Genomic DNA, 71,248 nt, shown 5'->3' with positions numbered 1-71,248 from the left:
ACTTGCATTTGGGGGAGCAATGGGCAGTGGCAGCTGGTCCAGGGCTAACCCCCTTGAGCCAATTAAGCAGAGCAGGGTTAAACCATATATGAGCGTTCATTCCAATCCTGCAGGCAACATGAGAAAGCAGCAGGTCACCCACAAATACCTGCTCTGCACCCCTCCCCCCATAAGCCAGCTGCTTACTATATGGGGTACAAGGATGAAGATTATATGGGGTAGTGGGTGACAGAAATAAGAATGGGTATTACAGGCATGGGGAAGTAGGCAAAAGGAATAAAAAGGGGTATAATTGTTAGGCAATGCTGGCTGGGGGGTTGCAAAGGGCGCAATAAGGTTGTTAATGTTTCCATGATAATAGGCAGTTCCCAGGTCCCAAGGCATACAATTCCCAGCCAGGTCAGAATATGCTTTATTTATTTATTAAAAATATTTTTTATTTATTTTTTACAGAGAGAAAGGGAGAGGAATAGAGAGTTAGAAACATCGATGAGAGAGAAACATTGATCAGCTGCCTCCTGCACACCCCCCACTGGGGATGTGCCAGCAACCAAGGTACATGCCCTTGACCAGAATCGAACCTGGGACCTTTCAGTCCACAGGCTGACGCTCTATCCACTGAGCCAAACCAGTCAGGGCTATGCTTTATTTTTTAAAAAATTTTTATTTTGTTTTTTTTTCATGGGGAGCAGGGGGAGGAGAAAAAGGAGAGAAATTGAGAAAAGGAAGGGGAAGGGGAGAGGTAGAAGAGGAAGCAGAGGGAGAGGAAGTAGGAGGAGGGAGAGGAAGGGAAGGAGAGAGAGCAAGCCCAGAATATGCCTTCTTTAACCAGAACAAAACAATCATGGTTAACAGAGCATGACTATCCTATATAATAAAAGCATAATATGCTAAGTGTCTGACCAATTGGTCCACTGCTCAACCAGTCACTATGATGCACACTGACCACCAGGGGGCAGACGTTCTGACCAGTGGGTTAGCTTGCTGCTGGGGTCTGGCCAATTGGGACTGGGCGAGAGGGCTGGCCCTGGAGCCCTCCCTCGGTCCCTCCCAGGCCGGCCAGCACCCATTGGCCCCAATCAGGACTGGGCGATACAGACCCAATTGGCCCCATCACTGGCCAGGCAGAAGGACCCTACCCGTGCACGAATTCATGCACCGGGCCTCTAATATTTCTTATAATTATAGCTAATCCCCACTATTCTATTTCTGCCCATAATATCCCTCTCTGATGGGTTGAAAGGGTCCTAGTGAGTGTCTGCTGGCCAGAGAGGGGACATGGGAACCCTTGGGTAAATGAGCCAATAGGAAGAAGCTTAGCTCCACACCTTGGTGTTGACTGTTAAGAAAGGTGAATTCTGGCCAAGGCAGGGCTGGGCCTGCAAACCCCCAGGTGTGTTGTGGAAACAAGGGCTGTTTCAAGGCAAAGTCAAGCCATACACTTGGGATCCAACTTGTGGCACCTTATTCCAGGGCTCTTAGGAGGAGAGGGCAGGAGCTGGATTAGGGGTGAATTCGGGTTGCCAGACTGAACACGACCACGGCTATTCATCAGCAAAACTTGGGGGCAGCCATGGCAGCATAAAAAGAGGGTGCCTGTTGGGGGACTGCTCAGATTACCTAGTTCTGTCTTTCCCTTGAAAGCAGGACTGGGATGGAACTGGGCTGTGTCCTGGATAATTTACCTGGAGAGGAGCCCCAAGAGAGAATCTGGGCTTTTTATGTGGACCCTCAAGCAGTTCATTTGAATATGAGACTTGAAGGGGAGCAGAATCTGCCACCCCAAAATGCGCCTCTTTGGCATGACGACTCTTGTAGGCTGGCTGTGTTTAAGAAACTGCAGACACAGGGGAAGCTCTGAACACTGAGCGGAAGTTACCCTTTGGCAGGAGACATTTGCATCAGGGAATCGCCATGGGAAGGGGTCTCCCTCTCTGGCCCAGGAAGAGGGGGGACGCCAAGCCTCTAGAGACGCTGATCCATGGAGAAGGCACAGCTTTAAACCTGCACAGCAGCCTCCCGCTTGCTTACTGGGCCTTCCTGGTAGCTTCCCCGAACTACCTCCCCGCCCCCAGCATCTTCTTTTGTCTTTACCTGCAGATGGTATTTAAGGTGGTACCGTCAGCCCTTGGGGAAGTTACGCAGTTTTCCTGGGTGTCTCCCAGGTGTACAGGAGGTATACATGTTATTAAACTTCTTTTGTTTTGTCCTGTTATTATCTCTTTTATTATCGTGTGTGTGTGTGTGTGTGTGTGTGTGTGTGTGTGTGTGTATGTGTGTGTCTCAGCCAAGAACCTAGAAGGGTAGAGAGAAAATTATTTTTCCTTCCCTACAGAACAAGTGATATTAACGTATCATTGTTAATTATTTTGGGGGCGATATTGGTATTGTGGTTATGTTTACAGGATTCCTTCTCTTTAAAAGATACATAGTGAAGTATTTGTGGGTAAAAGAATATGATGGCTGGTATTTCTTTAAAAAAATCAATAGGGCCCTAACGGGTTTGGCTCAGTGGATAGAGCGTCGGCCTGCAGACTCAAGGGTCCCAGGTTCGATTCTGGTCAAGGGCATGTACCTTGGTTGTGGGTATATACCCAGTAGGGGGTGTGCAGGAGGCAGCTGATTGATGTTTCTCTCTCATCAATGTTTCTAACTCTCTATTCCTCTCCCTTCTTCTCTGTAAAAAAATCAATAAAATATATTTTTTAAAAAATCCATAGGGAGGAGGTAGGGGAAGAAAAAAGTAGGTGGGGTATAGAGGAACTGAGATGGGCCATGAATTTATACTAGTTACACTGGGTGATGGGTACATGGAGGTTCATTATACTACTCTCCTTTTGTGTAAGTTTGAAAACATTGTTTTAAAATTTTTTAAAAAACAAAACAGCCTGGCCGGCGTTGCTCAGTGGTTGAGCTTTGACCCTTGAATCAGGAGGTCACAGTTTGATTCCCAATCAGGGCACATGTCCGGGTTGTAGGCTCGATTCCCAGTAGGGGTCATACAGGAGCCAGCCAATTGATGATTCTCTCTCATCATTTTTTTAAAAAATATATTTGTATTGATTTCAGAGAGGAAGGGAGAGGGAGAGAGATAGAAACATCAATGATGAGAGATGTTTCTTTCTATCTCTCTCTCCCTCTCCCTTTCTGTCTGAAATCAATAAAAACATATTTTTAAAACAAAATAAAACAGGCCCCGTGTGCTTACTAGTATTTAACCCCAAACTGGTAAAATTTGTTCTACCAGGATGTACAGGGTGGGGCAAAAGTAGGTTTACAGTTGTTAGTATGGAAAAAAACACAGTAGTCCTATATAATAAAAGCCTAATATGCTAAGTGTCTTACCATTTGTTCGACCAGTCAACCAGTCACTATGACGCGCACTGACACCAGGGGGTAGACACTCTGACCAGTAGGTTAGCTTGTTGCTGGGGTCTGGCTGATCGGGACTGGGTAAGAATGTCTGGACACACCCTGGAGCCCTCCCGCGGTCCTTCCCCTGTCCCGATTGTGCACTGGTGGGGTCCCTTGGCCTGGCCTGCGCCCTCTCACAATCCAGGACCCTTCCAGGGATGTCAGAGAGCTGGTTTTGGCCTGATCCCTGCAGGACAGGCTGAGGGACCCCGCCAGTGCACAAATCCGTGCACCAGGCCTCTAGGTAATACATAAGAATACAGTGTGTTTTTCGAACTCATACTGTAACCGTACTCTTGCCCCTCCCTGCATATGCTATTTGTTCGTGGGCTCTGTTGATCTCTTCAGTGCTTGCGTCAACTCCCTAAGTGAAGCAAGAGCTCGTCTTCACATCTGTCTCAGCTTGAGTTTCTTGCGGGCACACGGAGGCAGCAGAGGATAGTGGTTGGAAGGCAGAGCACTAGATACCTTGCCTGGAGCTCACACCTGGGCATAGCCACTTAGTCACTGGGCAAGTCACTCAGCTTCTCTCTGCCTCAGTTTCCTCATCTGTGCTACAGCAGTAAAGCAAATAATATATCCTAAATGCTGTTAAAAGGATTAGACAAGATGATATAATATAGCACCTGATGTATAAAAAGGTTCAAAAATGCTTATTAATAGTAGGCACTCAAAGAGTATTTATAGAATATGAATGCCTGGATAAGTAAATGTGTGTGAGGGACAGTATTATTACAAAATATACAATTTTGTAATTTTTTAAAATGTATTCAAAAGTTTCTAATGTCCTAAGTTTTCTAAGAAAACTTTTGAAATTAGTTAAAATTCACCACATTTTCTGTGATTTAACTTGTGTTTAATTTGGGGTCTCCTTTGCAATAATAATGGGCATCTACAAGAATTTATTCTGAAAACTTATTATTTAGCACATTTTTTTTTGGTATTTTATAGTCTCAAACTTCAAAGATTTCTTCGTGAGAGATGTGAAGTTTATACTTTTGGCTGATTTATTTCTGAGGAGATTAGATGCTTCTTAAACATAAAATGGGGATATATTTTCCTCCCATGCTTTGTTAATTAAAAAATTAATTGAGACTCAGTCTTGTGGGGAGGGGGCAATGGGAAGTTGCTCATCAATAGGTATAAAGTTGCAAGATAAAGAAATTCCAGAGATCTGCTGCCTGTAAATAATAATACTGATTTGAGCACTTAAAAATTTGTTAAGAGGGTGTATCTCATATTGTGTTCTTATCACTTTCTTTTTAGACTCAACTTTAAAGCTTCCAGACAGAAGTCTGTTCTTTGTTTGTTTTTGTATTTTTTTAATATATATATATATATATATATATATATATATATATATATATATACACTAGGGGCCCGGTGCACGAAATTCGTGCACTGGGTGTGTGTGGGGGGGAGTGTCCCTCAGCCCAGCCTGCCCCCTCTCACATACTGGGAGCCCTCAGGCGTTGACCCCCATCACCCTCCATTCGCAGGATCGGCCCCTTGCCCAGGCCTGACGCCTCCACCAGAGGTGTCAGGCTTGGACAGGGGACCCCCATCTCCCCCGATCACTGGCTCTGGCCCCTGCCCAGGCCTGAGGCCTCTGGCCCAGGAATCATGCCTGGGCAGGGGACCCCCATCTCCCTCTGATCGCTTGCTCCACCCCCCACCCAAGCCTGACGCCTCTGACCCAGGCTTCAGGCCTGGGCAAGGGGACCATCATATCCCCCCAATCCCCGGCTTCGCCTCCCAGCCAGGCCTGATGCCTCGGCCAGAGGAGTTGACCCTCATCACCCTCCGATCACCAGTCACCGGATCGGCCCCTTGACCAGGCCTGAGGCCTCCGGCAGAGGTGTCAGGCCTGGGCAGGGGACCCCCAGCTCCCCGCGGTTGCAGGCTCCGCCCCGGCCCAGGCCTAAGGCCTCTGGCTGAGGCGTCTGGCCCGGGCAGCGGGGACCCGCAGCTGCAGCGCCCCCGCGATCGTGGGCTCCGCTTTAGGCCCAGGCAAGGGACCCCTAGCTCCCGGGACTGCCAGCTTCGACCGTGCCCAGCTCCCATCGCTGGCTCCACCCCTACTTCCTGCTATCACTGGCCAGGGCGGCAAAGGTGCCTGATTCTCCGATCATGGCTGGGGGGCAGGGCAAAGGCGGCCCCGGGGCCGCCTTTGCCCTGCCCCCCAGCTCTTAGCTCCCCCCTGGGTTTCCAATCACTGTCAGTGGCAGGGGGCTTCTTCCTGCTTTCCCTTTCGTCTCCTTGCATTGTGCCTACATATGCAAATTAACCACCATCTTGTTGGCAGTTAACTGCCAATCTTAGTTGGCAGTTAATTTGCATATAGCCCTGATTAGCCAATGAAAAGGGTAGCGTCGTACGCCAATTACCATTTTTCTCTTTTATTAATATATATATATATATATATATATATATATATATATATATATATATATATACTAGAGGCCTGGTGCACAAAATTTGTGCACAGAGGGGTGTCCCTCAGCCCGGCTTGCACCCTCTGCAATCCAGGACCACTGGCTCCTAACCACTTGCCTACCTGCCAACCTGATGCCCCTAACAGCTCCCCTGCCAGCCTGATTGCCCCCTAACTGAGCCTTGGGCTGCTGGGCAGCTGCCAATGGAGCTTGCCTGAGCCTCGGGCCGGCCCTGGGTGACTGGGAAGCCGCCATCCCCGGCTTGCCTGAGCTTGCAGCCACCATTCTGGGCTTCCCTGAGCCTTGGGCTGGCTTGGGCGGCTGGGCAGCTGCCCTCCCCGGCTTCCTTGAGCCTCGGGCCGGCCTTGGACGGCTGGGCAGCCGCCATCCCCGGCTTGCCTGAGCCTCAGGCTGGCCCTGGGAAGTGGCAGCTGCCATCGTGGCTTGCCTGAGCCTCAGGCAGCCACTGCATCTTTGTCTGGAAGGACGTCTGGAATACATCCGGTCTAACTAGCATACTACCCTTTTATTAGTATAGATACTAGAGGCCCGGTGCACGAATTTGTGCATCAGTGGGGTCCCTTGGCCTGGCTTGTGGGATCAGGCTGAAACTGGCTCTCCGACATCCCCTGAGGGGTCCTGGATTGCAATAGGTCCAGACCGGGCTGAGGGACCCCACCAGTGCACAATTTGGGCTGGGGAGGGACACAGGAGGTTGGCCAGCCCAGGAGGAACTGCAGGAGGGCTCCAGGGTGTGTCTGGCCCATCTCGTTCAGTCCCGATTGGCCGGACCCCAGCAGCAAGCTAACCTACTGTTTGGAGTGTCTGCCCCCTGGTGGTCAGTGCACATCATAGCGAGTGGTTGAACAGCCTTAGCATATCATTAGTATATTACGCTTTGATTGGTTGAATGGCTGACTGGTTGACCAGACACTTAGCATGTTAGGCTTTTATTATATAGTATACACATATATAATTGATTTCAGAGTGGAAGGGGGAGAGAGAAAGAGAGAGAGAGAGAGAGAAACATCAAAGATGAGAGAGAATCATGGATCGGCTGCCTCCTGCATGCCCCCTACTGGGGATTAAGCCCACAACCCAGGCATGTGTTCTGACTGGGAATTGAACCATGACCTCTGGGTTTATAGGTTGACGCTCAAACATTGAGCCCCACTGGCCGAGCTGAAGTTATTTTTGACCAGAAGTTTTGGCCACACGTGAGCTCTGAGGCTGCAGAGAGCTGGGCAGTTCCTCTCACTCCCACTACGGAAACCACTATGTCATCTTCTCAGCACGCTTGAGGTTGCAAAAAGAGCCACGTTGACATTTAGAGTTGCTATGTCAATGCTTCTATAACTTTAAGGGGTGGTCATGGGACCCCGACATTATACCTAATTTTTTAGTCTCACTTAAGTCTGCAAGCCCCACCCAGGCTGAGTAAGCCAATTGATTCTTTTTTTCCCCCTCACTTTGCAACATTTTATTTTAGCCATTAAAAAAACAATTATTAGGGTTATATTGCTTACTTACATTACATAGATTTCAGGGGTACAACTTTGTCATATTACATCTGCATACTCCACTGTGTTCACCACCGCAAGCCCCTTCTCCTTTGGACAATTGAGTCTTTATTTCTTTGACTCTTAAAAGGTATTTACATATCTTTCTGCCTACGTCTAAAGACCTTTGAACTTTACAGGAATTCTGCATTTTTTATGTCTTAGGGGCCATGGTCGGCAAACTCATTAGTCAACAGAGCCAAATATCAACAGTACAACGATTGAAATTTCTTTTGAGAGTCACATTTTTTAAACTTAAACTATATAGGTAGGTACATTGTTATTAACTTAATGAGGGTCCTCCTAAGGCTTAGGAAGAGCCACACTCAAGGGGCCAAAGAGCCGCCTGTGGCTCGAGAGCCGCAGTTTGCCGACCACGGCCTTAGGGCAACTCCATACTTCCATATATTAAAATAGTTTTGTCTGCTTTGTGATCATAGTACCCGAGGTCCATTCTACTGGTGTTCAATACCATTGGATTTTGTGGGAAATGTTTTTAGAAAGGTGGGCGAATAAGTCTGTGATCAATTAGAGTAGATTTAGTGTTCCCTCATCAACAAGGAAGCAAACAGGAAGAGAGGGAGGAAGGGATGGGGAGAGAGTGTGGCAGACACGTGGTTTATGCCTGACAGGTCTCACCACCCAGGAATGGAAGCAGGACCCCGGGGCAGCTTGGAGAAGGGAGAGATGCCCGTCTCCTTACAGCTATGTGGGTGGGCAGGCCCCCCCCCCCCCCCCCGCCCATTCATCTCTGATTGTGGGCTTCTGATGGATGTGTTTCTCTTCCTTCCCAGGAGATGTGGGTGTTGCTAGCCGGTGTTTGGCAGGCTTCCCCTGTGGGCCCGCAGAGACGCTCACCCAGGGGTGGCTGCCTGGCCGCTGCAGGCTGCTGTGGCTGCAGGATGTGGCTGCTGCTTTAGGGTGACAGATGGATGCTGCTGCTGCTGAAATGCTCCTCTTGCATCTCGATGTTCCTTCCTTCTCCCGGAAGTGCATCCCTTCAGGAGGTCCTTACGTGGGGGTCAGTTGCTGGTAAAACCGCTCAGTGCTTGTTTTCTGAAAATGTCACGTTTTTACCCTTTTCCCTGAAACGCAGTTTATCTTGGCATAAAATTCTAAGTTGATGGTTATTTTCTCTCGGCACTTTAAAGACAGCATTTGGTGCCAACACAATTCAAGGGCCACAATGGGTTCTTAAACTGGACCGGAGGGCCGGAACAAAAGCATGGATGGAGTGTTTGTGTGAACTAATATAAATTCAAAGTAAACATCATTACATAAAAGGGTACGGTCTTTTTTTTCAATAGTTTTATTCATTTCAAACGGGCCGGATCCGGCCTGCGGGCTGTAGTTTGCCCATGGCTGGCTCTAGTATCAAGCATATATAAAGAACTCTTACAACTCAATAATAAAAAGACAACCCAGCCCTAACCGGTTTGGCTCAGTGGCTAGAGCGTCGGCCTGTGGACTGAAGGGTCCCAGGTTCGATTCCGGTCAAGGGCATGTACCTTGGTTGCGGGCACATCCCCAGTAGGGAGTGTGCAGGAAGCAGCTGATCGATGTTTCTCTCTCATCGATGTTTCTAACTCTCTATCCCTCTCCCTTCCTCTCTGTAAAAAATCAATAAAATATATTTTTTTAAAAAGACAACCCAATTAAAAATGGGCAAAGGATTTGGATAGACATTTCTCCAAAGAACATATACAAATGGCCAATAATCCCATGTTCAACCTCATTAGCCATCAGGGAAAGGCAAGTCAAAGCCACATGAGATGTTACTTTACACTCACTAGAATGGCTACAATAAAAAAGACAGATAATAATAAGTGTTGACAAGGATATGGAGAAATTGGAACCCTTATACCGTGCTGGTAGGAATGTAAAGGGGTGCACCTGCTCTGGGTAACAGTTTGGCAGTTCCTCAAAATGGTAAACACAGAGTTACCATCTGACCCAGCAATCCCACTCCTAGGTGTACACCCAAGAGAAATAAAAACATGTCCACACAGAAAAACTTGCACATGAATCCTTATAGCAGCTTTTTTCATAATAGCCTCAAGATAGAAACAACCCAAATGCCCGCCAACTGACAAACAGAGAAGTAACGTGGAGCCTATCCACGCAATGCAATATCATTTGGCCAGAAAAAGGAATGAAGTACGGACACATGATGCCAAGTGAAAGAAGCCAGGCACACAGGACCACGTATTGTATGATTCCATTTACATGACATGTTCAGAAGGGGCAGATCGATAGGGTTAGGGAGTAGGTCAGTGCTTGCCAGGGGGAGAGGGGCAGTCTTTTGGGGTGATGAAAATGTTCCAGAATGAGACGGTGGTGATGTTGCAGAACTTTGTGAATATATGAAAAACCACTTAGTTGCACACTTTAGAAGAATGGATTGCATGATATGTGAATTATTATGATTTTTTAGAAAAAGAGCATTTAGCTGTCTTCTAGTTTCTCCTGTTGCCGTTGGAAACTATGTTGACATCCTAATTGTCATTCTTTTCTGGGTAATTGCTTTAGAGTCTGTTGTTTCTTTGGTTTCTACAGTTTCACTGTGATGTGTCTCAATGTGGGTTGCTTTTTCTCCTGTTTGAACTTGTTGGGCTCTGGATCTGAAGATTCATGCATTTCAATAATTTTGGAAAATTGTCAGCCATTATCTCTTCAAATATTGCCTTTCTTCCATTTTTTTTCCTCCTCAGATGCCAATCAAACACTCAATTAGACTGTGTTGTTCTATCCTCCATATCTATGAACCCCTCTTTTATATTTTTCATCTTTCTTTCTTTGCTGCATTCCGGATCCTGTCTTGGAACTTTATGTTAATATATTCAGCCACTTTCTCCGTTTTTCCGCCTACATGCCTAATAGCTCATCAACATCCAACACTAAACTCCTACCTCCCCCAACGTGCTCCTCCCCCAGGCTTCCCCATGTCAGCCCAAAGCCTTCACATGCTACATTCAATCTATCAGCAAATTCTGTAACCTCTACCCTTATATCTTGAAGGTAGGAGAGAAAATGTATCCATCTGTTCCAGAAGGAAGGAGATCAGCCAAAATGTGCAATTGAGACCTAATTCCTTAGCAACAGCGTAAGAGAGAAAAGCAGCCCGTGCTTTTGACTAGACATTTCTCTCTGGGTCCTGAACACAGGCCTTTGGTTTGCTCAGGACATTCTTCCAGGACCGTCGATCTCCTTCACAGACCAGATTATAGAGCAGAAAACTGTTTATTAAGCAGAGAATTAGAATAAACAAATTCTCATCAAGCTACAGAGGCCTAATAGACCGGCGGTCTGCACTCTAGGCGTCTGTCTGAAGAACTGAGGCCAATCACCCAGAACTAGGCATCCTCAGGCCCCCTCCCCTTTCACCCCAGAACTTCTGCTCCAGTCTGGTCTCTGGTCTCCATCCTCACCCCGGTGCCTTGGTTTGAGCCTCATGGTCCCTTTCCGGACTCTGACCTTTCCCTCCCACTGCAGGCATTCTCCTAAAAAGGCCGTCTCCCCTCACACTCCTCTGCTACAAAACCTCCTTTGCTCACTCAGGTTTCCTCATCAAATCAAAACGCTTCAGCGTGGCATTCGCACGCCGCACATGCTACGCTCCAGCCCCTCTGACCGGCTCCACAACCGCTATGTCTGGTGTCCTCGGAGGTGTGGCTTCCTCGTCATAGAAGCCCTTCTGCCTCCTGTCTGCTTGGTAACCACTTACTTGTCCTTTAAGAGCCAGCTCAGCCCTGGCCTGCATGGCTCAGTGGTTGAGTGTGGACCTATGAACCAAGAGGTCAGGGTTCGATTCCCGGTCAAGGGCACAGGCCTGGGTTGCGGGCTCCATCCCAGTGTGGGGCGTGCAGAAGGCAGCCGATCCATGATTCTCTCTCATCATGGATGTTTCTCTCTCTCCCTCTCCCTTCCTCTCTGACATCAATACAAATATATTTAAAAATAAAAGGGCTAGCTCAATGTCATCTCCTCCGGACTTCCCCAGGCAGTGCTCCCTCCCCTGCAGAAATGAACACAGTACATGGCGATGTTTGCTTGCACTCACCTCCCCTGGGGCATGTAGAGCACCTTGACCCTGACTGTTCAGATTCTAATCTCCGGAGCCCAGCTCAATGGGCTCATGCAAGGTGCTCAGAAAGCTGTGATGAATGAATGGGTGCCTGGAAGAAACAGTGATGTTTGACTGCTGTGGCGGACGGCTATTTGGTGATGCCTAACGAACCTCACCCCTAATGAGTCATGCCCTTGTGGTCCCTCCCACATGGACTGTGCACTGGAGGGTGACACCTGTCATTTCATCTCACAACTCAGGGCAGAACTGGTCACATGGCCTTGCCCTTAGCTCTCCTACCCTTCAGGGTCCGCCACTGAGTGATGGCTGCAGGGATATGAAAATCTGACCATCCACCCTGGCTGGTTTCCTCAGTGGACAGAGTATTGGCCAGTGGACTGAAGGGTCCTGGGTTAGATTCTGGTCAAGGGCACGTGCCCAGGTTGCAGGCTTGGTCCCCAGTACGGGGCGTGCAGGAGGCAGCCGATCCATGATTCTCTCTCATCATTGCTGCTTCTCTATCCTCTCTCTCTCTCTCTTTCTCTCTCTCTCTCTCTCCCTCCCTCCCTCCCTTCCTCTCTGAAATCAATAAAAAATATTTTTTAAAAATATATTTTATTGATGTTTTACAGAGAGGAAGGGAGAGGGATAGAGAGTCAGAAACATCGATGAGAGAGAAACATCGATCAGCTGCCTCCTGCACATTCCCCACTGGGGATGTGCCCGCAACCAAGGTACATGCCTTGACTGGAATCGAACCTGGGACCCTTCAGTCCGCAGGCCGATACTCTATCCACTGAGCCAAACCGGTCAGGGCCAAAAAATATTTTTTAAAAATGAAAAGAAAAAGAAAATCCGGTCATCCAGGTGTGACAGGCTGAGGCTGGGCCTGGGCCTGCATCCTGGCTGACTGAGTGTGTCCTCCCTCCCCTGCCTCCCTCTCCTCCTCTCCCAGGGGCCTTAGTAAGCAGCCCTCATGCTCACTCCCCTGGGTGCCCCCAGGACCCACCCCCATGGGCAGAGAGCCACTCTGCGCCCCCCCCCCCCCCCCCCCGCTCTGGGGCTGAAATGAGAGTCCCTGCAGGGCTGTCTGGGGAGCCGCGGGGCAGAGCGTGGGGCTCAGCAGAGCGATTACCCGCTGAGCTCGCAGCCAGAAATGACAGGAGCTGCTCAGGGGTGGCTTCAGGCCTTAAGCCCGCGCCTCCCAGCTCGGCCAGGCCAGCTCGTCCCTCCGAACGTCCTGCGCCCGCTGCCGGCCCCCTGCTGTGCCAGCCCAGTGTGTGGCCACAGCCACAGCCCTAGGGGAGGGCGGGAGGCGGGTGCCCCAGAGGGAGGCCTCTGCAGGAGACAGTTCTCATTTGTGTGGAGCCCTGGGGGGCAGTGGCGGAGTGAGGGGGGGTGGGGGGGGAGCTGCCGTCCTGGGGCCCAGCAGGCCTGGGCGCTCGGTAAGCAGCCAGAGCTGCACCTGTGCTTGAAGCGGGGCTCTCCACTTCCCCTTTTTGTTTATTCATTCATTTTCATGTTATTGTTGTTCATCCTCACCCGAGGGTATTTTCCCATCGGTTTTTAGAGAGAGTGGGAGGGAGGGGGAGAGAGAGAGAGAGAAACATCAATGTGAGAGAGACATATTGATTGGTTGCCTCCCTCACACACCCAGACCAGGGCCAGGGATGGAACCCGCAACCAAGGTGCGTGCCTTTGACCGGAATCGAGCCCCGGACCCTTCAGTCCCAGGGCTGATGCTCTATCCACTGAGCAACACCAGCCAGGGCCATTTCCCCCTTTTAGGAGCCGCAACTCTTGTGGCTTGGGCGAGTCACCTCATGGTGGGCTAGTGCTGGCTTTCAAAAGTTATTATTTCTCTTTATTTAAAAAAAATATGTTCTTATTGATTTCAGAGAGGAAGGGAGAGAGAGAGAGAAACATCAGTGATGAGAGAGAATCGTGGATTGGCTGCCTCCTGCACGCCCCACACTGGGGATGGAGCCCACAACCCGGGCCTGTGTCCTGACTGGGAATCGAATCGTGACCTCCTGGTTCACAGGTCAACGCTCAACCACTGAGCCACACTGGCCGGGGCCATACTTCATTCTTTCTATGCACTTGTCAGTTTGCAGTGGAGTCACACCATGCGCCCCTTTAAAGAATGTTGACTGAACCATGTACACCTCACAAGACACAGCAATTTAAATAAATAACAGGTGAATCTGTCCGTGAGCTGACTCAGAGTGAGCACGAGATGGACGTCACACACCCCACGCCTCAGGTGCCCTCAGTGCCAGGCACATCTTTTCACACAATGTGACCCCTCCGTGCAGGTGACCCACTGCTCAGGGGCTCCCCTGAGAAACAGCGACCCCGCCAGGGGGGCTCAGTGCTGAGCTGCCCACACGCTGCTGACCGCGCGGCCTCCACGGGCTGTGACTGCCGAGTCCTCGGTCGCCTGCTGGTGGGAGCCGCCCCTCCAGAGGGTGCCCTCTCCCTGCACAGCTGCCGTCAGCATGCAGGTGCTGCCAGTGCCCCAGGAGGAATGAGGCTCCTGGACGGCTCACGTCTGTAGGAGCGATGTCTAGACGCAGACGTGCTGGAGAATTTTCTGCGTCACTGGACTGGACTCTGGGGTGCCCAGATATTTGGTTAAACGTGATTGCTTTTTTGTTTTTTTTAATATATTTTTATTGATTTCAGAGAGAGGAAGGGAGAGGGGGAGAAAGAGAGATGAGATGCATCCATGATGAGAGAGAACCATGGATCGGCTGCCTCCTGCACGCCCCTCACTGGGGATGGAGCCCACAACCTGGGCACGTGCCCTGACCGGGAATCGAACCGTGACCTCCTGCTTCATAGGTCAAGGCTCAACCACTGGGCCACCCGGCCAGGCTGCACGTGATTTCTGACTGAGTCTGTGAGTCTGTTCCCAGGTGAGGTCAGCATGTGAGCATCTGGGCTGGAAAGCAGATTGCCCGGCCCCAGGCAGTGTGGGTGGGCTGCACCCATTCTGTGGGGGACCCGAGTGGGACCAGTGCGAGAAGAGAAGAACTTGCTCTGGGCCTGCCTGTCGGGCTGACCCCCCCTTTCTGCCCTCGGACTGGGACCTGGCCCAGCGGCGGCCCGAGCGCCGGGTTTGCAGAGAGCAGCTCTCATAGCCTTCGCCTCCAGAGCAGGCCAGTCCCTCACACTAAACCTCTCCGACTGGACTGCCGGTGCTCATTCTCCCCGTCTTCAGCTCTAGCTTTGAAGCCACACGGAATCAGCCCACACGCAGGTCCCCCTCCTCCCCGGCTGGCCGGTTGCTTACCCGCCCCCCCCACCCCCGGCCGCGGTCCCCCTGTGGTCCATGGATCCACCACGCTCCCCACCTGAGGCTTCTGGGAAGATTGAAAACAACCAGCATGGCGCTGACATAGCAAAGACACATCGAAATGTAACCTGAAGGAGTGTTCTATTGGTTCTGTTTCTCTGGAGAAGCCTGGCCGATACAAGAGAGGGGGCCCCCGCCCCCCAAGAACAGTGCTGTGGGCACACACCCCCAGCCAGTGCGGTGGGTGCCTCATTTTCTTGTGCTTGCCCAGGCTGAGTATCACCACTCAAAAATGCCAGGGTATATGGTCTTTCTTCTTCTTCTAATATATTTTTATTGATTTCAAAGAGGAAGGGACAGGGAGAAATAGAAACGTCCAGAATGAGAGAGAATCATGGATCGGCTGCCTCCTGCAGGCCCCCGCTGGGGATGGAGTCTGCAAACCAGGCCTGTGCCCTGACCAGGAAGCGAAAGGCTCACCTACTGAGCCACCCAGGCCGGGCCAGCTGGGGGTGGGGGAAGTGCCCTGCTGTCCTTGGGCCAGCGATCCTCAGATCCCCAGAGCCGCCTGTCCCTGTCCTGGCGGGAGCCTCAGGCCTGAGGTGCAATGTTGCCTAGGGATGTCTAACATTCCGCAGCCCTGACCCAGGCTGCGCCTTTAAAACAAGATAACTTGTGAACCCACATTGTCCCAGGGCCACTGATTGCTCGCCTGAGGCTCAGGTGTGTGTGTGGGGGGGGGGGGTGGTGGTGGTGGTTTCTGCCTCTCGTTGGGAGGGTTTGTCAGGCCAAGTCCACAGCCAGGAAGGCCCGAGCCGGTTTGGTCCGGGAATATGAGGTGAGCTGCATGCCAAGATCAGTGAGATGGAAAACACATGATTTTTACTGTAGCTGCCAGTGCTTTGTAGGTGGTAGTTTGTCCTAGAAAATTCAGCTTATTGCCTGGCCGGTGGTTAGAGCATTGGCCCGTGCACCAAAGGGCCTCAGGTTCAATTCCTGGTCAAGCGCACGTACCTGGGTTGCGGGTTCCCTCCCAGGCCCTGTTGATTTGTCTCTCACACATTGATGTTTCTCTCTCTCTCCCTGTCCCCTTCTCTCTGATATCAATCAGGCTATCGATTTTCCCCTGCATATATACAAATCCACTTATAATCTTACTATTGAAGAAAACTGAAAACTGAAAGAAAGAAAGAAAGAAAGAAAGAAAGAAAGAAAGGAAGGAGAAGGAAGGAAGGAAGAAAGAAAGAAAGGAAGAAAGAAAGAAAGAAAGAAAGAAAGAAAGAAAGAAAGAAAGAAAGAAAGGAAGAAAGAAAGAGAAAGAAAGAAAGAAAGAAAGAAAGAAAGAAAGAAAGAAAGAAAGAAAGAAAGAAAGAAAGAAAGGAAGAAAGAATTGGCCCCCAGGGAAAAGATACGGGAAGCAGAGCTGGGAGGAGCCCGAGCCCCAGGCTGAGGCGGGGCCGGCTTGGAGAGTTAACGCAGGAGAGACTGGCAAGGAAACATCGATTGAAACCATCTGCTTCTAGAAGAGGGCCAGGTGCCACCCTGACAGATGGGCACGGAGGCGAGCCTGGCCCGGGGCCAGCTGAGGCTGGGCCTAGTGGCAGGGAGCACAGCCTCTCCTCCGCGTGTGTGGCCGCCGCCCAAGCCTGGTCCCGGCGGAGCCCCGGGGCCGGGACCTCCGCTCTTTCTGCTTCCAGGGCGCATCCCGCACCGCCTCGGGCTGTAAGTGCGGGTTACCCTGTGGAGACGGGAAGGAGGGTGCGGGGGGCTCCTCTCCTGTGTGCTGTTCATAAAGCACTCCACTTGACAAGCATCCTGACCCGGCTGGTGTGGCTCCGTGGTTGAGTGTCCACCTATGAACCAGGAGTCAGGGTTCGATTCCTGGTCAGGGCACGAGCCCAGTGTGGGGCGTGCAGGGGGCAGCTGATCCATGATTCTCATCATGGATGTCTCTATCTCTTTCTCCCTCTCCCTGCCTCTCTGAAATCAATTATATATAAAATTGCCCATTAGCACAGCGCTTAGTCAAAAATTTCCCATGACCTTTGGCCTAGGCCCTAGGAACTGCTCCAAGAGGTGAGGCTGGAAGTGGGTTGACATTCATTTCGGTCTCCAGTTGAAAAGCCTTTCTCTCCATCAAAATGGATGCATACATGGCTGACATTGTTTTGGCCTTTCCTTTCCTTTTCAAGAAAATTATTCTCCCCAGCCTCACCTGCGGTCGCTCACACAGATGGCCGCAATTCTCGCCCTCTAATCCCCTGGCCATGTGACTGCAGTGCCTTCCACAGGGGTGGGCTGATGGCTTTGGTCACTAGTAAGGATGACACGGAGGCTGGAGGTGGCTCTTGGGCTTCTGCCGTCTCCGTGACAGTAGCCAGGCTGGTCCCCGGGCCGTGGACACGTGTGAAGGGGAGCAGAGCCGGGCCAGACACCAGGCAGCCATGAGTGAGCGTCAGTACTTACTGCTGTACGTCACTGAGCTTCTTTTAGACACAGTTTAAAAAACAAAAACGTTTTTATTGATTTCAGAGAGGAAAGGAGAGGGAGAGATACATCAACGATGAGAGAGAATCATTGATTGGCTGCCTCCTGCACACCCTCTATTGGGGATCCAGCCCACAACCCGGGCACATGCCCTTGACCGGAATTGAACGTGGGACCCTTCAGTCCGCAGGCCGACGCTTTATCCACTGAGCCACACTGGCTAGGACGTGCCACTGAGCTTTGACTTAGTTGTTAGGCAGCACTGTCGCTGCAGAAGCTGACTGGCACAGCCACAGGCTGGGGGCCTGGATTTGCCCTCGGTGTGTGGGGGGAGGGAAATCCATTTTTCACGTGCTCCCTTGAGTGTGGCTGTTCCACAAAATACCAAGTTCGGGCGCGAACGTACAGTGCGATTGAAACTTCGTGGCCACACTCAAGGGGCCAAAGAGCCGCATGTGGCTCGCGAGCCGCGGTTTGCAGACCACAGTTCTAGGAGAATTGGTGCAAATCTGTCTCCAATTGCAGCTGCCCCACAGCAGAGTCCCGGGAGAGTTCACTGACCCAGAGCGCTCGTAAATTAAGTCGTATTGGAACCAGGGACGGTTTTAGAATACGATCGCCCATAAAACCTTAAGCGTTCCCTTAGAAGAATGTTCAAGAATCACGTGTGGACAAAAGCTCCGTCTGTGTAGCCGGAGGCAGCTCATGTTTGTTTTAGAAACTTCCCCCTTTCCTGACGTGCAGTGGGCCCGCACGCGGCGGGGTAATGGCTCTGGTGTCTGCGTTAATGTCCTGCGCCCGCACCGAGCCTCCCACATCCCCGCGGAAGGTAATGCCAGTAGTTCTCTCCGCAGGGTCGTAATTCTTAAATACTTAAAATATTATGTATGTTGTCTCTCCTGATGAATAGAACATTTTTTTCATCTCGCTGTTAACAAAGTTAGATTCTCTCGAGTGATTGAAAAGCACTCTGCCAGCCTAAAGTTCTATAAAAACTCGAAGTAATAGCAACAATAAAACCTTATTAGCCATTTCGGGCTCTGAATCAAGAGTTTCAATCCTTGGCATCTAATTAAACGTTTTACATTCCCCGGGAACACGGAGCATTTACCTCTCCAAATGCTTGCCTGCCTGGGATGAGCAAATCGGTCAGGACTTGGTAGGAGCCGCACATGCAAGTGGCAATGACGATGTCTTCGGTGCCGCTTCCAAACGCTATGGGCTTGGATCTGGCTGATGTTGCTAACTGCTGGGGGGGGGGGGGGGGGGCGGGCAGGAGGAAAGCCATTGTTTTTGAAAAGCCTACAGGCATCTTGGGCACTTTGGGGATGTTGTCTCGTTATAGTCTTACACCGAATTATGAGACAGGCACAGTGTTACCCCTACATGATGGGGAAACGAGAGGGCAGGGCCAGCAAAAACCTTTGAGTTCAGGCTTCAGAACCCCAGATTCCCAGATTTCTTCCTCCTCTTCTCCTTCTTCTTCGTCTTCGTCTTCTTCTTCTTCTTTTTAAAAATATATATTTGTTTGCCAGCCAGCATGGCTCAGTGGTTGAGCACTGACCTATGAACCAGGAGATCACGGTTTGGTTCCTGGTCAGGGCACAGGCCCGGGTTGTGGGCTGGATCCCCAGTGGGGGGCGTGCAGGAGGCAGCCGATCCATGCTTCTCTCTCATCATGGATGCTTCTATCTCTCTCTCCCTCTCCCATCCTCTCTGACATCAATACAAATATTAAAAAACAAAACCGCACCCACTGTCCCATGGGATACATCCGTCCCCCTAAGACAGACACTGTGGCCTGGACTGCTGGAGAGGCGGGGTCCCTTCGCCCTCTCATTGTTTCCTGCAAGCGCCCCCCCTTCCCCCCTCCATATATCAAGTCTGTGTCTAGGGCAAGGCCCTCAGTGATGGTGGAGCTTGCAGAAGAGGTGAGGAAGGCGGCCAGCCGCCGCCCTGCACTTTCTGTGCCAAGTGTTCTGAGCTGATGGAGTTGGCCTGACGGGCGGAGCCAGCCAGATCCCTTCGGGGAAAGAGGCTGACAGTGTCCAATGTCAGCTTGGAACATGGAGGGTTGGATCCAGGAAACTCTATTTTTTAAAAAATATATTTTGATTGCCCTACCCAGTTTGGCTTAGTGGATAGAGAGTCAGCCTGTAGACCGAAGGGTCCTGGGTTCGATTCTGGTCAGGCCTTGGTCAGGGCACACGCAGGAGGCAACCAATCGCTGTGTTTGTCTCACATCGATATTTCTCTCTGTTTTTCCCTGCCTCTAAAAAAAAAATCAATGGAAAAATATCCTCTGGTGAGAATTAAAAAATAAATAAATACATCTATTTTTAAAAAATGATTTCAGAGAGGAAGGGAGAGAGAGAGAAACATCCATGATGAGAGAGAATCACGGATCAGCTGCCTCCTGTGTGCCCCACACTGGGGATCAAGCCCGCAACCCAGGCCTGTGCCCTGACCGGGAATAGAGCCATCACCGCCTGGTTCATAGGTCGGCGCTCAACCACTGCGCCACGGCAGCCGGGCTCAACGCTATTTTGGTCGTTGTCTTTCTTAGGCTAGTCACTCCTATGTCTTACGGTTACTATAGTAACTCAGCCTTCACGAGGCCCTGGTAAAGCTAGAGGGCCCCATATCTCCCTCGGACAGACAGGCATGGGGCTGGTGTCAGATAGCGCTCCGTGCAGAACCCCGACGGGGCGGGCGCAGAGAAATGCCCACGGAATAGCAGCCGGTAATGAAGGCGCCAAGCACCGCAGCGCATGAGCCGGCAATTACTGAGCTGAGGCTTTACTTTTAAGTCCCGAGACTTCCGAGTCAGAAAATTCTCCTAATAGCAGTTAATAAGAACATAATCCTTCCCGGGGAGAAGCAGGGCGAGTTGTCTAGAAGACACTGCGCGCTACAGCTGAGCTAACAAACAAAAATGCAGGTTTGTGACAACTTTAACCACAAAGACTGGAACAATAGTGAGCGCACCGAGGCTTGGCGGGGGGGGGGGGGGGGGGGGGGGGGGGAGGCAGCGGCAGGAAGCGGAAAAACCCACTTCACCTGATTAGCTCTTAATGAGCTTTTGGCTGAATGGAGGGACCACTCTTCTACCTCCATCTTGTGGTCAAACACAGAACTGGAGCCCACTCTGGTCCCCCCCCCCCCCCCCCCCCCCCCGTGCCTTTTTCTGTTTTTTTTTTTTTCACTTTTATAAATTTATTTGACAACCAGCAGTTAGCTCTCATCCATATTAACTGTTTCTATGTATGTATGTATGTATGTATGTATGTATGTGTTTTTTTAAATCCTCGCCCGAGTATATTTTTCCATTGATTTTTAGGGAGAGAGGCAGGGAGAGGGAAAGACAGAGAGAAACATCCATGTGAGAGAGACACATGGATTGGTTGCCTCCTGCACGAACCCAACCAGGGCCCAGGCCGGAGAGGAGGCTGCAACCAAGGTACATGCCCTTGACCAGAATCGAACCCGGGACCCTCCAGTCCGCAGGCCGACACTCTATCCACTGAGTGACACCGGCTAGGGCTGTTTGCATTTTTAAAAATATATTTTTATTGATGTCAGAGAGGAAGGGAGAGGGGGAGAGATTGAAACATCAATGATGAGAGAATCATGGACCAGCTGCCTCCTGCACGCCCCTCACTGGGGATGGAGCCCACAACCCGGGCCTGTGCCCTGACCGGGAATCGAACCGTGACCTCCTGGTTCATAGGTCGACGCTCAACCACTGAGCCACACCGGCCGGGCCACATTAACTGTTCGTAGATTTCTGGAAGTGGTGACAGGTCTGTAGGTGACCAGCGTGTAGAGCGTGTTGAGTGAATCTTCATCCTCATCTGATGCTTTAAGGTTGAATTGCAGCTGGGAGAACCCACTAGCCATTTATGCTCCTGGCCTCTGGTACAGAATGTGTTAATTTAAAACAACACACGACTTACTAAGATCACAGAGCAAAGGACATTTATGAACTCAAACTTCATAAAGCGTCATCCCTCGTTCCTTTGGCCCAGACAGCTGGGCGCGCCTGGCGTCAGGGCTCACACCTGGGTTCCATCTCCTTCAGGGCAGATCTCCAGGTCTCTCCGCTCCGGGGGTGCCCTGGCGAATGTCCATGGGCTGCTCTCTGGTCACCACCCCGTCGATGGCGGAGCGGCCCTTGTCCGCGGGAGCCGTTGTGCCTGCCCCGTGTGGGAAAGGGAGCGCCCCTTCTTTTCCTGTGCTCAGTCCCCGGTGTGTCAGCTGGTTGGATCTGCCCCACTGGTTCACGGCTATGGTTTCCAAGTCCCTGCGCTAGGACACGACAGAGCCGTGGCCTTTTTCTCCCTTTGCCAAGAGCCACCTCTCAGCATGCCCGGCCAAGGACATGTGTGTGGAGTGCGGTGGGGACCAGAACAGCAGTGATGATGACATGCACATGCCGGGGTCATGGGGGAAAGCGGAGCATGGTCAAGGCATTGTAGGGCCTGAAACTAACACCTTTTTGAGGTCCCTCTTTTTAAAAAATTATTATTTTAAAAATATTTTTTAATTGATTTCAGAGAGGAAGGGAGAGAGATAGAACATCCATGATGAGAGAGAATCATGGATGGACTGCCTCCTGCATGCCCCCTACTGGGGATCAAGCCCGCAACCCGGGCCTGGCCCTGACCAGGAATTGAACTTTGACCTCTTGGTTCACAGCTCGATGCTCAACCACTGAGCCACGCCAGCCGGGCTGAGGGCCTTCTTTAAGGAAAAGTACATAAGATTACCGGTCCAACATTTGGTGTGATGCAAAATCACAAGAAATTATGAATTTTGAAGAGTTGATAGATACCTAAACCTCGCAAAATCCAGACAAGGCAACATAATATATTTTTTAAACTGCCTAACACCCCTCCATGGCACTTTTTATCTGACAACTTTTGGCTGCATACTCAATATCGATTTTTGGTTTGATCAATAATTCCAAAAAAAAATAAAGTTAATCTGAAATTAGGGCATACAAGAGCAATTCAAATGCCTTCTTAAATTGCCACTACACGGTATTGGGCTACGTAATTATGTAATCGAATTACTCTTATGGGATAAAAATTGACTCATTGATAAATATGTTTCTTCAGGGTATTTTGCTGTGTCAGTGGCAATTTTCCCTCCCGTTTTGTCTGGAGCTGCCAGACTTCATCAGAGCAAGAGGCGTCAGACACTGAGCTGTGGCCACTTCCCCGAGGGCTAGGACACGTGACTGCACAGACAGACCTGCTCGCTGCTGCTGCTGCCGCCACCAGAGGTTTGTGGCCTACAAACCAGGAATTCTGATAAATTCTACTCCCCACAGCCCGGCCGGTGTGGCTCAGGGGTTGAGCATCGACCTATGAGCCAGGAGGTCAGGGTTCGATCCCAGTCAGGGCACAGGCCCAGTGGTGGGCTCCATCCCCAGTGGGGGGCGTGCAGGAGGCAGCCGGTCCGTGATTCTCTCTCATCATGGATGTTTCTCTCTCTCTCTCCCTCTCCCTTCCTCTCTCTAAAATCAATACAAACATGTTAAAAAAAAATTCTACTTCACATACATTCCATGCAAAAGGAAAGAGAAGTACATGGCGCGTTCATAATCACACACATTGTATTGCTGAACAGACTCCCATCAGCGGAGTCCCCTTTGCCTCGGGGGGAATAAGAACTAACCCCTGCTTAGAAGTTTCCATGTGTGATGATTGGAGAAGTGTTCCTCCGAGTGGCTTCTGACGCCATCCCCTTCACACCGGCTCCCCTCCCCCTGAGCTCCCGATGCAGAGAAGCGGGAGAGAGGATGCTGGAGCGCAGCAAGGACACTGGGTCAAGGAAGGGCTTCAACATGCTTATGTGCTGGGGTAAAGAGCCAGTAAAAGCAGCATAAATCCTAACAACAGAATACACTAAAGTGAGGCTGGGAGACAAAGCTGTGAAAGCCTTAAAGCAGCGGTTCTCAGCCTGGGCTGCACGTTAGAATCACCTGGGAATCTTTTTAAAATCCTGATTCCTGGGCCTCCTCCTCCGGAAATTCTGTTTCTTTGTTACCCATGTTGTGGCCCCACCCCACAACAAAGACACAGAATTTCCGGAGGATGAGGCCCAGAAATCAGGATTTCAAAAAGATTCCCAGGTGATTCTAACGTGCAGCCAAGGTTGAGAACCACTGCCTTAAAGAGAAAGATGGCCTTGTCCATTTACACAGAAGGCCCCCAGCACAGCCCTGGAAAACCGAAGATGCCGGCCTCTACCAGGGCCCACCAAAACCTCATGTGAGCCCTGGCCGGTGTGGCTCAGTGGATAGAGCATTGGCCTGTGTACTGAAGGGCCCCCGGTTCGATTCTGGTCAAGGGCACGTACCTCAGTTGCAGGCTCCCAGCCCTGGTCGGGATCTTGCGGGAGGCAACCAACGGATGTGTTTCTCTCACATCGATGTTTCTGTCTGTCTCTCCCTCTCTCTTCCACTCTCCCTAAGAATCCATGGGAAATATCCTCGGGTGAGGAGTAACAACAACAACAAAGAGGCTCCGGGCTTGGAGCTGTTCCCTGACCCGGCTAGGCGGGGCCCAGGACGGTGCATGTCCCACACCAGGCTCCTTCCTCCTGCCCTTCCTCCTTGTTTTCATGAGATGAGGGCATCTTTCCCTGCCAGAGAGAGAGCTGCAGGGTTCTAGAAGGCATAGAACTTTCTAGCAAGTGAGAAAGAAAATGCCCATGTTTCTTCCTTTGGGGAAGAAAAAAATATAGTCATAAATAAATGTGAAGGCATCTGCCCGCGTCCAATCCATGGCAGAGACAGAATGGTATGCAGGTGGCGCGTGCGGAAGGAGAGCGCTGGGCACCATTCACCCCCCGGCTTGCCTGCTCCAGCCGCGGTGGCTGAGGCCTGTAAGGAAAGCCGGCTTAGCCCTGCGCTGCTTGATTCGAAATCATTTCTTGTGCTCACAGTTGGGGGGTTATTTTTTTTAAAAATTGATTTCAGAGAGGAAGGGAGAGGGAGAGAGAAACATCCATGATGAGAGAGAATCATGGACCGGCTGCCTCCTGCCCGCCCCACACTGGAGATCGAGCCCACAACCCGGGCCTGTGCCCTGACCGGGAATCAAACCATGACCTCCTGGTTCATAGTTCGATGCTCAACCACTGAGCCATGCCGGCTGGGTGGGAGGCTACTTTTAATAGGACAATAATGAACTTTTCATTTACAAGCTGCTTTATAACTTTCCAAGTGCGTCCACATACATGAACTGATTTGCTTTTCACATGAATGCTGCAGGCAGGAAACGAGTTATGGTTTTCGTTAAGTGTGGCAGCTGGAGCTCAGAGAGGTTGAGTGACATTCCCCAGGTTACACAGTCAGCCGGAGGCAGGGCCAATGTCAGGACGAGATGGATCCGTTGTCCATGGCTGTGTAACCGATTCCGACACATTCAGCAGCTTAAAGCACAGCCCATTTACTAGCTCATAGTTTTGTAGGTCAGAAATGGGGGTTCTCCCTGCCAGTACTATGCTAATGTATAATTTACATGCTGGAAAGAGCGGAGATCTTAAGTGGAGAGCTCGATTGCTTTTGCTGTGTGTATGTACCACGTGACCAGCACTCAAATCAAGATAGGGACCATTATCACCCCCAGAGAGCTCTCTTGCATCCCTTCCTAGCCAGTATCACCCCCCCTTAGCTTCCCAGAGGTACTGCTATGACTACTTTACTACCGTAGATTAAATTTTGCCTATTTTAAAGCTTCATATAAATAGATGCGTGTAGTATTTACTCTTATATGTCTGGCTTATTTCACGTGGCAGAGTATCTATGTGATTCATTCATGTCATTGTGTGTATCCATGCTTTGTTCTTTAAAAAATATTTTAATTTTTTATGGAGGTATAATTGACATATAACATATTCATTTCAGGTGTACAACATGATGATTTGGTATTTGTATATATTGCCAGATGATCACCACATTTTAGTCTAGTTAACATCCGTCACCATAGTTATAAATTTTTTTTCTTGTGATGAGAACTTTCAAAAATATAATTTTTATTGATTTCAGAGAGGAAGGGAGAAGGAGAGAAAAACATCAACAATGAGAATCATGGACCGGCTGCCTCCTGCACGCCGCCCCCTGGGGATCGAGCCCGAAACCCGGGCCTGTGACTGGGAATCGAACCTTGCCCTCCTGGGTCATGGGTCCACAGCCATTGAGCCAAACGTGCGGGGGGTGAGGAACTTCTGAGATCCACCCTCCTGCTCTGTTCTCCTGTATCCCGTTGTCTGAGCGTCCATTCCGCTGCGGGAGGACATGTGGGCTGCTGGAAGCCTGGGCTCTGGGTCTGAGCAGTACCGTCCTCTGCTGCTTGGCTCTGCGCGGACGCTGCCGCCGAGGCTGGGAGGGCTGCTGCAGTGGATCCATCACTAGGGACCAGGCGCGCCTTGGGCCCGTAGGGAACGGCCCCTGGACCCTGCTGATGAGGGCGAGAGGCGAAACCCCTGTGCCCCCCCATCCTCCCCCCAACTGCCCTTCAAGGGCAGCACCAGTTTTCCCCTGAGGTGAACTGTTTGCCATCTCCATGGAGACCTGAGAGCCCCCCCCCCCCCCCCAGCTCCCTGGGAAGTCCTTGAGCTCCCGCTGTTCAAGTGGGCAAGGCTAGGAGGCCTTGTCTGGCCTGCAGAGCCATCTGTGAAGCTAAGAAACAAACCGCAAGGCAAATGAGTCCAGGCTGCCTCTGGGCGAACCCAGCAACAGTGTCCTTGTGGGTTTCAGGTTGGGACCCTCAGGGCAGGCGGGGGCGGGGGGGGGCGGGATGTCTGCACAAGGGCGGCGGGCTTTACGGGCCCTGGCTGACGCCTGGCCTGCACTGCACGCCCTGACAAAGGGGCCCTTAGGGGAGCGGTTTATGGCCTCAGCGGCAAGCTGGGACTTGCTCCCTGGCTTGGGGTGCAGGCGGGGGGGCGGGGGGGGGTGTGATTTACAGCAGCGGGCCCGCCCCTCCTGTGAACTTCATGCAGCCGCGGGCGGGTCTATGGCGAGCAGCTGGGGGTGACGGCTGACAGCCTGACAGCCTGACAGCCGGGAGGTGAGGAACAGCGGGGAAGAGCCCGGGCTCTGGGCCTGGGGAAGCAGGTTAGCGCCCACCGCAAGGACAGGAGGGCTCCCCCGCTGCCGGTGGTGGTCAGCTCCTCTCCACCTCCCAGCAAAAGAGAGAGATCATACGATGACGAGGAGGTTTTACATGCCAGCGGGAGGGGTGAAGGCTGACGAGGAAGTGAAGAGGTGGGCCGCGAAGTGACAAGTGACGGTTAGGCTGGGCCACCGTGGAGGCTGCTGGGAGCTTTTCTGCGTAGCTGTGCCCACCGACCGGCAGTGCCTACAGGTCAAGAAGAGCCGGGGTGACTTCTAAGACCCCGGCTCCCTGAGACCCAGAGGATGTGGGTACAAGCGGTTCCCCTGGGAAGAGGCCCCAGGTGATGGACTGGGAAAGGGAGCCAGTCCAAGGTGAGCGAAGCAGCTGGTGACTTCTGTGGGCAGCTGGGGCACAGTCTCACTGGGGACTCTCGGGAGCCAGTGGGGAGCCTCACTGTCTTCCCAGGTGAGCAAGGAAGCTTCAGAGAGGAAGAGAGAGAGAGAAACATCAGTGATGAGAGAGAATCACGGATCGGCTGCCTCCTGCACGCCCACACTGGGGATCGAGCCAGCAACCCAGGCATGTGCCCTTGACTGGACTCGAACCTGGGAACCTTCAGTCCACAGGCCGACGCTCTGCCCACTGAGCCAAACCAGCCAGGGCTAACCCTTCTCTTTTAAGTTTCCCAGAAAACAAGACTCCAGAATCCCAGATAAGCGCTTCTCCAGTAGACGAAACTCATTATAGGAAGCGAGTGAATGAAGTGGTGTAAGGGGTGGACTGTAGTAGACACTGCTGTGTTCTACCCAGATCCCTCCTCAGGGCCGACCTCCCAGCCCCCAGCTGCTGATGGCTCACAGCTGTGGGAACTGTCCTGCGCCACAGTTTCCTTGTTCAAAGCTATGCTCCCTCCCAACAACCTAGTTTGTGACATAAAAGTTAAGGGAGGTCTCAGGCCCAAGGACTCCTTTCTCTGCAGTCCTCAGCTTACCTCTGGGAGTTCTGTTACCAACTCTGGGAGCGAGGATGGAAGGAGGGCTGCAGCTGCACAGGCCGAACCTATCTGTCTTGGAAAGCGTAGTACACAAACTCAGCAGGCAGGGCTGCTTGCATAATCTGTGGGGCTCAATGCAAAATGAAAGTGCAAAGCTCCTTGTTCAAAGTGCTGGAAAGCCCGGCTGGTGTGGCTCAGTGGTTGATCCATGAACCAGGAGGTTACAGTTTGATTCCTGGCCCCAGCACATGCCCAGGTGCAGGCTTGATCCCCAGTAGAGTGGGTGCAGGAGGCAGCCAATCCATGATTCTCTCTCAGCACTGATGTTTCTATCTCTCTCCCTCTCTCTTCCTCTCTCTCTAAAAATCAATAAGAATATATTTTAAAAAGCGCTAGCCTGTTTGGCTTAGTGGATAGAGCATCGGCCTGTGGACTGAAGAGTCCTGGGTTTGATTCCAGTGAAGGACACATGCCCAGGTTGCAGGCTCCATCCCCGGTGCGGGGCAGGAGGCAGCCAATCAATGATTCTCTCTCATCATTGATGTTTCTATGTCTCTCCCTTCTTCTCTGAAATCAATAAAAATATGTTTTTAAAAAAGGGAATACCGTATATATATACATATATATATAAAATCAAAAATTTTTTTTTCTCTATTTACCCAGATGTAGAATTGTTAAAAAAAAGAATATGTTAAAAAAGCAGGGGGTAATATGCTGTTAAAGTTACTAAAGTATAAAGCTTTTTCCTTTAAAAATGTTTTACCACTTATAAAACACGATAGATAGGAGTAACAGTGATACATGAGTCACAACAGAAATTTACAAATAGCAAAACAATTATTTTTGGTATTATAATTTTTATGGAATACAACAAATAATACTTTATTAATGTGATCTCTTGATTGATCATCGTTTTCTGGCTCACTTATCTACAAATTCATTTATTAGGTCATCAAAGTTTATACTTTTAGCAATTTCATTTTCAATCAATATAAATTGAGGGCGACATCAGTCACTCTGGCAAGTGCAAGACTGCACGGAACTTTGATAATGTTTAATTTGGAAAAGGCTCTTGCTGCTGACGCACTGCGCTAGAGCTGTTAAGAGTGTTTTTATAGCCATGACAACATTGTGATAAATTTCTAATAGATTCTTTATAATACTTTGAAATTAAAAATTTTTAGTATATCTGGAACTGATGATTCTCACGAAACAATTTTTAAAAAAAATTTAACTGTAAAAATCAGTTTCATGTAAGTCTGAATTTAATTTTCAATGTAAATTTATACAATGGCATTTAAATATTTTCTCTGACATTTCCTGTAACTTGTGGAGGTCACGGAAGAAATTGAAAGTGGCTTCATGATTTATATGTAATCAAAATGCCCATTTATGCATTCTATTACTGTATCTTCAATCACAAGGAAAAATCAATTTAAAAAATTGTCTTCGTTGTTAATAATTGGTTCATCTGAAGCTTCCGATGAAAATAGTGTTCTTTTCACTTGAATTTGACGAGCTTTAAATTTAATTTCTATTTCGAAGCCTGTGGGTATTTGTCAAGCGATGTTGCTGTGGTTTTCAAAACCCACGATTCTTAACTGGGAAAAGCTCTACCAACTCGCCGATAGGCTTTGTGGGGACATCCACGTGTGTGTTTGATTTTTCATAATTTACTGACGAAGTTTACTGTCTGGGCTCCACCAGTGTCTGCCCAGGTGCTCAGGCTGGGGAGTTAAAAATGGTGCAGCACGGCCGGTGTGGCTCAGTGGTTGAGCATCATCAGGAGGTCCCGGTTCGATTCCGGTCAGGGCACAGGCCCGGGTTGTGGGCTCCATCCCCAGTGTGGGGTGTGCAGGAGGCAGCCAGTCCATGATTCTCTCTCATCATGGATGTTTCTCTGTCTCCCTCTCCCTTCCTCTCTGACATCAATAAAGATATATTAAAGCCTTAGCCGGTGTAGCTCAGTGAATAGAACGTTGGCCTGCGGACCGAAGGGTCTCAGGTTTGATTCCAGTCAAGGGCACGTACCTCGGTTGCAGGCTCCTCCCTGGCTCCAGCCCTGGTTGGGGCGTGTGCAGGAGGCAACCCATCGATGTGTCTCTCTCACATGGATGTGTCTCTCTCACATGGATGTGTCTCTCTGTCTTTCCCTCTCCCTTCCACTCTCCCTAAGAATCAGTGGGTGCGGATGCTGCAGGGGTGGGGTGCAGGCATAGAGGGGCCTCCCTCCTCCGCGGGGCCTGCTGCTTCTGTCATCGGCACCCCAATCTGGGCTCTGGGCTGTGCCTGCCGCCGGCTGGGGGTGTGCCTGCTGGGGCGCCAGGGAACCGCTTGTGCTGTGCTGTCTGGGGAGCCCGAGTTGTCACCCGAGGTATCTGTGCTGTCACACACATGCGCCATTGTCCCACCTGATGCCACGTATGAAACAGAGGTTCAAGATCAAATGATGAGGCCTGACCGGAAGGAGACAGCAGAGCATGAAAGCAAGATGGGGCCTTCCGCGAGCCGGCCATGCGCCGCCGGGGCCAGCGGCCTTCGGGGCTGCGTTCCCCGCACAGCAGAGGGGCCCCGGGCACGGGCACGGGTGTAGGTGCCACTGGTTAGTTGGGGGCGGGGAAGTGAGAAAGGGAAGTGGAGACAGCCAGCTCAGGCTGCTGGTGGGGGGAGGACCCCGTGGACACGTGGGGTGCGACGCTGCCCCCGCGGCCTCAGAGGGGCTAGTGGAAGACACTGGCATCATCCTTCTGCTGACAGGCCCGGAAGTTGGGGTGTTTAGCTTTCTTTTTTAAAAACATAAAAATATACATATATGTTTATATTTTTAAAAATCTATCAACAAATATATGTATATATGTATTGTATATATATGTGTATATACATATATATTGATGTCAGAGAGGAAGGGAGAGGGACAGGGAGAGATAGAAACATCAGTGAGGAGAGAGAAGCATGGATCAGCTATCTCCTGCATGACCCCTACTGGGGATCGAGCCCGCAACCTGGGAATTGAACTGTGACCACACACACCTCACACACACACACTCACACTCACACATATTCACTCACACACACCTCACACATACACACACATGCACACTCACACACACTCATACTCAACACACAAACACACTCACACATACACTCGCACTCACACACACTCACACACACCCGCACATACACATACACTCACACATGCACACTCACACACACACTCAGCACACACACACTCATACTCAACACACACACACACACACTTGCATTCACACACCTCACACACGCACACTCAACACACTCACACTCACACACACATTCACACACACTCACACTCATGCACACACTCCCTCGAACTGCGTGGGCCTTCCTTCCTCCTTCACGCTGTAATTAGCGCTAATTTTCTCCTTGCATTAGTATTGCAAGTGCATCCAACGCCTTTATTTCCTTCCTGTATTTATTCTGGTGAGAAGGCACTTAGGAGCACATTACTCCCGCTCCCATCTATCTCTCCACCTGTATGTGCATGGTTACGGGTGCCTGTCCCCGCGCTATCTGGGATTCCGACAGCCCCATTAGGTCAAATTCATGACCTGCAGCGGCCACTCCCCAGCCCGCGCAGAAGGCGCCCGGAGCACAGGGGCTCAGCCGGGAGCCCGCCAACCCATCCTCTTGTTTCCGACTCAGGGGAAGGAGGTCCTGGCCAGGAGCCGCGCCCCTCCTGGAGGGAGCTCCGTGGAGGTCTGCAAGCTCATCTGGAAGATCTCTCCGAGGGTGGGAGTCAACATGTGGTCATTTACCATTTGAAATGATTTCAGTTCCATTGTGCTCCAAATGTCAGACTGAGCCCATTTTTCAGCAACGCGGCTTCGCGCTCCGAGCAGTTTCCATGGGAGATTCTGGATATTCACTCCTTTCTCACCCTGCAGTTCCCGGGGATGCCGCGCTCCAGCCGCGCGAAGCGGCTCCGTGTGCCCAGGCCCGTGTGGCTGCTCCAGGGCCCCGGCTCTCCCGCGTGGCCTGGGCAGGGCATGGGGCCTCTGGCCCTCACTGCTGGTCACAGCCTCTCTCTGTGCCCGCAGGCCTCCCTCTGAGTTCAGGGCCTTGTAACCCAAGGAACAGGCAGAAAGTCGGTGGTCATGGTCATACCCTCCACCCCCACCCACCACCAGTGACAGGGCAGAAACAGAGCCCTGGGGACCAGCTAGAGTTGTAAGAAATACGAGTCATGCTCTGTTGACCGTGACTGGCTGTTCTGGTGAAAGAGGGCGCAAGCTCACCTGGCTGGGAGGGGCACCTGGGCCCTGGGAGCACCTGGAAATGCAGCCCATCCTCCCACCGGGAGCTGCCTGTGGTCATGGAAACATTAGCAAGCTGGTTGCAGAAGCCAGAATGGGAGGCTGTATGGCAATGGCTTATGGTCAGAGGGTTTTAAGGAGTGACGGGTACTGGGGAGCGGTGTGAGCATTGATTGATGGACCTTGGAAACCGACCATTCATGGCGAAGGGCTTCAGGCTTCGGCACCGGGGACCCTGGAAACAGACACTTCGCGCAGGCCCAGGTAGGAGAAGCCAAATGCCGTCCCGGGAGAGGAAAAGCGGGTGGAAACCCTTGCCTTTTAAATGACAGGATGTTACTGACATGCTAATGATGACAGGCTAATGTTGGGGCGTTGCAATCATTTTCCTCTCACCTTTCGCAGCTCTCAGGCTGGTCTAAACACGGTGACGTGTACCTCCTGTGTACACGGGAGAGACTCGGGAACACCAAGCCACTTGCCAAAATGATGGAAGTCATCGCCCTAAATGCCACTTTCAGCTGAAGACAAAAGGCGGGGGCGGGGGTGGGGGTGGGGGGTGGGGAGGCAGGTTCAGGAGACCAGGAAAGGACAGTCCCTCTGGCAGCTGGGACTCAGGCTTCTGGAAGGTTGTTGGGAAGGACATCCGGAAGGCCGTCTGGTCTAATTAGCATATTATTAGCTTTTATTATTATAGGTATTATTATAGATTCTCTTAGAGTTCATGTGTGTGTGTGTGAATCCTCACTGGAGGATATTTCTCCATTGATTTTTAGAGAGAGTGGAAGGGAGAGGGAGAGACACAGAGAGAGAAACATCAATGTGAGAGACACATCGATTGGCTGCCTCTGCACAGGGATCCAGCCTGCACCCAGGTACATGCCCTTGATCAGAATCGAACCCAGGACCCTTCCATCCACAGACTGAGGCTCTCTCCACTGAGCCACACCGGGTGGGGCTGGTATGCAGTCCTGAGTCCCAGCCTTGCTCGCTGACGGTGCAGGCAGGCCTGGCCCAGCGAGGGAGACAGCCTTCAGACGTCAGTGTCCTGGGTCTGCTGCTTCTCCGTTCCTGGAATAACGCCTCACACAGGCCCTGTTCGGAGCCGCAAACTGCTCCCCTTCAGTCTCGTCCAACTTTCATCTCTGCGAATACGTGTGTAAACGTATTTATTTAAACAAAATGAGGATATGCCGTGTGAACTAATCCACAAACTGCTTCCTTCACTAACAATGGCTCCAGAGTGTTTTCCTAAGTAAAAATAATCTACGTTGTTTTTAAAAATATATCTTTATTGATCTCAGAGAGGAAGGGAGAGAGAGGGGGAGAGATAGAAACACCCATGAAGAGAGAATCATGGATCGGCTGCCTCCTGCATGCCCCCCACTGGGGCTTGAGCCCGCAACCCGCCACCCGCCATGTGCCCTCAACAGGAATCGAACCCAGGACTAACAGGTTCATGGACAACGCTTAGCCACTGAGCCACCCAGCCAGTCTATGCTGAGTTTTGTTTACCAAAGGCAAGGATGGCGTTGCATTGGACTTTGTATTCCAACAGATGGAGCACAGGGACTGGTTCATAGTCGCTGCTCCAGGAATCAGCAGCGTGGACTTGACCGCTGGCCCCTGTCCGGCCTCCTGTGGTGCACACGGTGGCGGCAGCAGGAAGCTACGCCCTGACTCTCCTCACCTGACCGCCGAGGAAACTGATGCTCAGAGAGGGCCAGTCACCTGTCCAAGGCCCACAGCCATGAATGTAGGACCAGGACGTCCACCTGGTGGTGACCAATCTCACGCCTGTATCCTCAATCGCATCTGAATTCCCTGTTGAATGACCGCTCCGTTTCTAGAGGCTTCTGGCTGCATCGCTCCAACCTCCAATTCTGTGGCCACGTGACCTCCTATTCCGCCCTCCCGACTGCCTCATAGAAGGACCTTGGAGATGACATCAGGCTCGCTTAGATCTGCCCAGACCATCTTGCCCTCTCACGGTCCTTAACAGCACCTCACCCGCAAGGTCCCTTTTGGCATCCGAGGTACCACTGGCGAGTTCTGAGAATTAGGAGGGGCCGCCATCTGGTCTACTACAGCCACTGCCTCTCCTGAAAGTGCTAACGGGATGGATGAGCGAAGGCATGCGGGGGGTGAGCGTGTGCCCTTAGCTTGGGTGCTCCCACCAGTAGGTAAGGACGTGGCGCAGGTGGAACTGCAGGGCAGTGGGGGAGTGAGACAGGAAGGGCAAAGTGAATGAAGGTGTGTAAGTGAGCTGGTTGCTCCCGTGGGAAACGGGCTGGATCCCACTGGGGACCCTCTTAGGAACTGTTTTGAATGCGTTTCAGAGTCACCCCACCGAAGGCAGCAACAAAGTACCATGAACTGGGCGGCTTACAGCAACTGGACGGATCGCCTCCCGAGTCTGGGGGCTGGAAGCTCGGCATCCAGGTGTGTGCAGGGTGGGTTCCTCCCAGAGACTGTGAGGGAGCATCCATCCCAGGCCTCCCCCAGCCTCGGCTGTCTGTCGGCAATCCTTGCTGTTCTTTGGCTTGTAGACACATCATTCCAATCTGTGCCTCTGTCTTCATGTCAACTCTGTGTGTGTTCTCCTTTTTTCTTTTTCTTTTTTTTAAAAAAATACATTTGCATTGATGTCAGAGAGGAAGGGAGCGGATGAGAGAGAGAGAGAGAAGCATCAATAATGAGAGAATCATGGATCGGCTGCCTCCTGCAGGCCCCTCACTGGGGATGGAGCCCACCACCCGGGCATGTGCCCTGACTGGGAATTGATCCTCGACCTCCTGGTTCCTAGGTCGATGCTCAACCACTGAGCCACATGGGCCCGGCTCCTTTTCTCTTCTAAGGACACTTGTCATTGCATTTAGGGTCCACTTGGATAATCCAGGAGGATCTCACCTCAAGAGTGTTAACGTGATCCTGTCTAGAAAGACCATTATTCCAAACTAGAGGCCCAGTGCACAAAATTCATGCATGGGTAGGGTCCCTAGGCCTGGCCAGTGATCAGGGTTGATCTGTGGGGCGACCAGCGGGGAGATCGGGGGACCACTGCTGGCACCCGCCTTGGCTGGCCTGGGGCCTGTGGGCTGGGGGCAACTCCTGTGTTGAGCATCTGCCCCCTGGTGGTCAGTGCACATCATAGCAACCAGTTGTTCTGTTGGTGGTTCCGCCGCTCAGTCAATTTGCATATTAGGCTTTTATTATATAGGATAAGGTCCCATTCATAGGTTCTGGGTGGACATAGCTTTTTGGGGTCACCATGCAACCCATGACAGATGTGAAGCTGAAGTACTTTTCCACAGACTCTTGTCCCTGATTGGCTACAGTGGCCCCTGGTGCTGTCAAATCCCCAGATGTTGCCTGGCCGGCATGGCTCAGTGGTTGAACATCGATCTCTGAACCAGGAGGTCAGGGTTCGATTCTGGGTCAGGGCACAGGCCCAGGTTGTGGGCTCCATCCCCAGTGGGGGGCGTGCAGGAGGCAGCCGATCCATGAGTCTCATCATCAATGTCTCTCTCTCTCCCTCTCCCTTCCTCTCTGACATCAATAAAAATATATATATTTTAAAAGCCTAGCACCGAGCTGGCTCCTGTGCATCCCAGGAAGTCCTGGCAGAAGCTAGGGAGGCAGAGGCCTTTGCTCTATGGCAGGCCTGGCCCACCGGCTGCAGGTGAACCAGAGGCGGGTTCAGGGGGCGTGGCGGGAGGCAGCGGTCACGGTTGTGTAGACTCTTCCTTAGAGAGATGGATGACAGAGAGCGTTCCTGTGTCCCCACCCCCCCCTCCCCTTCGCCTGCGGTGCCCCGGCCTTGCCTCAGCCTCTGGAATAGATGAATCAGCAGGATCACCTCCCGCCTGCCAGAAAGTTCAGGCCGCGGGGTTCAGTCCCTCCCACACAGGCAGCCCTGGCTTTGGCTTCGAAGCGCAGCCTTTGATACGGCAGCCTTGGAGCAGGCCAGGCGGAAAGGGGGCGGGGTGGGCGGAGGGGGGAGAGGTAATTAGTTTGATGAATCTTCTTTTTAAGTCGTTCTCTACATGGGCCTCTCGCGGCGTTATAGGCTCAGTGATGCATTCCCTAAGTTTTATGAATCCTTAAACACGGGCCATTTTTCAAAGGAGAGAGGTGAGAGCAGTCATCTGGCGGCACCAGCCTGGGGTGTCCCCGTGGAGCAAGGACGCCTGGTCCTGGCCAGGGCTGTGCAGGGGGAGGCCAGGCTGGACTCTCCCCGCTGCCCGTCTCGCGGCCGGAGGTGCTGCGTGTTCAATGCCCACCCAGGCCCTCAACAAGCCTTTAAAAAAACCAGACATTTTTACTGATTTCAGAGAGGAGGGGAGAGTGAAAGAGAGAGATCGAAACATCCATGATGAGAGAGAATCATGGACCGGCTGCCTCCTGCACGGCCCCCACTGGGGATCAAGCCCACAACCTGGGCCTGTGCCCTGACCAGGAATCAAACCCTGACCTCTTGGTTCATAGGTCAGTGCTCAACCACTGAGCCACATGGGCTGGGCTGGGCACGCCTTTTGGCCATGGCCGCCTGGCGCTGGGATCTGGGGCTGGGAGGTGCGGCACAGCCTCCCCTGTATAAGCCTACTCACTAGGCTGGGTGGTGACAACTGCCATGCTGCCCTGGGAGTTGCAACTCACACATGTAAGGCCAGCTGAGGCTCAAGCAGTGCTTCAGCTGAAGTGGTTGCTCAGTGGTTACAGCATCAGCCCTTGGACCGAAGGGTCACGGTTTCGATTCCCAGTCAAGGGCATGGACCTCGGTTGCAGGTTTGATCCCCACCGTAGTCGGCGTGTGTGCGGGAGGCAGCCAGTCGACATGTCTCTCTCACATCGATGTTCCTCTCCCTCTCTCCTTCTCTCTCCCTCCCTCCCTCTCTTTCACTCTTTCTAAATATCAATGGAAAAAATATCCTCAGGTGAGGATTAAAATGATGAAATGAAGTGCTTCAATGGTGGGCTCTCCACTTGCTGTGGGGGAGGACGGCCGCCTGGGGTCTCTGTGATCACCTGACAGCCAGGCCTCAGAAGTGGCAGAAGCAGCTCTGGGGGGCTGGAGGGCGGGAGGTGAGGGGAGAAGGGAGGGCAGAGGCCTTCATGCCACCAGGCCGCCCCTTACACCTTTCCTGTGTGGGGGCGAATGTGTGCTTGTGTGCGTGTGAGCATGTGCTGCATATGTGTGAATGTGGGGGATTTGTGTGTTGCGTGCAGACATATTTGTGTTCTGCCTTCTCTGAGGTCATGCCACTTTCTCTGACCCTGTCCACAAGGGGAGGGCTGGGGGGGCTGGGGGGGCAATGGAATGGCCCTTCTTCTTTAAATATGTTTTTACTAGAGGCCCGGTGCATGGATTTGTGCACCAGTGGGGTCCCTCGGCCTGGCCTGTGCCCTCTCACAATCTCAGACCCCTCGGGGGATGTTGGAGAGCTGGCTTTGGCCCGATCCCCAAAGGCCAGGCTGAGGGACCCCACCGGTGCACGAATCTGTGCACCAGGCCTCCAGTATGCATATAAGATCTTTGGTTAATCTCTTCCCGCCTTCCCTCCTCCCCCCTTCCCTCTGAGATTCATCAGTCTGCTCCATGTTTCCATGCCTGTGGTTTCCACTCCTGCATTGAGCATCTGCCCCTGGTGGTCAGTGAGCGTCATAGCTACTGGCCAGTCGGCTGGTCAGTGGTTGGCTGATTGGCGGGTTGCTTAGGCTTTTATATATATAGGCTAGAAGCCCGTCGCACGAAGATTCGTGCAATAGGCCTTCTTTCCCCTGGCTGCTGACACTGGTTTTCCTCCGGCACCCAGGACCTAGGCCTTTGATCCGGCCACAGCGGAGAAGCCAAGCCTCTTCAGTTTTTAGTCTTCAGTCTTCAGTCTTCACTCCAGCCAGAGCCTTCAGTCTTCGCTCCGTGCCTGCATATGCAAATTAACCGCCATCTTTGTTGGGTTAATTTGCATAGTTGCTCTGATTGGCTGATGGGCATAGTGGAGTGACACCAATTTGCATGTTTCTCTTTTATTAGTGTAGATTGCTTTCAGAGGGAGGAAGGGGAGGGAGAGAGAGAGAAACATCCATGATAAGAGAGAATCATGGATCAGCTGCCTCCTGCACACCCCACACGGGATCGAGCCCACAACATGTGCCCTGTCTGGAATTGAACCATGACTTCCTGGTTCATAGGAAATGCCCAACCACTGAGCCACACTGGCCGGGCTCTCCTGCCCTTCTGCAAAGAGCGTGTTCCCTGCAGGCCGCAGCCCAGGGCGAGGCTGGCCGCTCTGCCCGGGAAGCTGGGGTTGGCGGGGGCTGCGCAAATCCCTGTGCTCGCCCCTCCCGGCCCTGTCTGATCACAGCCCCGCGTGTTTTGACTGAAATCTCTCCCTGCCTCCTGGGATTGATGTGAAGATTAATGCCTGTTTAGCAAATTACAGCCTCCCCGGCACCTCCCGCTCCTGGGAGTGGAGCCTTGGAAACGAAAAATAAAAACAAAGCTCGCAGCTCCATGTCAGGGCTTGGCCACAGCAGAGACGGCCGGGCCCCAGTCTGCGGACGGGGCTGCTTCGCAAGGCGAGGTGAGGCCCAGGCCTGCCAAGGAGGCGGCTGGGGGGACGCCAAGCCCAGCCTCGGGCTCGGGGTGCGGGAGAGCATGGGAGCGGGCCTCGTGGGAAGACGGCCAAGGGCAGCTGCGGCCGGGGCCTGGCTCGTCTACAGGCCCGACGGGGAGCGCAGCAAGGCTGTGCACATGGAGCAGCCTGTTTCTGCCGTTCTCCAGGGCAGTGGGCTGAGCCCATCCCTTTAAAAAAATGCTTTTATTGATTTTAGAGAGAGAGCGGAGGGAGAGGGAGATAGAAACATCAGTGATGAGAGAGAAGCATGGACCGGCTGCCTCCTGCACGCCCCCCACTGGGGATGGAGCCCGCAACCCAGGCCTGTGCCCTGATCGGGAATTGAACTGTGACCTCCTGGCTCATAGGTCGATGCCAAACCACTGAGCCACACTGGCCAGGCCCATCCCTCTCCTCCCTGGCAGGTCGCTCAGTGGTTAGAGCGCTGGCCCTCAGACTGAAACATCTCGAGTTGGATTCCTGGTGAAGGGCACGTTCAATCTCTGGCCCTGTCTGGGGTGCGAGGGGTAGGCAACTGCTCGTGTGTGTCTCTCACATTGAGGTCTCTCTCTCTCCCCCTCCCGTCCACCCTCTAAAAATCCATGGAAAAAGTATCCTGATTCCTCGGGGAGGATTACAGAACAAGAGAGAAGACCATGACCTCTCCTGCGTTTCCTCCAAATAAGCCGGTTCCAGTTCCGCTCAGATTTGGGTCCCCGAGGCCACTTCTGAGGGAGCCGACTAGGCCATGATGGGGGGAGGCTCGGGGAAGGTGGCTACAACTTCCAAAGAAAGAACAAGGTGTATGTTCCTGTCCATCAAAGTCTCCTTTAAAATCCCAAGCCCTCCGACTGCATCCTCTCTCCCCAGCGCAGCCTGGAGACTGTCTCTGCCCCCCCCCCCCCCCACACACACTGGGGATGGAGCCCGCAAGCCGGGCCTGTGCCCTGGACCAGAATCAAACCCGGGACCCTTCAGTCCACAGGCTGACGCTCTATCCTTGGAGCCACACTGGCTTGGGCAACAGTTTGTTTCTCATGGATCAGCTTGTTCTGTTTGCGAGTCCAGAGACTGCACCCCCATCCCAGGAGCATCCGGGTCAGCCATGGGGGGCCCACTGCCCGCCTGGTCTGCCATGGCCATTGCCGGCCTCGTCCTGCAGAGCAGCTGGCCCTGAAACAGCTGTTTCACTCTCCTTCGCGGCGTCACAGGCCAGGAGTCCAGGCTGAGGGGGCCCTCGGTGGCATTGCGCTGGTAGAATATTCTGGAGGCTTCCCACATGTCTAGAACTTTGGCAGGGACGCCAGAGGCAAGGTTCAGAGTGGCCTTTCCAGTGTAGAGCCCAGAGCTGCCGGACTTCCCATGTGATGGCCCGGGGCCCTAAAGGGAGTGGGTGTCCCGGGAGCCATATGGCCTTTTATGCCCAGGTTTAAGGGGAGAGGCCCTACACCCCACCTTTCATTGGAAGGAGTGTCCTGATGTCCCGGCTGCCCAAGCTTGCCCTCAGCCCTCCGTCCCCCCTCTGCTTCTCTCATACTCCCTGTCCCCTGCCCCCAGCCAGCGCTGACCTCCCCCCAGGAAGGGTCTGAAACGCCCACTCCCCAGGGGCATTTCCACTTCCACACTGGCCTGAGGATGGCATGGTCTAACCAGAGGACTGTGTCGCTGATGGTGGGATCTCAGGCATCTGCCACAGGCCGGGAGGGGACATGTTTTTCGGCCAAGGGACTTTCCTGCTACAGACGGCTGGCTGTGCAGCCTACCCTGCGCCTAGAAACACCAAACTGTGGCCACCGGGGCTCTGAAAGCAGCTGGGGCAGTGCTCAGCGGTCCCCAGCCATTGCTGAGAGCCACGCCCAGGCAGGACCCAGCCGCTCGGTGGCCAGCGCAGATCCACACCGATTTAGGGCTTTATAGGGTGAAAGGGTGAGGGTACACAGCCTGGCAGGCATTGGCTCCCTCAGAACAGCCTCCCTCCTCTGCCTCATTATTTGATTTCTCAGCACTAACACTGTCTGCTAGAGACACAGAACATGTGGGAAAGGATTATGGAATAATAACCCCCCAAGTCCATGGGCACACACACTCCAAGTCTCATTAGGACTTGTGTATCTTATTGTTTTGTTTTTTTGAATATGTTTTTATTGACTTCAGAGAGGAAGGGAGAGGGAGAGAAACATCCGTGATGACAGAGAATCATGGACCGGCTGCCTCCTGCACACCCCCTACTGGGGATGGAGCCCACAACCCGGGCCTGTGCCCTGACTGGGAATCGAACCCTGACCTCTTGGCTCATAGGTCGATGCTCAACCACTGAGCCACACTGGCTGGGCTCTTATTGTCTAGCCTGATGTCAGGATAAAGTGAGTGCGGCCAGTATATTTCAGTTTTTTAGATAAAGTTCAGAAATTTCTGCACAGAGTCCTTTTAATGTACCCCACTTTTTTAAACCAAAGCTCATTGTGTTTAGTTTCAGGGGGAGAGGTGAAGAGGCCTATGGGAAGTTCTAAAAGGAGGCACCGACAGCATTATGGGTAACTTTAAGTGAGCACTTACTGGGAGGTCCGAAGATGGCGGCGATATAGGCAGACGCGTCCCAGGTCGTGTCCTGGAGCAAATGGAGTGAGCAGCTGAAACTAATAACACCCACCCAGAATTGGCGAAATTACTCAGCTGGTGAGACGGTTTGCTGCTGGGAAGGGCAGAACTCCCCTGGAAAGTGCCTGGTACGTGGTGCCTTGTTGTGTTGTATTTTGTGCCTTTAAATCAACGCAGCAGATCCAAGCAACAGCAGCCTCCTGAGCACCACACCCTCTGTCTGAGGAACAGCAGCTGTACGTGAAGCCTCCCCCCACCAGCCAGAAGAGCCACCACAGCTGTGAACAGCACCCACCAGAGTAGCTGCTGCCAACTGAGGAGCAGCTGCTACCGCAACCGCCCGAGGAGCAACCACAGCCCAAGGAGCCACTGCCACCCAGGGAGCAGCCACTGAATGACTCAACGTCTACATATGTCAGTGAGATCAAACATGGGTAGACAAAGAAACCCCCAAAGGAAAGAGAAGGAGGACTCTGCAGAAAAGCAGCTAAGTGATACAGAGGCATGCAACATGACAGAAAAAGAATTCAGAATAAGGGTCCTAGAGTGCATAAACTGGATGGAGGAAAAAATCAACAACTTCTGCAAGAAACAAGAAGAAACAGATGAAAAAATAACATATGGAAGAAGCTAGAAGAAACAGATGAAAAAAATCAACAACTTAAGTGAGCACTTACTATATGCAGGCATGGTGCTGAGTGTTTTCCATGCATTGACTTCATTGTACTGGCATCACAGCCCTGGAGGTGCCAGAACCCTCTCTAGTGGACAAACAAGGCTCCTGGGCCTGGAGAGATGCAGCACACAGCCCGGAGGCACAGAGCTGGGGTGGCGGAGAGATCTGAACCCAGGCGTCTGTTTCCGGCGCCGGTTAATCTGCTCAGACATGTATTGATTTGGGTCCTCACCCTCTGGCTGATACTCTGGGCTCCATGCAGATCCAATCTAGGCAGCAGCTCATCTCCAGCAGGTGAGAGGCCCTGTGCCCACTGGTGAGGGGGGACAGGAAGCTGGCGGGTGCCTCTTGTTGCAAAATCCAGGACAGGTGTTTGCACGGCGACACAGCGAGCTTCGTGCAGGTTTCTGCAGCCTCCACGCCTGGTCTGCAATAAGGGGCGCCCCTGGGGTCTCCTTGTCTAGAGCCAATGCTTCGGGAACATTCCTCCTGTGTCAGGAACGGGGGGCCAGCATCGCAGAGGGCCTCTGCCTGGGCCTCACCTTGAGAAGGGCTGGGGTTTGGCTGAGAGAAGTTATGGGTCTCGGTGTGGCTCAGTGCCAGCCAGGGACAGTGCGGGGAGCTGCACGCCGGGTCTCGTCCCAGCTCTGCGGTACCTTGCTGTGGGATCTTGGGCATCTCACTTCTCTGTCTCTCTGTCTGTCTGTCTGTCTGTCTCTGTCTCTCTTATCTCTCTGTGTATCTCTCTCTCTCTCTCTCTCTCTCTCTCTCTCTCTCTCTCTCTCTCGTTTCTGTTTCTTCATCTAGAAACTTGCACTATTTGATCTCCAAGGTCCCGCCAGACCTGAAATGCTATGACTTTATGATGAATCATAAAGGTGAGTCACCAAGAACTCTGAAACCCCGGGACGAGTTCAGGTTGGGGAGCGTCACCAGGCGCAGAGGGAAGACATGGACCCGCTGCCTTTAAAAACCAGCCGGGGATGATGCGGTGGGACTGCCAGCCGGCGGGAGCGCTGTCCCCCCGAAGGGCCTCCGCTCTGCGGGATTACGAGTGGAAATCCCTTTAATGGGGACAAATCCCTCCTTGCATAATGATTTGCATCCAGAAAGATTTCAGTGCAGATCCTCCCGGGATGCAGAATTAGTTCATGGACTTGAATTCAGACTAACATGGCTGTCTCCCAAAGAGGAGATTTTCTTTCTTTTAAAGGAATATTTTTATTGATTATTATTATTATTTTTAAAGTATATTTCTATTGATGTCAGAGAGGAAGGGAGAGAGAGAGAGAGAAACATCAATGATGAGAGAGAACCATGGATTGGCTGCCTTCTGCACACCCCTTACTGGGGATGGAGCCTGCAACCCGGGCCTGTGCCCTGACCGGGAATCGAACCTGGTACCCTTCAGTCCCCAGGCCGATGTTGTGGAGTCTGGCCATGCCGGCACCTGAGTGTCCTGAGCCCCCGGAGGGAGGGATGGGGGGCGGGGGGGGGCAGGCTGAGGGCCACCAGGGGACACTGAGGAGGTGGAGGAGGGACAGAACCCTGTGGCTTGTCCCGACCTGGACAGGGGACCCCTAGCACCAGGGGACACATGGGGACCAGACCACATTTCCTCCTCCTCCTCCTCCCCCTCCCCCTCCTTCCCCCCTCCCCCTCCTCCTCCTCCTCCATTTTTATTGATTTCAGAGAGAAAGGGAGGGGGAGAGTGAGAGAGATAGGAACATCAATGATGAGAGAGAATCACGGATCGGCTGCCTCCTGCACACCCCTCACTGGGGATCCAGCCCAAAACCTGGGCCTGTGCCCTCAGCGGGAATCAAACCCGGGACCCTTCAGTCCACAGGACGATGCTCTACCCACTGAACAACACCAGCCAGGGTGGACCACATTTCCACCTTGGGCAGGTCCCTGGAGCTGCTGGCTCGGGGTCCTCGCTGCCCAGGCAGGAGCTGCACCACAGGCAATGGGGCCACGCAATCATTTTTATTTAATAAACATGGATTCAGTGCTGACCATGTGCCGGGCGATGTTAGAACCCCTTCCCAAATACTGACCCTCACGACAACCAGAGGAGGAAACGGAGGCAGAGAGCTGCGCGCTGGTAGTGCGGGGCTTCCAGCGAGGCCGCGGGCTCCAGAGGAGGCGCGTGAGGGATGGGCAGGAGGTATTGAGGAGAGGGAGTCCCCAGGCGCTGAGAAGGGAGGTGATTTACAGTGACCTTGAGACCCTGACACATCCATCAGGCAGAGGCCTCACGCGGATATGAAGGAAGAAAGGTAGGGCTTTCTGTACCTGGGTGTGGCGTATAGCAAGTGCTCAATAAACAGGAACACGGTGGCATCACTACTCTGCCCAATGGTTTCAGACCACATCTCTCCTTTGAATTACAGGCCTTGGGCAAACAAGGTCAGAATTCGCTTTCATAATTCTGGGACTTCGGGGGGGGGGGGGGGGGACGGGGACAATTCACACCTCCAGGACCAGCATAGTTCCTGTCTGGGAGGAAATCCCTTGAGGCCAAGTGAGATCTGGGACCTCCCCAAGGTCAGAGAGGGCAAACCCACTTCCAATTCTAACACTAACCACAGCACTCAATTTAATGCTAAACCTTAACACTAACCTAAACCCTACCACTACCCCTACCCCTAACCTCTTACAAGGTCAGGCAGGGCAAACCCACCCCTAAGACTAACCCTAAACCCAGCACTAAACCTAATGCTAACCCTCACCCTAACCCTAGCCACACCTTAACTTAAATCCTACTCCTAACTCTAACCCTAACCCTAGCCCTAGCCCTAACCCTAACCCTAACCCTAACCCTAACCCTAACCCTAACCCTAACCCTAACCTAGCCCTAGCCCTAGACCTAACCCTAACCCTACCCCAACCCTAACCCTAACCCTAACCCTAACCCTAACCCTAACCTAGCCCTAGCCCTAGACCTAACCCTAACCCTACCCCAACCCTAACCCTAACCCTAACCCTAACCCTAACCCTAACCCTAACCCTAAGCCAGTCACCCAAGCACAGGGAGGGGGCCTCCTTGAAGCTTAGCAAAGGCTATTGTGTCCCCTTTGTCTGTGTCTGGGCTCTTTTATGGCCTCGAAGTGTCACAAATGTCACTGCTCCAACACAGATGGGCCCCAGCAGGGTTGCTGCGCGCATCCATAAGGAATGTGCTTTCTGGATTCTGGCCTTGCCCTGTCTGCCTACTTTGCAGAATTATTTTCCATTACATAAGTCTCTGCAAAAGGCCTTGAGTTGCCGAGTGGCAAGGCACCACATGAAATACAAATGAACCAAAGTGTTGATATCAAAGAACGGGGGAGTCCATCTCGCCCGTGTCTCTGGAAGAGGCCCATTATCTGACGGCTCCGCTGACTCATCCCCACCTTACCTAAGGGGCGAGATCTGGAGGCTCAAAACAGCCCTGGACTGGGCCTGCCCAAACCCTCAATAGTTTGCCTCAATTAGGCCCAAGGAGGGGTGTGTGTGTGTGTGTGTGTGTGTGTGTGTGTGTGTGTGTGTGAGGGGAGGGAGGTGCAGAAGGAAGCCAGGAGGCAAAGACGAGACGCGCAGATGGGGTTTAGCCATGGATCCGAGGCCAGTGTAAGAAACCTGTGATTCCGAACGGTGGTGGGGGCCCAGGAAGTGGGTGACATTCATGGGCTCCCCAATTTCCAAGCTGCTAAAGAACCTGAATATAACTCATGTGTCTACTCTCAAGAAAGGGGACCTCATCCCCAATTCAGAGGCAAATCTTTTTAAAAAATATGTTTTTATTGACATCAGAGAGGAAGGGAGAGGAAGAGAGCAAGAGAGAAAAATATCCATGATGAGAGAGAATCATGGATCGGCTGCCTCCTGCACACCCCCAACTGGGGATCGAGCCCACAACCCCGGCATGTGCCCTGACCGGGAATTGAACCCTGACCTCCTGGTTCATAGGTCAATGCTCAACCACTGAGCCACGCACGCTGGGCCAGAGGCAAATCTTTACCATTCTAACCCAATCAATGGTAATCCCTCAGAAATTGGTTTTGGGGATGGGGGTCATGTGATCCAGTGCTGGCCAGGGAGCTCAGCGAATTCCATTGGGAGCTACCATCCTCCTAGGAAGCAATCCTGGAGACAGCGCTTTGCTATTAGAGGTTGTGTCTGCATGTGATGCCGGAACTGCAGCAGCCTTTCTGGGACCCAGACAGGCAGAACAGAGGGTCACAGAGGAGAGCAGCCTCGAAGTGCCATCTTGGGGACCTTCCTATTTGGGGGGTTTGTCACTTGCAGCCAAAAGCATCCAAAGGAGGCAGCCTAGAGATTATTTGGGAACCAGGACAGTTGGATACACCCCCCACCCCCAACCGAGGGCAGCTGGAGCAGTCAGGCTCAACTCTCCCTTCCTCTCTGAAATCAATAAAAACATATTTTGTAAAAAAGAAGAAACACTGGAAAAGCAGCTTCAGCATAGGTTTCATGGAGTTACCAAGGATACGGAGATCCTGTTAGGGTGGGGGTGGGGCAAAGGTGCATGGGCGGGGGGCGGGGTCTCCTGTGCAGGCTCCCTGGCTGGTGCAGTGCTTTTAACCCCTCAGGGCTCACAGCAATGCACCCGCTACTCCTTCCTCAGCACCACAGATCACAGCTGCTGGGGTGGAGGAGGCCTGGGAGATGGTCCTCAATGGGGAGACGGAGACTCAGAGGGGCCGAGTGACTTCCTCCAGGTCACACAGCGAGGGACTGGCAGAGACCGGCTCCTTCTGGTGCCCAATTGTTGGGAGGCAGGGGCCACAGGGCTGGCTGACAGGATGGACCCCACAAAGGGTGAACGAACCCGCTAACTAACATGGTCTGGCCTCAGGGACGAAGTGCCTCCTTGTATTTCTTTTTTAAAATCTTTATTGTTGAAAGTATTACATATATCTCCCCTTTTCCCCCATGGACCCCTTCTAGCCCGCCCCCACCCCAGGCCTTTACCACCCTATTGTCTGTGTCCATGGGTTATGCCAGGGGTGGGCAAACTTTTTGACTGGAGGGCCACAATGGGTTCTTAAACTGGACCGGAGGGCCGGAACAAAAGCATGGATGGAGTGTTTGTGTGAACTAATATAAATTCAAAGTAAACATCATTACATAAAAGGGTACGGTCTTTTTTTTTTTTAATTTTATTCATTTCAAACAGGCCGGATCCGGCCCGCGGGCCGTAGTTTGCCCACGGCTGGGTTATGCATATCCTATATAATAAAAAGCCTATGGTCGTGACGCCCTCACGCTGTAACGATTAGCAGGAGGCTGCGTGTGGTGAGGTGCATGTGGATGGGCAGGGCTCGTGCGGGGCTGGATGGCGGTTGCCGCTGTGAGGGCCTGGCCCGAGGCTCAGGCAGCCCTGGCACTGGCAGTGGCAGCAGCAGTGGCATGATGGGAGCGTCGCCTTCCCCTGATTGGCCCAGTTGCTTTCCGCAGAGGGAGGCCAGAGGCAGCAGCAGCAGCAAGGGGGTGATGGAGGCAATGCCTTCCCCTGATCGGCCGGTTGTCTCCCACAGGGGGAGGCCAGACTGCGGCTTAGACCCGCTCCCTGTGGGGAGCAGGCCTAAGCCATCAGTCAGACATCCCTGAGGGCTCCTGAACTGTGAGAGGGGGCAGGCTGGGCTGAGGGACCCTCCCCCCAGTGTACAAATTTTCATGCACCGGGCCTCGAGTCCTATATAATAAAAGCCTAATATATATGCAAATTGTCCCCTCGGGTGGTCATTTGACCAGGAGACGAAGAGTTTGACCACTTGCTATGACGTGCACTGACCATCAGGGGGTGGCACAGAACATGGTGGGCATTGGAAATGCGGTACTGGCAGAGGGCGGCAGTGGAGGTACTGCCTGCCCTGATGGGCCCCAACGAGAGCGGGACCATGGTGGGATGGTAGAGCAGGTGAGTGGGTGGCGCCCGGCCAAGGTGGTTGCAAGCAGGGGCCTGATTGGCCTGTAGATGGCAACCAGCAGCAGAGGCAGGGGACGGGGCTGCTGCCCAGCTCCCAGGCCCTGAGGGAGCTGGGCAGAGGGCCCAGCCCTGATCGACTGCCCCTCGGTGAGATGGTAGAGCAGGTGAGGGGGCGGCGCCAGGCCAAGGCGGGGTGCCAGGCAGGGCTGCGGGGCTGCAAGGCTGGGCCGCGGAGCTGGGGCCCTATCTCTGCAGGCCTCCCTGAGGGGACCCCTCCCATGGACAAATTCATGCACCGGGCCTCTAGTATGCCTATAAGTGCTTTGGTTAACCTCTCCCCATCTACCCACCACCCCTGCCTTCCCTCTGACAGCTGTCAGTCTATTCCATGTATCCATGCCTCTCTATTTTGTTCATCAGTTTATGTTGTTCATGAGATTACACATCTGAGTGAGACCATGTGAGACTTGTCTTTCTCTGACTGGCTTATTCACTTAGCATAATGCTCTCCAGGCCCCTCCACGCCCTCAAAGGGTAAGAGATCCTCCTTTTCCACAGCAGGCCCACGCCTTTCCCTCCCCCCACTTCATCCCCACAGCCATGCACCTCCTAACCTCTAAGGGACCCCACAAACCTTGCATCTGGGGGAGCAATGGGCAGCGGCAGCTGCTCCGGGACTAACCCCCTGAACCTGTCCCAAGGCGTGTGTCCTCTGGCTGCCCAGGGAGCAGAGCAGCCCCGCCAGGCGCCCCTGCTGCTTCCTCTCTCCTGGCCCTTCCTGGTCTCGCAGCCCCAGCTGTGACAAACACACTCTCACAATCACGGGGACTGGCTTGTGAAATCTTTCCTGCACGAAGAACCCACACACCACCGCCGGCCGGAGGCAGGCCTGCTCCAGGCCCAGGCCCCTTTCCGGTAACAAAATCTTCATTTCAGGTTCTGCTTTTAAGGGGAACTCAGATTAAGATAATCTCAAGGTTCTCACTTCCCCTGACAAAAGCCAACAGCACCCTCCTGTCTGCCCCCCACCCAAGCCCCAGTTTCCTCTCTCCTGGGCCTCACCTCCAGCTGACCTTACCTCCTGCCCAGACTCCAGCGCCCATCTTCCTCCTCCACTCACCCCCAGTCCAGTGTGAAACATAGCTTTTCATGTCACTCAAGGAAATGGAAATGTAGCTAAGTCCAGATATGCCTGGAAGTAAAAAGGGAACAAAATGGCAGTACTTGTGGATTGTGGGTCCCTGTCTGTCACTATGACGTAATCTCTCTGAGCTTTAACAATTATTTTTTTCCTTTTTAAATCTCTTTTAAACTATATTTTTTATTGATTTCAGAGAGGAAGGGAGAGGGAGGGAGAGATAGAAGCATCAATGATCGACTGCTTCCTGCACACCCCACACTGGGGATGGAACCTGCAACCCGGGCCTGTGCCCTGACCGGGAATTGAACCCTGACCTCCCGGTTTATAGGTCGATGCTCAACCACTGAGCCACGCTGGCTGGGCTACAGTTTTTTTCAATTCTGGTTTACATTCAATATTATTTTGTATTATTTCAGGTGTATAGCTTAGTGGCTAGATAGACAAATACTTTACATAGTGTCCCCTTCAGTATGCCAGTCCCCAACTGGCAGCTTTTGCAGCTATTAAATAGAGGTCGTACCCACTTCGAGGCTCTCAGCAGAGAATCCAACAGAGAGTATGTGAACATGAGGGTGGGTCACTATATACAGCAAAAGGCCCAGAGGCACTGTATTGGGTTTGGCGGCCAAAAAGGTCACCAAGGATTCAAGCTCTGCCCGGCTGCCATAGCTCAGTGGTGGAGCATCGACCTAGGAACCAGGAGGTCAGGGTTCGATTCCTGGTCAGGGCACAGGCCCGGGTTGCAGGCTCCATCCCCAGTGTGGGGCGTGCAGGAGGCAGCAGGTCCATGATTCTCTCTCATCATGGATGTTTCTGTCTCTCTCTTCCTCCCCTTCCTCTCTGACATCAGTAAAAAATAAATAAATGAATAAATAAATAAAAAGAACTCAGGCTCTTTCTACCTTTTTCTGTCATCCCCTCGTGGTCCCAAAGTGGCTGCTGCTGCTCCAGGATCTCACAGCCCTGCAGCAGCTCAAAAGCAGGAGGAGCAGGGATGGGTGATGGTGGCAGCCATGCCCCTAAACGTTTCTCTTTTTTGGGGGAAGAAAACGATTTCTGAGACCCCCCCCCCCCCCAGCATCCCTATTAGGTTTGATTGGCCAGGACAGGGACTTCCCTAAATGAAATCATTGACGAGTGCTGTCTGTGCCGTGGAGTTTGCCAGGCGTCGCTTAGGGTAACTGAATCTTCTCCTGGGGCGGAGCCTGTCTTCCATGAATACACTGCCCCCCCTCAGAATCCACCTGGACGTGGGCTGGCAGGGAACAAAGGAGGCGGCTCCTGGTGAGCCCAGGGGCCCCTGCGTCTCTGGTCCTCCCAGCAGCCGCAAGGCCCCTCCAGACACTGACGAAAAGGGCCAAAGGACCCTCAGGACCAGGGTTGGGCTCTGAGGTCTGGAGCCACCTGACCTCTGGCTGAGAGCCATCCATTCACTCTCCCGTGGCTTTGACTCTGTCCCGAGGGCCAGGGAAGACTGAACCCAAATTGCGACTCTGACTCACAGCCTCGGCTCTCCGCCTCGGCGGGCAGCCAGCGTCCCAGGCCGTCAGCTGTGTGGCTGTCCGCTCCTCTCCTGGGCAGGGCTCTGCGCTGATGATCTGATTGCGTGCAGGATGTGGTGTGCTTGGCGACTGCTCCTCTTGTAACTTGACCGTGGCGTTGTCCAGCCGGAACTGTAAACACGGAGCCACGAGGGACCATGTCTGTGCAGTTCCCTCCGTGCTGCCTGCCCCAGTGCGCATGTACACTGGCCCTGAATAAATGCTTCTGCTGATTGATGAATGCCAGGGGCGTCCTTACCGTGACATCTGACAAGTACTAGAAAAGCCAGGACACTTCTGAGCGCTGGTATTTGTAAAACTCCTCTCCCGCCCTCCCTCCCCAATACATGCGTCTCCAATTTGGGAATCCAATTCATTTTGGAAGGGTTTAAGAAAACAATACTTTTATTTTATTTTATTTTTGCTTTTTTTTCATTTTTCAGTTTGCCAATGGCTGTAATTTTTTAAAAAAATCTTTATTGTTGAAAGTATTACATATGTCCTCCTTTTCCCCCCATCGACCCCTTGCAGCCCACCCCCACCCCTGCCCCAGGCCCTCAGCACCCCACTGTCTGTGTCCATGGGCCTTGCATATATGCACACATGTTCTTTGGTAGATCACTTCCCACCCACCCTCCCTCCCCCACCTTCCCTCCGAGATTCCACACTCTGTTCCATGCTTTCATGTCTCTGGATCCACTCTCTTTATCCGTTTGTGTTGTTCATTAGATTCCACATATGAGGGAGATCATGTGATCCTTGTCTTTCTGTGACTGACTTATTTCACTTAGCATAGTATTCTCCAGATCCCTCCATGCTGTCCCAAAGGGTAAGAGACCCTTCTTTGCCCTGACTGGTTTGGCTCGGTGGATAGAGCATTGGCCTGCAGACTGAAGGGTCCCAGGTTCGATTCCGGTCAAGGGCATGTACCTTGGTTGCGGGCACATCCCCAGTAGGGGGTGTGTGGGAGGCAGCTGATCGATGTTTCTCTCCCATCGATGTTTCTAACTCTCTATCCCTCTCCCTTCCTCGCTGTTAAAAAACTGAATAAAATATATTAAAAAAAAAAAAGAGAGAGACCCTTCTTTTTTACAGCTGAGTATTGCATGGTGTAAATGTACCGCAGCCTTTTTATCCACTCACATGCTGATGGGCACTTGGGCTGTTTCCATATCGTAGCTATTGTAAATAACACTGCTATGAACATAGGGGTGCGTACATTCTTTCTGATTGGTGAATAAAACAGTACTTTTAGTCCTTACAATTTCTTCTGACAATATGGTGGTTATGTGGGAAGGTGGAATAGAGGACACTAAGGGCCCAGTGCACGAATTCATGCACCTTGAAAGGAACTGTGGGCCATGAGGCTGCGGTGGGCACAGGGGCGGGTCTTGGCCCATCCTCCACGCCCCTGCCCGGCTCCTCCTGCCACAGCCTTAGTCCCCTGTCTGCCAGTAGCTCCGCTCCCACCGCCACCACTCCCACACACTGACGTCACCGCCCCGCTCGCACCCACTGACGGCGAGGAGCGATTGGGGGCACCAACAGTGGGTGTAAGCCATGGCTGCTGCCCCAAGCGCCCCTCAGGAGCAGGGGGAGGTGGAGAAGCCCTCAGGGGTGATTGGGGCCAGCGCCAGGCGCCAGCAGTGTGTGCAAGCAGCAGCTCCAGTGCCAGCTGCAAGCAGGGCTGGTGCCAGGTGCCAGGCGCCGGCAGCGGTTGCAAGCGACGGCTCTGGCATCAGCAGCGGTTGTGAGTGGGGCGGGACCGCGGCACATGGGAGCAAAGAATTTTCAGTAACCACCAGAGGCTCGCCTCAATGACAGCGACCGGCGCCACCCGCTCACCTGCTCCACCATCCCACCACGACCAACGCCCACCATGTTCTGTGCTCTGCCACCTGCTGCCGACACCCACCATGTTCCATGTGCACCCCCCCGGTGGTCAGTGCACGTCATAGCGACCGGTTGTTCAGTTGTTCCGCCATTTGGTCTATTTGCATATTAGGGTTTTATATATATATCAATGGGGTGGGGTTTTAGACTGTTGCAAATTGACCTAAGCCAGTTTGGTCTTGTAAAAACCATGAGGGACCCTAGCTGGTTTGGCTCAGTGGATAGAGCTTCAGCCTATGGACTGAAGGGTCCTGGGTTCGATTTCGGTCAAGGGGAGCAAAACCCACCAGATAAGCAGCCGGATGCTGGCAGGGCCACTTAGGATCAACGCAGGGCGCCACTCCTGCAGAATGAACCACGGCCTGGATCCCCAGATCTTCCTGCCAGAGCTGGGATGCCCCCTGTTCCTGGCCACTCACCCCCTGCAACCCCAGCAAGAACCCATTCTAAGGTCCTTTATGCAGGTGAACACAACCGATGGCGCTCGTTGGAGCCCAGGTTGCGGTGGGCTCTGGAGTTGGGTTTGTGATAAAATGCTAGCTGAGCATCCTCAATGCGTACCAACCAGGGCCCCTGCTTGCCCCCAGAGCAGATGCACCCTAACTCGTGCGTGCGTACGTACGTACGTACGTACGTACGTACATACCTCCCTGCCAAACGCCCCAGCCCCACCGGGATTTACAGACCACAGCGCGGCGGCTCCCTGCCCCTGTAGCGGGAACAAACTGAAGCGCCCCCTGCGGCGAGGCTGGGAAGCGCCCAGTTAGAGAGGAAAACGTGCTCCCGTTCGCCTCTCTCGGCCGCAGGGAGGGGCTCCCGGCTTCCCACCTCGGTCAGTGCATTCCGCTTCCATGTAAACTTGCTCCGGCCACCAGGTTGGACGGCCTTCACCACTGGGGAGACCTTGGTGCAGCCCCTGCAGGGAGGAGGGGTGGGAGGGGAAAGGAGGAGGGATTGGAAGGGAGATGGGAGGAGGGATGGAGTGGTGGCAGGAAGGACGGGATGGGAGGAGGGATGGGGGATGGGAGGGGGTGGAGTGGTGGCAGGAAGGACAGGAGGAGGGATGGGAGGGGGAACGGGAAGAGGGATGAATGGAGTGGTGGGGGAAGAGGGGTGGGAGGAGGGATGAGCAGAGTGGTGGCAGGAAGGACGGGAAGAGGACTGAGGAGATGCAGCAGGAAAGGGGCCAGGCTGGCGTCTGTGGGAGGCAGGGTCCTGGGGGAGCCCCTGTGCTTGGAGGACGCTCAGTCCCCCATCGTCTAGGACGCTGGGTGCTGAGTGCTGGGCACCCCCCACTGCTGACCACCCCCCGTTGAAGAAGCCGCCCTGCCCAGAGCCACGCACCTCCCGTGGGAGCCCACGCCGGGGGCGCGTCCCTGAAAGGCAGCCGAGGCTCCCTGCGCAGCCCACTCCAGGGGTCCCCCCTCCCGGGCGCCCGCACTGTGGGTCAGTTTCCTCCCACGGCCTCAGGCCCTGCGGCAGGTGCGGGTCCTGCAAACGCTCCCCCCCCCCCCCCCCCGCCCCCAGGAACCCCCTGCGCGCATCTCCGTCTCAGCTGCCCCGTGGGGAGGTCGCTGCCGTCTGAGACCGGAGCGGGGACAGAGCCAGGACCCATGGAGGGGAGGGCCCAGCAACAAGCAGCCTTAACCCGGACCCAGTCCCTAGTCCGAGGGCCTCCCCGGGGCCCCGGCTCCCGCTGCCCGCCCCCCCCCCCCCCCCCCCGCAGGCGCTCGGGGCAGCGCGCATTCTCCAGTCTTCCCCTCCCGATGCTCCGTCTCCCACATCCTGTGGGGCTAACGGCTTAAAACCTGGGGGGAGGGGGGTGGCAGGAGCACAGAAGAGAAGTGCACGCAGAGAGGGGGAGGGGAAGACGAGGACAGAGCCTGTCTGCATCTCGTAAGGAAAGAACAGCCCCTCGTACATTCTACACTGTGACGACTGACCCCCCAGACAGCTCCCTCCCGCCCGGAAAGTGTTAACCGCCCTCGGAGGGGGCGCGGGCCTCCCCGCGGGCCGCCTCCCTGGGCGCGCGGCTGGGGATCAGGCCCATTGTTAACAAGTAATGACAGCCCGGCGCCTCCGCGCGTCCCCTGGGGGTTGGTGTCAGAAACGTCTTCCCGCGCTGCCGCTGGAGCTGACAGCCCGGCTCCCGGCAGCAGCTGCGAACCAGGCCAGCCTGCGCCTGGTTGCCCGCCATCAGCTCAGAGCCGCCCCCCCCCCCCCCCCCCCGCCCCCGCAGGAGAGGGCAGTAATCCCATCCCTCCTCCCACCCCTCCTCCCACCCCTCCTCCATCCCTCCCCACCCCTCCTCCCATCTCTCCCTCAGAGTTGAGCATGACCTCAGCATCTGCAGGGACTGCAGCTGAGACCCTCGTGCCCTTTTAAAAAATATTATTTTTTATTTATTTTATTTTTTTGTTGTTAATCTCACCTGAGGATATTCTTCCATTTATTTTTTTAAAAAATATTTTTTTATTGATTTCAGAGAGGAAGGGAGAGGGAGAGAGAGAGGAACATCAATGATGAGAACCATTGATCGGCTGCCTCCTGCACGTCCCCTACACTGGGATGGAGCCCACATCCCAGGCTTGTGCCTGGGACCCTTCAGTCTGCAGGCTGGTGCTCTATCCACGGAGCCAAACCGGCCAGGGAGCCTTGCCTTTTGAGTGGTAAATTCCCAAAGCCTTCAGCCAGCAGGGGAGTCGGCTCCAAAGGTGGCTGTGCTGTTGATGACACTGTTGGAAGTTCCTCTTTGCGTCTGACCTAAGTAACAGCACATTTAGCGCTTCACCTCTGCCCAGAAACCATGCACAAATGAAAGCATCTGACACCTTTAAGAGAAAAGTCAATGTCTGTGCCACCTCGCCAACGCCGCGTCCTGGTGTAAGATCTGGGCCTTATTATGATTCAGGTGCAGTGAGGCCAACAGGTCCGGAGCCCGCTCAGAGGAAGGTAATCGGTGATACTTAACAAGTCCGGGAGGAGAGGGCATTACAGGCTGCAGGGCCCACGGGGAGGCGCTGGCGTGGGTCAGGAGGCAGCGTGGGCTAGAGCCTTTATTGTGGTTCCGTGGCAGGACCGGGCGGGGCAGGCTAAGCAGGTTTAGGGTCGGCTAGTTTGAGTACTCTCAGTGGGCTCTGGGCACAGGGACCGTCCCTCGTGGTCTGGGACCTGGGTCTGGAGTGACCAGGGCAGGTGGCTGGTGGCTGGGAGGATGGGAGCCTGAGAGGGGAGGTTGCTAGGGGGAGGTTGCTAGGGGAAAGAGCTTGGGATTGGTGGATTTGCATTTGAGAGCTGCCTCAGTGGTTGAGCATAGACCTATGAACCAGGAGGTCACGGTTCGATTCCCGATCAGGGCACATGCGCGGGTTGTGGGCTTGATCCCCAGTGTGGGGCGTGCAGGAGGCATCCGATCCGTGATTCTCATCATTGATGTTTCTCTTTCTCTCCTTTCCTCTCAGAAATCAATAAAAATATATTTAAAAAAATACAAAGTATACCCTTGGGTGAACTGTTTGCCATCGCTAGGAACTGGTGAGCCCTGGGAGGCCTGGTCCATCCCGGGTCCGCAAGGCCCCGGCGCCCAAGCATCAGAACAGAAAGGAAAAGGCATGGCTGGCCCAGGCCCCTCTCGGCCTCCCACTGCGCGGCATCCCTACCTCCTGGAATCCACACAGAACACGTTCCCAGCAGTGCCATTAACAGCAAGAGGAAGCAGAAACACCCATGTCCATCCGTATAGAAACGGCTCGGTGAGCCGTGGGCTCGCCGTGCTATGGGATGGTACACGACGAATACAAAGGCGCGCCCAGGTGCACTCATAGCCCCTGCCCCCGGACAGGTGCTGAATTTTTCTAAATTGTAGAATGGTTTGCACACACAACGCAATGCCATGGGCGTAAAACGTGAATAACAAGTGTTAGGTGGTATATGCACATAAATGAATGGAAAAATGTCTAGAAAAAGGCACACCCAAGACGAGTAGATTTTGCCTCTGGGGAGGGGGTCACAGGCCAGGTTCTCCAGAAAGCAGGTGCTGAGAAGGGTCAGGGGTCAGGAGTGCCCGGGGTTGATGGGAGGGGAAGGAGAAGGGTGGAAGTAGGACTGGGCCGGCAGCAGTGTCCATCTGCAAAGTCTCTGCCCGCCTAACGGGAGCCCCAAGCAAAGGGCGCCCATGAGAGCGGCCCCACGCTGGGCGGAAATGACCGGTCACTGGCAGGGGCCCCCTCGGAAGGGCTGGGTGTCAGCTGATGGGACTCAGAGCAGCTCAGCCCCATGTGACATGAGGCGTGCGGAAGAGGAGGTGACAGGGGCACTGACATTCTCCACACTCGGCTCTGTCCTCAGAGGCTGTATGGGTGTATGTATGTAAGTTACAAACGGGGACAGACAAGAGATTTCTAACCGGCTCCCATCTGCGCCTCCTCCCTCCCTGAGCCCAGGCCTCGGAGCCGCAGCAGCTGCGGGGCGCAGGGATCCTCCCAGCTGCAGCATTTCTGTTTTTGGCTTTAGCTGGACCACATACCCATCTGCGCTGTCCCCGCTTCTCACTGCGCCTCCCAAGGCCGTCAGCGTCCCTTCCCAGGAACGGGCTGCCGCGTCTCACACTCGGTGTGGGAGGTATTGCTGCGGGGACAGAGCAAGAGCCTGGGTCACGCAGGGGCCTGGTGAGTCACACTTGCAGCTTCACACTCTTCAGGGCAGTGCCTGCCCCTGGCTCAAGCGGAGGGTCAAGTGAGGGGCGTTAGCATCCCAGCGGAGGGGCTGTGGCTTTGACCATCCTGAGCGTGTGCTTAGATGGGTGGCGTTTGGCCTTGGCCTTGAAGGATGCAGAAGGAAAGAAAGAGCATTCCAGTCAAAGGGAACAGCATATGCCCGGCCGGCGTGGCTCAGTGGTTGAGTGTGGACCTATTGACCAGGAGGTCAGGGTTCGATTCCCGGTCAGGGCACATGCCTGGGTTGTGGGCTCGATCCCCAGTGTGGGGCGTGCTGGAGGCAGCCGATCCATGATTCTCTCTCATCATGTCTCTCACTCTTTTCCTCTCCCTTCCTCTCTGAAATCAAAAATATATTTTTTAAAAAGGGAGCAGCATAAAGAAAGGCAGGGAAGGGGGTATGTGGTGTATTTATAGGCGCCAACAGAATCCGAAGGCCCCGAAGCCAGACTGCCTCAGCCAGGCCTCAGCCTAGTGTGGTCCATACTCTCCCAGGATGGGGTTTCTCTTCAGCCCGCCACGCTGGCATCCCACGCTGTTGGCCTCATCCCCAAACCTCCAACAAGGCTCTCCTGCAGCCCCAAACTGCTTATCCAGGGAAGGCCACAGCTGCACGCCTCAATCCTCACACCGCACTGGCCAGGGGGGAACCCGCCTTCCCACACCTGCCAGGGAACACGCTGCGAGCCTCACTTCCCCGTAAACTCCAGCCAATGTCTCCCGACAGCTCATTGGTTCTAGCTGAGTATGTGCCTCTCCCTGGGCCGATCACGGAGGCCCGGGTAGATTTCTAGGGCCTGGAGGGCCTTCCTGGTTGGAGAGACTTTGGGGTGAAAGATAACACCAGTTCCTGTGGGGGGTCCGAGCTTCAGCGCTCGCCACTCACTCCTAAATCTGGAGCCGGAGTGGAGATCCACACGCACCGAAAGCCTTCAAAGGCATCATTAAAGGAAAAGGCAGGGCGACGCGGAGATCTATAATTTTCCCGGCTACGCTTTAATTGCCTTCTCTGGCATGCGCTGCATAAATTAAGAGCTAGTTAATGCTGTAATGCGTAAAACAATTTCATGCATCTTAAATATTGCACTTGTACTTTAATTCCGCATTAAGTGGTCCCCTGAAATTTTTAAATTTACCAAGTCGCTGCTGTGCTACATGAAAAAGGTGCTAATGAAGTGTTCGTCAGTCGCCACCTAACCTTCCCGGAACCCTGCCCCAGGTCTCCAGGATGACCGGCGGTCAGGAATGCAGTGCTGGCCACAGAACAGAGAAGGCAGACAGATGCGCAATGGCTTCTCAGCCACCTCCAGCCAATGAGGGCCGATTTGCTCATTATGCAGTTCTAATTAAATGCCATTCACTATAGTGGACAAGAGGCTAATAATAATAATAGCATTTAATAGTGGCGGACCTTTCGGTTCTCAAAACACCGGGCAAGGCTGGCTAATTAACAAGCGGGCCCCCCCTTTCTGGGTAAGGAGAGGGCTTCATGGGGGGGTCCTCCTAGGAACCTGAGCGCGTGCGCAGGGATGGGTCCAATGAAAAGAAGTGGCCCCTCCCTTGAGGGACCCCCATCTTATAGACCAGCGCTGCTCCCAGTGTGGTTTGTGGGCCAGGGTTGGTCCCCAGCAAGAGAAGCATGGAAATTGAGAGTAGCCATTCTGACACCTTGAAAGCAACTTGACCTTGCTGACATACATGCGGCAGGCTCTTGCCGAATGGGAAATAGATTATTCAAACGTCCACGGTGAGTGGCCTGTGGCAGGGGCTCAAAAATCATACACAGCCCGGCCAGCGGGGCTCAGTGGCTGAGCGTTGACCCAGGAACCAGGAGGTCAGGGTTCGATTCCCGGTCAGGGCACAGGCCCCGGTTATGGGCTCCATCCCCAGCAGGAGGCAGCTGATCCATGATTCTCTCTCATCATTGATGTTTTTTTCTCTCTGTCCATCTCCCTTCCTCTCTGAAATCAATAAAAATATAGTTAAAAAAACTTATTTAAGAAGTCATACACAGTAGGGACCAGAAATTACAAACACACACACACACACACACACACACACACACACACACACACACACACACTCTGCACCGCAGATGGTTCGAGAAGCAGTTATAGACCTATCAGTGTGGAATAAGGGGACGTGGGCTTAGTTACAGCCCCACAAATAAGGAGAGGGGCCCCTTCTTTTCATTGGACCCATCCCTGCGCACGCGCTCAGGTTCCTAGAAGGACCCCCTCCCCATGAAGCCCTCTCCTTACCCAGAAAGGGGTGCCCACTTGTTAATTAGCCAGCCTTGCCTGGTGTTTTGAATACATGTGTCAGAATTTCTCTCCTTTTAAAGTGAATTCGGTTTTAAAATCTCCGACATTATTCTACATGTTTCCTCTGCCTAGAATGTTCTGTGTCCCCAGCTCCCCACCCACCCAACCTCTTTCACACACACACACACACACACACACACACACACACACACACACACACGAGTCATCGCAGTTCCTGGGGAGCCCTGCTAAGATCCTACTTCCTGGGGGAAGGCTTCCCTACAGCCCCCCAGCCTCCACCCCCGCCCCTGACCACAGCTGCCCCAGTCCCACGCGCACTGCATTATGGTACTTCCCACATGGCACTGAGTACATTTCTGTCGCTTTGCCTTCTGGACGGATTGATCCTTGAAGATAGGGTGATGCTTTATGGCTTTGAATTCCCACTGCAGAGCACACAGTACATGTTCATTAAATGTGTACCAAAGTTAGTTTTTAAAAGTTGCATAAAATATGCATAGCATAAAATTTACCATTTATGACATTGACATTGTATTATAAGTATTACATTGACTTTGTCGTGCAACCCTCACCACCATCCATCTCCAAAACTTTCTCATGTTGGAAAACGGAAACCCTGTCCCCATTAAACAGTGTCCCCATCCTCCCCTCCCCACCCAGCCCCTGGCAGCCACCATTCCACTTCCTGTCTCTATGAATGTGACTACTGTAGGGCCCTCAGATAAGTGACATCAACAGTATTTACCCTTGGGGGCCTGCTTATTTCACTCAGTAGAATGTCTTCAGGGTTCACCAGGTTGTAGCATGTGTCAGAATTTCTCTCCTTTTAAAGTGAATTTGGTTTTAAAATCTCCCACATTATTACACAGTTTTACAGTGAGTCGGGAGCAGAGAAGAGCGGAGAGAAGCCATGGGTGCGGGTGACCCAGGAGGCGGTAGCTGGAAACAAAGGGGCCCCGTGCGCGGCAGTTTCCCCAGCTCAGCGGCTCAGCCTCTGGAAGGTTGGAGTTCCCAGCAAGTGTGCCCAGCAAGGAACGGGTGAGAGGCCTCTAACAATGGGCAGCGGAGCGCCAATGGCAGGAGAAATGGACTCCAAGTCCTACCTGTGGTCTCACCAATGGCTGCTGGGCAACCTCAGGCAAGTCGCCTGACTCCTCTGAGCCTGGTCTGTACAGTCGGGCAGTGTGCCTTCCAGGGTTGCTGGGTGGTTCATTCCCACTAGAAAGGCTGTAAGAAGAGGGAGAAGGCAGTAGGCTCATTATTCTCACGTTCTGAGGAGAAAGCCTGCATCTTTGGGGCTTTTCTGATTCCTGTCTTTTTTCCGTCTTCCACCCTCCAGACCTTTGCTTGGAGGAGTTCCGGTCCCATTCAGCTGAAGGCGCCAGAGTTCATTCAGGGCACCAGCCAAAAGCCTGGGAGCCTGAGCTGGGTGGGGGGGGGGGGGGGGGGGAGTGCTGGTGACAAAAGGCAAAGGAGCCGAGTGGCTGGCCCTGGAGGAGCCCAGTGTCGCGCACGACCCCTATGTAAGCAGATGTTCACAACATCTTCCACTTGCCCCTTCAGATCCCTGCCCCAGCCCCCTCCTCCTGCCCCTGTGCCCCAGAAGCTGACCCATCAGCGCTCACCTCAAAGGACTTCCTGTTGGCCAGCTTCGGCCAATGGGGAAGCCCGTCCTGAGCTCAGAGGGCCGGAGAATGAGGCGAGGACTTATTCACCCTGTGGAGTTGGCCTGCGCTGACCGACCCTTCCACTGCGGGTCTTGCTCCTTTGAAGGGGGCCTCTCTACTCCCCTCTGATCCCTCTCAGTCTGGGTGATCACAAACTCCTCTTAGCCTTTCGGGTCTGGGGTGGTGACAGCTCCACTGCTAAGAAATAGCTTCTTAGGCTCAGTGGCTGAACCTATGACCCAGGAGGTCAGGGTTTGATTCCCGGTCAGGGCACAGGCCCGGGTGGCGGGCTCCATCCTTAGTGGGGGGCGTGCAGGAGGCAGCCGAGCCATGATTCTCTCTCATCATGGATGTGTCTATCTCCCGAGGCCCCTCCAATCTGCCCATTTCTGGATGTCGCTGAAGGAAAGAAACGGGTCAGAGGACATCCAAGAGGATGAGAGCCGAGGCTGGGGGCGCCTCCTGGTGTCATGGAGGCCCAGATGAGCTCTGTGGGTGACATCCTGGGCTTCGGTGTATGGGGGCGGGGGGGTGGGGTCGGGGTGAGGAAAGCTCCGCAAAGTCTGATTAAAGGGCCGCGGCTGGTCTGCACCTGCGCATCTCTCACCCCGCCATGGGCTGCTCGTTGGCCACCATTCGGTGGAGCCTGACTCCACGAGCCTCTTCTGGTCCAGAAGGACCGGGTCCTGCAGCTCATTTGGGGCGTCGGAGCGGCGACCAAGGTCTCCTCTTCAAGACCCTGCTGGGGCCCCTCCCCAAAGAGGCTGCGCCTCAGCCCCCACTGAGCATGCGCGGGCGCAAGACCCTCCCTTCGGCCGCAGCTGATTGGCTAAGGAAGGGGCACCTGACCCGACTGGACCGATCAGATGCTCGCCCAAGAAGGGGCCTGGAGACACCCTGGAGGTTCCAGGCGGCGTGTTGTTGGCGGCTTGAGCGCCGTGCCAGGTCTGGCCGTGGGCCTGGGGGAGTCCCAGGGAGGAGCCCCAGGGAGGAGGCCGGGGAGCACGTGCGGGAGCAGCGGGAGGAGCTGGAGGAAGGAAGAAGCAGCCTCGCGGGGAAGCTGGAGCAGAGGCCCTGGAGCAGCAGGCGGAGCAGGCGAGGCCGCAGCTGCCAGGCTTCCTGCCGGCGCCCGGTGGCTGGCTCCGACCCGGGGCCGCTGCACTTCCTGTCCTTGACTCTGCGATGGCCTCCTGCTCTTCCCATAAATCCTCCCCGGCCCTCGCGCCTGCGCAGTGGGCTGCCGTTCGGTGCCGCTAGGCCGGCCCTGCCTGCGGCGGCCACGTGACACAATTAGCTCAGGGTCCCTAAGGGGAGATTCATCCTTTTCGCAGACTCTCTGCCATAAATTTACAACCTCCACCTGGCTTCCCCCCGCCAGCCAGCGAGTGTCCTTCTGGGTTCACTTTTGTTCTCACAGGCCACCGAGGAGCTCGTGTCACCGGATCCGACGCCTTTCCCTGCCCTTTCCTCCTCCATCACCCGCTCCCCCACGCAGCTCCTCTGACACCTCTCTCTCCTCTCTGCATTTGTCTCCTTGTCTAGCTTTCCTGGGGACTCAAGGGCCCCACCTTGTCTGCTCCGTAAGCCTCTTCTTAGCATTCTTTTCTGGCTCTCGTGGCCAGCACCCCCCACCCCCCCACCCCGTGGTTTTTGTTTTGTTTTGTTTTTAAATATGTTCTTACTGGTTTCAGAAAGGAAGGGGGTGGAGGAGAGAAATAGAAACATCAATGATGAGAGAGAATCATGGATCGGCTGCCTCCGGCACGCCCCCAACTGGGGATGGAGCCCGCAACCCGGGCCTGTGCCCTGACCGGGAATCAAACCCGGGACCCTTCAGTCTGTAGGCCGGCACTCTATCCACTGAGCCACACCGGCCAGGGCGCACACTGGCCAGGGCACACACCGTGGTTTCCATGGCCTCTTTCCACATACAGGCTTGCGCCTCCGCTTGGCCCTCTCGGGCTTCCATTCCCATGGCATTGCTGGGAGCATGCATGGGACACAACACAGACCCGTTCAAACTGTGTGCGCCCCACAGGGGTCTCACTGTCCCCTCCCCAGCTGGCCCTCCTCCTGTGTTCCCCAGTTGAGTCAATGAGTAGACAGTCTCTGCTCTTCATCCGGGAACTTCTGGCAGGGATTCTGGCTCCTCATCCTTTGCCAGGAAACACCCACCTTGGGCCACACGCAAATGGTGACTCTAATGTCTTTGCCTTTTTCCTCGCTGCTCACAGTACAGTGAGGCGCATGAGCCCTTTGGTGCTAAGATGCTCCTTGTCCCTCCTACTGAGGCCACTGGCCCAGCCTGAGCCCTGAAGGAAGGACTCCCATGCGGCCTGTGCATTATCCATGTGGAGGTCAAAGGTCACCAACCCCTCAGAGGGGTTGTTCTGTGGGCCCCAGGTGGATCCCCTTTCCTTGTGGGCATCAGACCTTCCATTCAGGAGAGCGAGTCTGTGAGGCCATGGCTGCTGGGAGGGGCAGGAAGGCCTCACCCAGACTTAGTTTTGAAAAAATATATATGTGTTTATTGATTTGAGAGAGAAGAAGGGAGAGGGGGAGAGATAGAAACCTCAATGAGAGAGAAACCTTGCTTGGCTGCTTCCTGCACGCCCCCCACTGGGAATCGAACTGGTGAGCTCCTGGTTCATGGGTCGACTGAGCCATACCAGCCGGGGCCAGACTCTCAGTTTTGAGCTCAACTCAGGCACTGAGATACCAGGTCACAACTGACAAGACCACATCCCCTCACTGCACTGCCCAGGGTGACCCCAATCCCTGTCACGTGGCCATGAGAGGACTGTGCCCTCTTGTTAGTCCGAGGCTTGAACCTGTCCAAACCCTATGGCCGTGCCCCACAGTCCTTATTTGGAAATAGGGTCATTGCCGATGATTGAGTTGAGATGAGGGCAGCAGGACTGTGTCCCCATATAAAGGGAAACCCGGACAATGACACAGCGCACAGGGAGGGCGCCACGGGAAGACTGGAGTTACACTGCCGCACACCAGGAAGCAGGAGAGGCTGCGAGAGGCCTGGAGGGACCCTTCCCTGTGCTTTCAGAGGGAGCGTGGCCCTGCCGACACCTGGATCTCACACTCTGAACCCCCAGAACTGTGAGCCAACCCATTTCTGTGGTTTCAGCCACGCAGCGTGCGGTGCTTTGTTATGGCAGCGTCGGAACACAAAGCCACGACTGGGTTTTTACTTGACGATTACATTTAACCCCCCGCCCCACACCCACACCGTTGCTTGCTCCTATTATCCTAATAAATTGTATCACCGTGTTGTGTTAAGCCAATATGCACTGTCTGTAAGTATGTAAATGTATTCAGTACCATGCCGCGTAGTACGCTTGGAATCCGTGTCCTTTACTATACAAATTCTTGTTTTCCTTGGAGTTAATATTTAGCTCTCACCCGTTTGGAGTATTCAGCTATCCCGAGTTCATCCCGAAGGTGGGTATGTTCATCTCTTCTGAATCCATTCAAATAGCCCCTCGGCTTCTTTGTTTGGTTTGGTTTTCTCTCTGAGATCCGGCCCAGCATCCTGCGCGCTCCTGCCTGGTCAGTGCGGTTCCGCTCCAGGCCCATGCCCAGCAGTCCCCCGAGGGCCTCCCCTCCCATCTCCAGTTTCCAAATCCCACGGTTTCCACGTTCATGGTCGACTTTCCTTATTAGCACCTCTGCCTGCATACCACATCATCCCATATTAGTACTTTCAGATGACAATAATCATTTATTTTATTCTTTAAATGTATTTTTATTGCTTTCAGAGAGGAAGGGAGAGGGAGAGGGAGAGAGAACCATCCATGATGAGAGAGAACCATGGACCGGCTGCCTCCTGCACGCCCCACACTGGGGATCGAGCCTGCATCCCGGGCCTGTGCCCTGACCGGGAATCGAACCGTGACCTCCTGGTTCATAGGTTGATGCTCAACCACTGAGCCACGCCAGCCCGGTGATAATAATTATTTATTAACTCTGTTTCCAGGGCTGGAAGAGGTGAGAAGTCTGACTTCCGTCTACACAGCGTGCAGGCAGCTCGGTTCCAGCCCAGCTGTACCTCCTCCAGCACCTGGTGCCTCCGATTCCTCCACCTTCTCGGTTCTGCTGCCTGAATCCGGTTGCTTCTTGCAGCTTCTACCCCCATAGGCACTTTGCTTCCAGCGTCGTCCGGTCTGCTAGGTCAGTTTGCTTTCTGTCCATTTGCTTTCCAGCTTCCAAAATGTTGATGACATCTTTCAATGGCTGTCTCTCGCTCTCCCTCTCTCTCTTTCTCTCTCTCTGGTCCCTTGTGGATTTAGATATTTTTATTTTTTAAATGTGCTGGGGTCCAGCCCCAGCGGGTCCAGGGGTCCCCAAAGGTGTGGATGGAGTCGGCGAAGAAGGAATGACACGGAAACAGCGTTCAGTTGATCAGCAGCCTAGCCAGGATCTCCAGCCAGGATCTCCAGCCAAGTTCTGGTCTGGATCTCCAGAGAGGTTCTGCTTAGGATCTCCAGCTAGGTTCTGTGTCCATGTTCTCTTGCTAGGTTCTCCAGGTTCTCCAGCCAGGTTCTGTAGCCATGTTCCCTCGCTAGGTTCTCCAGCCAGGTTCTGTCCAGGTTCTCCAGCCAGGTTCAGTCACCAGGTTCTAGTCAGGTTCTCTTGCCAATTTCTGTAGTCAGGTTCAGTCCAGGATCTTTTGCCATGTTCTCTCGCTAGGTTCTGTCTCTAGGTTCTGAGGCCAGTTTCTGTCCAGGATCTTTTGCCATGTTCTCTCCAGCGAAGTTCTTCTGTCTCTAGAGAACGTTCTGTGTAGGTTCTGTGCCTCCTAAGTTCTGTGTTCTAAGCTCTGTATTCTAAGTTCTGACTCTTGCTGTCTTATTACATCTGTATTTATACCAGTTGATTCAATCCTATTAATCTCTATTACAAAGGTTAGGGTGTTTCTTATCTCCATTCTAGGGAGTAAAGATTATGTAGCTTAAGCATGATTGTTCATAGTTAAAGTGATTAATTACCGGCCTGGCACTTAGTTAAGAGGTTTTATTCCCTCCCTAACTTCAGGGGAAAATCCCTACCTGGGGAAACAACCTTTCTCAGAGACCTTGGTTAAAACACATAGTGCCAAGAAGGTGAGCAAACATATTAAGAACAGTATGCCATATATGCCAGGTCCCTTGAAACAGCAAGCATGGACCGGCTCCCGGCAGTCCATTTGCTTTCCAGCTTCCAAAATGTTGATGACATCTTTCAATGGCTGTCTCTCGCTCTCCCTCTCTCTCTTTCTCTCTCTCTGGTCCCTTGTGGATTTAGATATTTTTATTTTTTAAATGTATTTTTATTGATTTCAGAGAGGAAGGGGGAGAGAGAGAGAGAGAGAGAAACATCCATGATGAGAGAGAATCATGGATCGGCTGCCTCCTGCATGCCTCACACTGGGGATCAAGCCCGAAACCCGGGCATGCGCCCTGACTGGAACTGAACCAGTGACCTGTTGGTTCATGGGTTGGTGCTCAACCACTGAGCCATGCTGACTGGGCTGGATTTATATCTTTTTATTTTTTATTTTAAAATATATTTTATCGATTTTTTACAGAGAGGAAAGGAGAGGGATAGAGAGTTAGAAACATCAATGAGAGAGAAACATCGATCAGCTGCCTCCTGCACACCCCCTACTGGGGATGTACCTGCAACCAAGGTACATGCCCTTGACCGCAATCGAACCTGGGACCCTTCAGTCCGCAGGCTGATGCTCTATCCACTGAGCCAAACCAGTTAGGCCTGGATTTATATCTTTTTAAACAAAATTTCGTTACTGTTATTTTATTGGGGACCATGGGAGAGACAGCGGAGGTGTGTGACTGCTCAGTAATCCTCGGCTAATGGGACGCCCATCCACAGTAAACACAGGCGGGTTTGCTCTGAGTCCCGCGCTGGTGGGATTCCGGGGGGAGATGGGTCCTGCTGAGGACTTCCCGCTCGGCCATCCCCTCCGCAGGACGCCTGGGCCTGGTACCTGGTACCCTTGTGACTGTCAGGCCCCCTGGGGAGGAGCCGCCTGCCTCCTAGTTCTGCCTCAGCTTGCAGGGGCCCCGGGAGGGCCCTTCACTGAGCCACTCACTCACCCTCACCCACTCCCGCCTTCACTTCCCGTCGCTTCGAGACACAGAGAGGCACCCAGGACCCCTCCGAGCTGCCCTGGGACAGGTCGCTTGGAGTCCCTCCTGGAGCAGCGTGTGTATATATTCGTGGGTCTGGGTGTGTCTGCCGTGGACGGAATGTATGGAAGGGAAGGGAATTCAAGTCGAGAGGGGCAGGCTCCAGAAAGTCAAGAGAGTCCATCAAAACAGCAAGTGCGTACAGGAGGGGTGGGGAACGTCCGGCCTGCGGGCCATATTAGGCCCGTGAAATCATGTAGTCTGGCCCTGCCAAGGCATTGGGGCGGGGGCGGGGGGGGGAGTCAATTAAATGTTTGACCAAATAGAGCAGGCTCATTATTAAGTTGATAATTCTGTGGGGTTTTTAAAAATATTTTTTTTATAGATTTCAGAGAAGAAGGGAGAGGGAGAGAGAAATAGAAACATCAATGATGAGAGAGAATCATTGATCAGCTGCCTCCTGCACGCCCCACACTGGGCCTGTGCCCTGACTGGGAATGGAACCGTGGCCTCCTGCTTCATAGGTCCATGCTCAACCACTGAGCCACACCGGCTGGGCTCATGGAAAAGCCAAGTGTGAGGGATCCTCCGTTCCCCAGTGGGGCGTTCACTGGCCAAGGTCCTCCCTCAAAACCCCACTGGACTTGCCATGAGTGCTGGCTGCCCAATGAGGCGGTCGGTTTTCCTCCTGAGACAGCGACACCCTAAGACACAAATGGATGGGTCTGGCCCTACCCAGTTTGGCTCAGTGGCTAGAGCGTTGGCCTGCGGACCAAAGGGCCCTGGGTTTGATCCTGGTCAAGGGCACGTACCTTGGTTGCAGGCTCCTCCCCGGACCAGGCCCTGGTCAGGGCTCATGCAGGAGGCAACCAATCGGTGTGTTTCTCTCACATCAATGTTTCTCTCTGTCTTTCCCTCTCTCTTCCACTCTCCCTAAGAAATAAAAAACAAACAAACAAATGGATGGGTCTGAAAGCCCAGAGACTAGCAGCTTGGCCTCTGGGTCCTTCCCCTGTCCGCCCGCCCCCCCCCCCGCCACCCCCCATCGGCTCACGGCACACTGTGGCCTGGCCACGGCCAGCCTGGCCTCCCCACTAGCAGGGCGGCCCTTCCTACATCCTGCGCCCAGGAACAGCAAACGCAGGAAAAGCCCGGGATCAGCTTCTGAGCAGCTGACACCGGCTGTGACCTCCTTACCCACATGTGGGGCAGCCTGGCCCGCCCTGGCCTCAGCCTCAGCCTGCGCCCGTCCGGCTGAGACCTGTCCGGGGAGCAGGGTGAGACCTGCCGGGAGCAGGGCCCAGGCAAAGGCCAGGGCTCTGCTGAGCTCACTGAAAGGAGAAAGAGCCCATTGATATTCCTGGGAGTCCCTCTCCCCGCTTCCTTCTCTTCCTCCCCCCTCCCTCCCTCCCCTGGTCGGAGAGGACGTCAGCTCAGTACAGGGCAGGCTTTGGGCAGGGCTGGACCAACTCTGCGGCAGCCGCACTGACCCCTCCAGGGATCTGCTTTCCTGGGGCCTTGGATTTGACCTGTGACGCCCTCACTCCCTCAACACCACCCCCTCCCCCACAGGTTGGCTATGAGGGGACAAATGAAAGTGTCCTGGCACTTCCTTCTCAGCAAATGAAAATTTATACTGCGGCCTCAGGCCCTGGGGCCACCTCCGTCAGACTCCTCGGAGCCCTCTGCCACCTCCCAGCTGCTGACACCCTTCAAAGAGCCCTCATTCAAGTGTGGCCTTCGATTGAGCCTTGAACTTGCTGGCCCTTCATCTGGGAGTGTCTTCCCCGTGTTCTTTGTCTGCCTCTCCCTATCATTCACTTCTCAGCTCCCATAGCACTGCCTCTGAGAAGCCTTCCCTGACCACCCCCGCTCAAGCCAGTACTTTGGAAACATATTGCTCTGTTTTATCCTCTCCAAAGTGCTGATAGGTTACCCACTTGTTTCTTTTTATATATAAACTAGAGGCCTGGTGCACGAATTTGTGCACAGGTGGGGTTCCTCGGCCTGGCCAGAGATTGGGCCAATCGGGACCATCTTGCCAAGTCCGAATCAGAGCTGATCAGAGCTGATTTGGGCCGGCCGGCTGGGAGGAGGGACCACAGGAGGTTGGCTGGCCACAGGAGGTTGGCTGTGGGAATGCACTGACCACCAAGGGGCAGCTCCTGTGTTGAGCATCTGCCTCCTGGTGGTCAGTGCACATCATAGCAACCATATGACCAGTTGTTTGGTCAACCGGTCGTAATGATCACTTAGGCTTTTATATACATAGACTAGAGGTCTGGTGTACGGATTTGTGCACTGGTTGGGGTGTGGCCTGCGAGGATTGGCCCGCTGTGGGAGCACCGCTCATCCCAGTCAGCTGAGTGGCTGTGGACCCACCTGGGAAGAGGCTATTAATCATTACCCCAATGCAAATGTAACCCTAACCAGACACCAGTACCCGCAAGGAAATAACTTGTAAACTAGGAAACTGACCTAGAGTGTGGAGGTCAGGAGAATATCTTGGAGAAAGAGACACACACGCTAAGATACAAGGACTAACGGGCACTAATGACAAAGAAGGAAGGGAAAAGCATTGCAGACAGAGGGAACAGCATGTGCCAAAATCCTGCGATGGGAGGTAACATGGCATATTTGAGAACTCATGCAACATTGGTGTGTGGCTGGAAGGCAGACAGCAAAGGGAACAGCGTGAAAGAGATGCTGGGGTGGCCGGCAGGGGCAGACCTTGCAGGCCTTGTAGTAAGTCGCAGGTCATGATAGGGGTTTGGATCTTTATTTGGAAAACAATAGGAAGTCATTGGAGAGTTTAAGTGGAGGTGTGATGGAATCAGATTTGTGTTGTTAAATGGTCTCTTTGGAAACCACACATGGCCCAGCTGTGGTGGCTCAGGGGTTGAGCGTCGACCTGGGAACCAGGAGGTCACGGTTCGATTCCCGGTCAGGGCACAGGCCCAGTGTGGGATGTGCAGGAGGCAGCTGATCAATGATTCTCGCTCATCATTGGTGTTTCTCTCTCTCTCTCTCTCTCCCTCTCCCTCCCTCTGTGAAATCAATAAAAATATATTTTAAAAAAGAAAAAAGAAACCACACATAGACTAGATCAGTGGGCTGGGGGGGGGGGGGCAGAGCAGGGCTCCTGAAGCTGGTACTAGAGTGGATGCTGGGGGGTGATAAGATGGGGAGCATACGCTGATGCAGCACATCCCCCACCTCCCAGGGGAGACAAAAGCCCAGAGGCCTGATGGGATGGAGAGACCATAAAGCAGATCTGAGTCCAAGTTCCAGCTGTGCTTCTCACCAGCTGTGTGACCTCTAGCAAGTGCCTGCACCTCTCTGCTGCAATGCCCTCACATGTACATAAGCATAAGAAGGCCTACTTGCTGGGCCATTGTGCAGATCGCAGGAGAGACGCCTGCCATGTGCCTGGCATAGGCAGGGCAGTGTGCGGAGGTGCCCTGTGTCCTGCAAAGCCTTCGAGGCGGCATGCACTTCTGACCGAGTTCGTTTTTGCTACAACTGACGTAGTATATATTTGCTGCGCTTTTGAGAATATGCTACTGCCGAATACGTGAAAGCAAGGGGGATGGATCAAATGTGCCATTGAAGAGTCAGCTAGTAACCTGGGAGCAGAGCGTCTGCATGAACATAGAAAGAGATGGAAGCAGCACGAGATCCCTAATATTCATGAGGCACTAAATATATTTAAGACACCTGAGGAACTAAATATTCATAAGGCACTAAATATACATGAGGCAGAGAGGCACTCAGTACCCAGCCACCCATTGGTAAGACTCCTTCTGGCCCCATGTGTCCTGGGCCCAGGAAATGCAAATAACCTCCCGCTGCTCCTCAGGCTAATTGGGGGAGTGCAGCTAGGCCCCCCCCCCCCGCTCCCCCACCCTCCGTCTCTGCCACAGAGCATGCACGCTATGGCCCCAGGCACCTTCCAGACGTCTGTGCACCTCAAGCCTCAACTGTGGTCTCAGAAACCACAGCACCAGAGGGTGAGGCTGATGGAGGGAGCGGAGAGAGAGCCTGAGACACCCCCAGGCTCCTGCCACCTGCCGGTGCGAACCTAGTCCGCCTCTCTTTGCTTCCTCTGTGTGTTTCCAGTTGCTTTACTGCACCGTGTGATTTGAGCTCATGCTCATACACACACACACACACACACACACACACACACACACACTAAAGGCCCAGTGGATGAAATTCGTGCACGGGGGTGGGGGGGTCCCTCAGCCCGGCCTGTACCCTCTCCAATCTGGAACCCCTCAGGGGATGTCCAACTGTTGGTTTAGGCACGATCCCTGTGGGCCTAAACTGGCAGTCGGACATGCCTCTCACAATCC

At 53.5% G+C, this 71,248-nt stretch overlaps 1 long non-coding RNA gene across 1 annotated transcript; it reads left to right on the top strand.

Annotated features, from left to right (window-relative positions):
* Positions 1–16,264: 16,264 nt before the first annotated feature.
* LOC118654061 lies at positions 16,265–34,242 on the top strand. The gene is made up of 4 exons (XR_004966962.1): positions 16,265–16,497; positions 22,383–22,549; positions 33,238–33,862; positions 34,019–34,242. It is a non-coding gene; the product is annotated as an uncharacterized LOC118654061 (long non-coding RNA).
* Positions 34,243–71,248: the final 37,006 nt, after the last annotated feature.

The sequence above is a fragment of the Myotis myotis genome, unplaced genomic scaffold (assembly GCF_014108235.1).
Source record: "Myotis myotis isolate mMyoMyo1 unplaced genomic scaffold, mMyoMyo1.p scaffold_m19_p_4, whole genome shotgun sequence".
NCBI classification, from domain to species: Eukaryota; Metazoa; Chordata; class Mammalia; order Chiroptera; family Vespertilionidae; genus Myotis; species Myotis myotis.
This window is presented reverse-complemented; position numbering and strand designations above follow the sequence as displayed.